The sequence below is a fragment of the Bidens hawaiensis genome, unplaced genomic scaffold (genome assembly GCF_021521415.1).
Source record: "Bidens hawaiensis isolate Kalapana, Puna unplaced genomic scaffold, B.hawaiensis_p1.1 tig00019230_1, whole genome shotgun sequence".
NCBI lineage: Eukaryota > Viridiplantae > Streptophyta > Magnoliopsida > Asterales > Asteraceae > Bidens > Bidens hawaiensis.
The window spans coordinates 443,312-505,817 of record NW_027492918.1 but is presented as its reverse complement, the minus strand read 5'-3'; the positions used below and the strand labels follow the sequence as shown (position 1 = coordinate 505,817).

Sequence of the window (62,506 nt, the reverse complement as noted above, 5' to 3'; positions counted from 1 at the left end):
GTGCCGCGCCTGCAACAGGTATACTTTATTTATCTTCATCTGGCTGAATTGTTATTAAACCTTTCCTCCTTTGAATGTTTGCAGAACCGGCGACGGTAGGAGATGAGCCACAGGCGCCACAAGGTGCTGAGGCTGCGCCGGGGGCTGCTTCGGAGTCCCCTGTTCTACCCTCTGAAAAGGGTAGAATGAATTTTATGGCGATGTTCGCCGCGCGAACAGAATTGCGCCAATGTATGTTTTGCACACTTGTCTTCTTTATTTTTCTTTTGGATTCAGTCATAAACCATTTTTCCTTGTTGATTTGTTCATAGGAGTTGTAGCTGGCGTACAAGTTGCTGGCGACACTCCTGGCGCCGTTGGCGGCGCCGCTGGTTCTGGTCCTGCTCCTGCTAGTGCTGATTCTCCCCTTATTGGGGTTACAAAAGAGCAGGAAGCCGTATTGCGCGCCGAACTGGCGGCGTCGAGACATCCCTCGCCTCCTCCTACGCGCAGCCCTCTCCGCGAGGCTGGTTTGGAGCCCCCCAGGTCGCAGGAGAAGAGGCCTATTCAAGAAGATGAGGAGGATGAGGGGGCTCAAGCTGAGGGCTCCTTGGGAGACCGCGCCAGCCCTGCGATGCCACAAGTCTTCGCAGCGCATACTTCTGGTGGGGCTGGCGCTGACTTTTCTGCTTCATCCCCGCAGGTATGTTTTGATTTGTTGCTCCGCTGCGCGTACCTCCATATAAGTATGTTTTATGACTTAGAACATTTCTTGTGTTTTGTAGGAAGGTGACCACGTTTATCGCCCGAGATGGAATATTAATGAAGAAAGTTCCTTCCAATCCATGGGCGTATGCGAGGACTTCTGGGCTCATGCCGTGCCTCCTACTGAAAGGAGGTATCAGGAGGAGCGCACTCGCGCTGACTTGCTCAACGATCACATTTTCGCTGGGTCAGCTTTCTTTGCTGCCTCCCAAGAGCTTCATCGCGATTATATTAAAGTACGCGATGCTCTTGTGGCAGCCCAGCAAGAGGCTAAGGTGGCTGCCTGGAACCTTTCTGATGCTCGCGCACGAGCTGAGAAACTCCAGGCGGAGCTCAGCGAAAATAGAGCAAGTGCCAACACCGCCTATATTAAGCGCGGGCATGAGCTCCAAGCTGCGCGGGAGAAGCAGCAGTTGGTGGAGGCCGAAGTTGCCAAGTACGCGCGTAGAGTGCGTGTCTTGGAACAGCAGGCTGAGGCGCGTGACCAAGCTATCGTCCAGAGTATCACTGAAAAATCATCACTGGAGAGCGAGGTTGCGCGCCTGAAGAGGGAGTTGACGGCCGCGCAGGCCGATAGAGATGAGGCCTTGGCGACGGCGGCGTCCAGCCAGGAAGCACTTGGTGCTGCGCAGGCGGAGAAAGAAAAAATCTTGGCGGCAGCAGCGTCTGATAAGGAGGAGCTACAAAAGACTAAGGAAACTGTTGAGTTATTAAACTCCCAGGTTCCTGTCCTCGAGACGTCTGTTGCTGGCCTAGCGCAGGATCGCCAATGGCTGGTGTCACAGGGCATAACTCGCTGCGCTTTGGCGATGAAATATTCCGCCGAGTTTCAGGCCCTTGTGATGGACTGCAATACCGCCGCGCGCTTGGTGGGCCGAGCTGAAGGGTTTACGGATGGGTATGACTATGGCATGTTGAAGAAGAACCCATCCGAGTACCCTTACAAGAGCGACGCGGCCTGCGCGGACATGGCCGCGGTGGGGGAAAAGTATATGAATACTCCCATCCCCATCCTTATGCAGGTACCTTGACCTTAATGAGTGTTACTTGACTAATTTTTCCAAGTGTTTTGTACTCAATATTTTTCTAATGATTTTGCAGATAGCTGCGCTTGCTGACCAGCCCGACCTCGGCGCGCTAAAGAAGTTGCTCGATGAATGCGAGAGGGCTGGTGGCGATGATGGTGGCGCGGGGGATGTTGCCCCTGCCAGCGGCTCTGGCGCTGCGAATGAATCTGCTCCTGCCACCGTCGTGATAGAAGACTCCAATGAGGAGGAAGAACTTGACTATGGTCAGTTCGGAGATGAGGAGCAGGCCGCGTCAGATGCTGCGGGAGATGATGAAGGTGATGAAGTGGCTGACGTCGACGTGGAGACTTGAGAAGCCCTTCATCAAATTTTACATATTTAATTTTTTATACTTGTAATTTGTAACTCATCATACTTGTAAATTTCAATCCAATGGAATGAAACTTGTTTTCTCTTTTTCACATCTTGCGCATTTCCATTCATCTCTTCATGTTTGCTTGTAGATATAAGATATGCTTACACGTTAAAATAAGAACAAGGTTGTAAGGAAATTATTCACTTAACCTCTGTTCTATTTTGTTTGTGGTTTCGCAGTATCTTGCTCATGCTGACATGCGCGCTAACTTTTCATTATTTCTTTTTTGCGCGTCGTTGTCGCGCGGTATTTATATGGAAGTATGAGTTTAGCCATTACATGTCAGCGTGTGTTACTCAGATATCCACTATGATTCCGCGCGCGACCTCGACCTGAGACCTTAACATGATATGGCATGTACTTTGCCTTAGTTGTGTTTAAGGATTTTTATGATCAGGCTGCGCGGGATGTAAGATGGATGTTTGTGAGTGTTTTGAGCTAAGGCTCTTTGTTTTGGGCTAAGGCCCTGACGTTTTTAGAGTTAAGACTCATTAACGTGTTTGAGCTAAGGCTCGTAAGTTTGGGCTAAGGCCCTGGCGTTTTAGAGTTAAGACTCGTTAACGCGTTTGAGCTAAGGCTCGCGCATGTATGTTTTACTTCGCTTTATTTTGCTTTGAAGTCAATATAGTGTTGTCATATTGTTCCAAATTAATAAAGGAAGTGTGAAACATGTATGCAAAGGTAATAGAACAAATATTGAAAGATAGCGCGACAAATATTGAAAGATAGCGCGAATCATCATTCATGATGGCTTAAAAGCCTTGATTACATATTTGAACTTTTTACATGAAGCATTTTCTAAGTTGTGCCGCGTTCCACGCGCGCGGTATCTTTTTTCCATTCAAATCTTTTAAAGTGTACGCGCCTTTCCCCAAATCTTCTGAAATTTGATAAGGTCCCTCCCAATTGGGGGACATTTTTCCTGGGGGTATTGCGCGACTAGCTTCATTGTTTCGAAGGACAAAATCATTTTTCTTGAAGTGGCACTCTTTAACGCGCTGATTATAATATTTTTCCAGCTTTTTCTTGTATCTGGCTTCATTAATGATAGCCGCTTCTCTGCGCCCTTCAAGCAAGTTAAGGTCCAATCTTCTTTCGCGCTCGTTATCAGTTTTGCTCATCATGAGTACCCTATGGGATGGGCATCCAATTTCTGCTGGGATCATAGCCTCTGTCCCATAGGTTAGGCTGAACGGGGATTCGCCGTTGCTAGTTTTGCTTAATGTCCTGTGCGCCCACAGGACATTAGGTAACTCTTCGACCCAAGAATGGGATTCTCCCTCCAACCTTTTCTTCAGCCCATTTAGCAAACTTTGATTCGCGCGCTCCACTTGGCCATTCCCCTGAGGGTGGTAGACGGACGTGAAGATTTGGTTGATGTGCAATTCTTTGAGCCAGCTTGATATCTTCCTGTCAGTGAATTGTTTGCCATTGTCGCTCACAATTTCCATAGGAAGGCCAAAACGGCAAATGATGTGGCTCCAGATAAATTGCTTCATCGCCTCAGCTGTGATTTTTGCTAGTGGCTTGGCCTCAACCCATTTTGTGAAATAGTCTATCGCCACTACCAAAAATTTCACTCGCCCTTGCGCTTGCGGCAGGGGCCCCCACAATATCAATGGCCCATTTGTGGAAAGGCCATGCGGAGGTCACTGGAATCAAGTTGTTCTTTGGACGCATGGTGTTTGGCGCGTAGCTCTGACATGCCTTGCATTTTTGGATTTCTTTTAGCGCATCCAAGTACATGCCTGGCCAATAGTAGCCTGAGCTCATTGCCTTGGCAACCACCATGCGCGGACCAGCTGTATTCCACAGATTCCTTCATGAATCTCCCTAATCACATAGCTTGCTTCTTCAGCATCCAGGCATTTCATGAGCGGTCCAAGATAAGAGCGCCGATATAATGTACCATCAAGTAGTTCATAGTTCTGCGCCTTGTGTCTTATCTTTCTCGCCTGTGCGCGATCATCCGGTAACGTCCCCTCCTTCAGGAATTCCATTATTGGAGTTATCCAGGATGAAGGGGTTGTATGAATTACAAGGACCGATTGCGTTTGTACTGACGGGTTGCTCATCACTTCCACCCTGACATCTTTGCCAAAGTGATCAAAATTAGTTGATGCCATCTTACTCAACGCGTCAGCGGACTTGTTTTCGCTGCGCGAGATGTGTATGATTCTGAAGAAGTCAAACTGCTCAACGAACTTTTTTGCCTGCTCTAGATATAGAGGCATTGTGTTCTCCTTGGCGTCATATAGGCCGTTGACCTGAGCAGCTACCAAGTAAGAATCAACATGGGCCTCTAGCCTTTTAACTCCAAACTTGCGCGCAATGCGCAGACCAGCCAGCAGGGCTTCATACTCAGCCTCATTGTTGGTACTCTTGAAGTCCAACCTAATAGCATAAGTATATTCATGATTATCAGGGTCCACCAGTTTGAGGCCTGCGCCGGACCCTTCGCTGTCGGAGGCTCCATCAGTGAATAGCCTCCAAACATCTTCTTCATCATTTGCTCGCGGAGGGTCTACCTCGCGCTGAGCTTCTTCAATCTTTCCCTCTGGGATTTCCGTGATGAAATCCGCCAAAACTTGACCCTTTATCGCTGGACGGGGCTTATAAGTGATCGTGTGTTCACCTAATTCCAGCGCCCACTTTGTCAGCCTTCCGGAGAGCGCGGGGCGTCGCAAGACTTGCTGGATGTTGTAACCAGTCAGAACTTCAATAGGATGACCATTGAAGTATCTATGGAGCTTGCGCGACGCGTGTGTTAGTGACAAAACTAACTTTTCCATGATGGAATAGCGCGTCTCAGGGTCTGTGAGCACCCGACTCACATAGTATATTGGCGTTTGGATCCCCTTGCGATCCACCAATAATACTGCGCCGATCGCGCGGTCTCCAGCTGACAGGTACAATGTAAGGGTTTCGCCAGGAAGTGGAGCTGTGAGCGCTGGCAACTTTATGAGACATTCTTTTATCTCAGTGAAAGCTTGCTCAGCCTCAGGCGTCCACTTGAATTGGCTCTTCTTCAAACAGTTCCTCAAGGTGTTAACGAATGGAGTAGATTTGCTGGCGTGGTTCGCTAGGAACCTGTTGATTGACACCAATCTACCATTCAGCTTCTGAACCTCTTTCATGGTGGATGGTGAAGGCATGTCAAGGATGGCTTCCACCTTTTCAGGGTTCACCTTGAAACCATCCTTAGTGACCATTACACCAAGAAATTTCCCCTCTTCTGCGCCGAAAGTACATTTGCTCGGGTTGAGCTTCATGTTAACTTCCGTTAGGCGCTGAAGAGTTTCCTCGATGTCTTTGAGCATTTGTCTCTCCTCCCTGCTCTTGATCACCAAATCATCAACGTAGACTTCTAGATTTCTTCCGATTTGTTCACTGAAAACCGAATCCATAAGTCTCTGATAGGTTGCGCCCGCATTCTTTAAACCAAAGGGCATTTTTGTGTAACAAAAAACACCCTTGTCGGTTCTGAAGGCAGTCTTGTCTTCATCCTGTGGTGCCATTTGAATCTGGTGATAGCCTTTGTAGGCATCCAGGAAACATTTGAGCTTGAATGGCGCCACGGAGTCCACCTTTGCGTCGATGTTTGGGAGGGGGTAACAGTCTTTCGGACATGCTTTGTTGAGGTCCTTGAAGTCAATACACATTCTCCATGACCCGTTGCTTTTCTTTACCATCACAGGATTGGCTACCCATGTCTGGTATCGGATCGGGCGGATGATGTTTGCGCGCAACAGGTCCTCCACTTGCTCATTCATGGCCTTCGCCTTTTCATCCCCCATGATTCTCTTTTTCTGAGCAATTGGCTCCACCGACTTGAACGTGTTAAGAGAATGTTGCGCCAAGTCTCGCGGGACCCCCGTCATATCGGAGTGTTGCCACGCGAAAACCGACGTGTATTTTGTGAGCAACTTTTTCATTCTCAATCTCGTTTCGTCTGAAATGGTAGCGCCAATTGTGACCGTTTGCTCTGGGAATTTTGGGTTTAAAATCCACTTCTCTGGCGCATTGTCAGCCATTGGAAGTTTCATTCTCCCTTCCCGCGGCGTGCTTGTCACTGCGCACAAATGATCGCGGTAAACAAATGTTACGCCTGTTGGTGTAGGGAACCCCAATGCGCCGTGCGCTGGCGACGGTACAACATTAAATTGAGCAATCGTTCCCCTACCCAGGATCATATTGTGGCATGACGTGGTGGGCAAGACCAAGAAGTTGACAACTTCGGCTCGCTTGTGCTCATCATCCCCCATAGTTAGTTCAAACTGAATCTGGCCTAGGGGATGTATGATTTCATTTGAGACACCACAGATTGGTGCGTTCACAATTTCGAGCCGCGCTTGGTCTGCCGGGTCTAACTTTCTGAAACACTGCTCATACATAATGTCAGATTCGCTTCTAGTGTCCACCAGGACCTTTGACACTTCGTAATGAGCAATGTGTGTGGTGATGACGAGAGGACTGCTTATTGAAGGGCCTCCCCTGATTCTTGGGAAGATGACTTGCTGCTCGCGCCAATCTCCGTGGATTTGCGCGCTTCTCTTTTTTGACGTCTGCCCTTGTCGTCCCCCCTCAGCCACACAGATTCTTTTGTATTTCTTGCTGGCAGAGGCTCCTTCCGGTTGCTCATCTTCTATTCTTTGGTTTTTTACCAAGTGAGCCAGCCTGCCTGACTTTACATCCTTCTCGATCGCATCCTTTAAATGATGGCATGCGTCGGTGTTGTGGCCCGGGGACCTGTGAAATTCACAATATTTGCCACTGTTTTGCGGTCCCTTGTAGTGTAGTTGCTTGGGGGGCTTGAATTGGACATTCTCAGTACTTAACACCTGTGAAGGTGTTTTAGTGAGGGGCGTCCATATTCTTGGCAGAGGTCTGCTAGGATCTCTGCCGCCCTCCCTCTTGTCACCCTCCCCGCGATTACGAACTTCTTTTTGGGGCTGTGGTGAAGTTGGTTGCGCTTGTTTTTTCCGCGGAAGAAAAACTTGTTGGCTGCAACCTGGACCATACAGAGTTCTGTTTGGCCCTCTTCTCTTTGCTGCGCGGTGATTCTGCCTGATGCGCTCTTTCTCTTGCCCTATCTTGGGCAATCTGTTTCTCATTTCTCGCGAAAACTCGCGATGCCTCCATTAACTTGGCCCACGTGGTGGGCATACCATCTTTGCTTACGAGAGCCCGGCGGAGTTGATCACTGCGCGCGCCTTGTATAAAGGCCACGCGCAGGAGCTGCTCAGTTATACCCCCGATTGCCAGGGATTCCTGATTGAAACGAGTGATGTAATCTTCAATCGTTTCATCATTCCTGCGTATGCAGTGCATGATGTCATCAGGATCGCGCGTGTGCCTGCGCTGCTGTACGAAGTGGGCTTGGAACTTTTCTAATAGTTCCTCGAACCCATCAATTTGCCCTGTCGGCAAGCTCTCGAACCATACCCGCGCTGCGCCCGTGAGGCAGCGAGCAAACATATGACACCATGTTGGCATCGTCCAGCTCTCTAGGTTTCCCGTGTTATAGAAACCTTGCAAAAAGTCATCTGGATCTGTTGTGCCATCATATTTGCCCAGACCACTTGGCATCTTTGTCTTGTGCTGGATGGGAGCCTGCGCGATGCGCGCAGTAAACTTTGAGTGTTTTTACCAGGATGGCTGGTCTGTAGGGCGTGGTTACGTCCACTTGCCCTCTGACCGGTGGGCTGTACGGCATGTGCAGATCCAGATCTGCTCTGGCTCCAGGCGCCATGTTCACAGGCGCGCGGAGCTGTGAGCCTCCTGCATGAGTATCCCGTGTCTTCCTCATGCTATGCACTTCTTCATCACTTAACTCAGTGTGTGCAGTGTGAACAGAATGTCCTTCTTCCGGCGCGCGCGGCCTCTTTGTAGTCTGCTTATCAAAAGCTTGCCTTTGTGTTTGGTCGGCTAGCTTCTTCTGCTTGACCATTTCGTTGTACTTTTCAATCAGACGCCGCTGCTCGTTTATGAGCCATTCATTTGGATCATTTGCTTCATCTTCTGGACCCATTGGTCCTTTCAGCTTCGCGCCGGCCATATTTTGTAACGTGAGATCGTCTGGAGGAGTTTCAGTCTGGCCGTGAGGGGTTGTGACGAAGGGACGGTTGCTGGTGGTACGCGTAGAATCACGCGGAACCCTCAGAACCTGCTGTCCGTCGTTAACACCCTCACGTTCAATATCCTCCAGAGCTTGATCAAAGTTACGAACTCCAGAAACCATGGTGATTGATTTTTTTTTTTTTTTATAGATCTGATGAGATCTGATTGCCGTTTGTAACAGTGGATGGCGCCAATGAAGAAACGTGGATCTACTCACTGGTAGCAGATCTACTTTCCTCGGGTGTGATTATACTATTTCACCGATGGTTCTTCTGGATCAGTGTTCTTCCACCTACAAAATGAACAGCGCCGTTACTTACCCCTCAGAAAGGGACAGAGGGGTCCTCTTTGGGGTAACCCTCCGGCGTGAGAATCAGTATATTTGTGGAGAAGATAATAATGTGTGTCAGAGAATCTCAAGGGTATTTGCTTAATTGCTCAATACCCTTTGGTTGTGAGACTGTGTGATTGTATGTAACTGACTGTGAATGAATGTGATTCAATATGATTGAATGTGTGATCACTGCTTGTAACTGTCAATGATTGAGTATGAATGTCTCATCAAAGTGGAGTTGATGCTGTATTTATAGTGCTAGGGTTACCACCGGTTGGGCTCAACCTCGTTGGCTTCCTCCAATCGCACTGCGCCACGTGTCCTTTGGGACACCTGGCGCTTTCTCGTTGGTTGTAATCACGTGGTAACACATGTGTCATGCTGAGTTGTCGACCTTTCATTTGGCAGCTATCAACATCAGCATATTCTTTCTCCTTAAAAAGATGCCTTCTGGAAGGTTGTCTGATGTGCACAATCAAGGTTGCCCTAATCCTGATTTGGATAAGGACGAGGTTGATTATGTGCACGTATGATATGCGCTCACCCTGAGGATGCGCGGGGTCTTCTCTTTATTCTCACGCGCAGATATTTCATGCGCAGATGTGATATGCACGAGCATTTGATATGCGCCGCGCGCTGATGCGCTGCGCGCATATGTGATGCGCGAGCATATGTGTGCCTGGGCAGATGCGATATACACGGGCATGTGATATGCGCCGCGCGCTGATGCGCCGCGCGCATATGTGATGCGCGAGCATATGTGTGCCTGGGCATATGATGCCTGAGCATGTTTTGTATGCGCCATGCGCATAGGTTTTGGCTTTGTGCCTTCATAATGTCTTTATCTTGTGGGTTGACCCGCCTTGCTCGGTGTTGAGGCGGGTACATACCTCTTCATTTGATATGATTGTTTGATCCGTCTGGGCTAACAATTTCAACTAAATAATATAGGCTCAAGATAAACCAAAAACAAATTTAAATTAAAACAATAATGATAAATTTTGATCTATTTCAAATCACCCCTTGAGATCAACATATCCAAACAAGTCGACGATCCATTTCGTCTAACATATAAATTAAGTACAACCATACAATTAAAAAAGATAATTCGTATTTTTATAGGTTTATGCCTTGAAATCTTGAAGCATATTTAAAAGAAATAGTTTAGACATAAATGCGTTTGAAGTACTAGATGCATGAACATGACTTAACAATATTATATTAAATTCACGTTTATTGCATTATTATATATCCAAAACTACGTTTATTAAGGTTTATAAATGTTATTTTAGTTAAGATTAAGATATTATTTTGTGTGTGTTCAAATATTTTCAAAATAAAAAAATGGCCCAGAATCACATGGGACAAGTTGTGCAAGTTGAACTAAACTAAACAAGAACCATGCAACTTGGATGTCCAATACATCATGAACCAACCTTCATATCCATCCATACCTTCTTTAATTAACCATTACTTTTCAACAAATATCCTTTCTTTTTTATATATAAATAAAGAAAGATGCATTATATTTTACAACAAAAAATTCAATTACATAAAAAAATGCAACTTGCACAAGATATTTTATCAATCAAACCAGTTTTCTACTTTCAAATTCATTTTTTTAAGAGAGTCTGAAACTACCTCAGTAGTCTAGTGATTTTTTCTGAGACATGTTTTACATTTAACTTACCCATAAACACCATTAAACAACCCACTGAGTCATGTTTTAAACGTGAAACCATAAAGATCACAAGTCTCGACTCTCGACATAATAATCTATTTAAAAGCAAGGGTAATTTACACACAACATATTTTATCGAACAAATCAGTTTTCTACTTTCATCTCATTTTTTAAAATTGTTTAGAACTACCTTAAATAGCCGAATGACTCATCCGTCAATACCAGCTTTTACATTCCAGTCTTTCATCACCTGATAACACCATTATAGAGCCAACCCACCCCAGTAGAAAAACGCTACCAAGTCATTTTTCAAATCTAAAACTATAAAAATTTCAAACATCAACCATCACCCCTATTCTATTAAACAAGTTTATACATGTTTTGCAAAACTTTAAAAAAAACAAAAACACGATAATCTATTTAAAGCAAGGGTAATATTGTCATTTTCAACTTTATCCTTGGTAGTGTGTTGATATCCTCCCATGGACACTTGGATACCTCCTCTGCAAAACAAAGCATGAACTCATCTCACGAAACCCTAATTTATACCCCCTTTTTACTCATCCATTTCATAATCCAACTTCGACCCATATCAATTCAACACAATCGATTCATACCCGTTTAATCAAATTGCTTTATTCCCTTAATTTTCGATCGATTTTGCTGCTCATCCATGTTTCAAGAGTCAGCGATTTAACAAGGTAATTGATTGATTTCTGTTCATTTTGCCTTAATTTTTCAACCCATGAATTTGTTTGGTGTAAAGATTGTTAATTTTGTATTAGTTTAGGTGATTACAATTATTATTAGATAATGGGGTTTTTGATTATTGATTACTCGATTATTATATCGGTTAATTATAATTATGTGTTTGTTGAATGTTGATTATAATTTGTGTTATTATTGAATACTCAATTGTTAAATATTATTATCTACTTGTTCCAGTTGCTATTGAAGTATCAAGTATGCATTTTATTTTTATTTTTAATTACTGCAGAAAATAAATTTTGAATTTTTGGGTTATGGAGTAATATAAATTTATAGTCTTTATGAATTATTTGAAAAAAATTAGTCTTTTTTTATTATTATGTACTTGTTCCAGTTGCAATTGAGTGTCAAGTTTGCATTTTTATTTTTATTTTTATTTTTTAAATTTTTAACCACTGTAGAAAATCAAATTTTGAATTTTGGGTTATGGAGTAATCTATATCTATTTGATAATATATATAAACGAAGATATAAAAATCCTATGTGTCGCGATGTGGTCGTTTCCCTTTTTTGGAGTCACCAGATTTGCTTGATTTTTAAATGGAGGTTTCTCATGCATTTGACCTGAATTCATGGGCATGGGTCTTACCAAACCCAGATATTTCTTAAACGGGTTATAACATCTCATTAAATTAAAAATTATTCTCACCAAATTATTGATGTAAAAATCCTATAAAATAGGACATAATAAAAACTAATATCTTATTTCTTTTAAAGATATATATATATATATATATATATATATATATATATATATATATATATATATATATATATATATATATATATATATATGTATACTAGACGGGTGCCCGCGCGATGCAGCGGGTGTTTGAACCTATTAATCACGTACAAATATAAGTGTTTATGGTTCGGTTAAAACCTTGAAATCGTTTAAACCGGTCATTGGTTTGACTTCTTTTTTCTTTTTATTTTTTACTTTCAGTTTGTTGGTCGGTTTCAAAATTTTCAAAACGTAGTGAACGGTTGGTTCGCGGTTTATATCGGCAACGGATCATATGAAACCAGAAAAGACTGTAAATTAACCTAATTGCAGCATGATTTCTTTTGTAATATTTGTTGTTATTATTTCATGTCCTAAATCTTCAATTAATATTTACCATTTATGTGGCTAAAATTATCATTTTTTATTTATGATCATCTCAAGTATCATATTATGTTGGTTTTTAGTTAACATTTAGGGTACATTTACATTATTAATTATTTTAAACAAATTTATTATTAAAGTTTAAACTGTGAAACCAAACCAGAACTAGGCCGTTAGTAACGATTCGGTTTCAACTTTCAATGGTTGAGTTTGGTTTTGGACGACAAAAAATCAGTATTAACGGTTGGACTCACAAGTTAACTTAAAAATCATAAAAACCAACACTGAACACCCATACGTAACATATTAATTTATTTAAAATGAAAAAAAATTACAACAATATTATATCCAAATTAAAGAGAATAAAATGCTCGTTTTTATGGTGCAATTTGTTTATAAAAATATTAGCGTATGAAAAGGCTATAGTCGTTTAAAAATCATGGGTGGGAAGTTAGTTTACAAGTTAAATTAAAAACATAATATGGTTAAAGATGAGGGACCAAACTTGTAAGTTGAATAGATTGTGTTTAAAAGACATATTTACCCTTACTAACACATGTACCTCATGCTTTAAGTGTTGTAAATTACTTAAAAATGGGTGTCTTAATTTACCCTTGTTTGATGTGTTATATATAGTATAGATATATTATTTACATTAAAAAACCAATTTGATAGTAAAAAAAATAAACAGGTCTTGAGTCTCATCAAACTATAAGTATATTATTAACTTTCATAAATATTATTTATAATTAAAAAAATAAATTTATAGTAAAAAAAAATAAACGGGTCTTGGGTCTCATCAAAACCATATAGCTTTTAAACCAGGTTATAACATCTCATATATTTGTGAAACAATTTATAATCAAACCATAAGTATATTATTAACTTTTATACAATAAAAAAAATATAAATTCAAAAAATAAATAAATATTAGAATAAACAATATGAAACAACCCCCGTAATACGGGGGATAAAAACTAGTATAAATATATAAAGATACAATCTTGAATTACTACGGAAAAAAAGCTGGTCTTTTTGCATATTATCAGTTGAGTGTATATGAATTTCTCACAAGTTAAAATTAAAACCGAGATTATTATTTTGGCGGGTACTTAACGGTTTTAGATGAATGCGTTTATTTATTGCAGAAAGCATGAACTTGGCCGCTTGCGTATCTAATTACTTATGGAAAAGTCATCAGCGTGTTTTGGGTTTAATGACATAAACACAAGTGACGTCACCGTTCGTTTAAGTAACAGTAAAGGAAAATCCGAATTGTTTTATTCGCATTCGTCAATTCTTAAGGAAAAAAGCAAGTATTTTGCGGATAAACTCTCGGATCCAAATTGTGATGCTTTTATTGATATCCATTGCTTAGATTGCAACTATGACCACCATGTTGACTTATTAAAGCATCTTTATATTCCAAAAGATTCTCTTTCGGAATCTTGGAGTTCGGTCCACTCGGCTGTTGGTGTTCTTCAGTTAGCAACGGAGTTTAACTGTCAAGAAGTTATAGAAAGTTCCATTCAGTACTTGGAAGCGGTCCCGTGGGAAGATAAAGAAGAGGAATTAATATTGCAAGTGGTTCCAAAACTGGGTCCGGTTGCAATGCCTGTTTTGGCTCGGGTTCAACCTGTTGACTTTTCCGCTACCAAAAACGTTTTCGTCTCGGCCATCCGTTACACCACATCAGTCGCGTCACCATTACCGCCTTTTGGGGACGAGTTGAAAACTTCGGCTCAAGAACAAGTGGAATACATGTTAGGTGACGACGATGAAGAAATCCCGTTAGTTATCGCGGATGAAGAAGTCAAATCAGAGTCAAAGAAAGGACTTTTGAACATTTATTCTTTATTCGATAAAGATCTTTCGTGTTTGCTTTTACAGACGGATGATGAGTCAGCAGAGAAGAGAGTAATGCAGTCTCTTTCGGATCTTGGCTGGATCTGCAACGTTCTTTCGAAGATGGACTTAATGAAAGAATTCGTTGACCAATGGATTGACTTTTCTAGTAGGATAATCGGAGTTATGGAAGACGAGTTATTGAATAGTAGCATGTGGGGTTTGAAGTTGAAGATTATAGAATTAAATTATAAGGTGTTAGACGCGGTTGGATACGGAAACGTGATTATTCCACCTGCACGTCGTGTGGAGTTGGTGAAAACATGGCTTCCGTTTATAAGAAAAATGAAACCTGTTCTTGATTCAATCGGGAATGAGGAAACGGGGTATCCTTACAAGATGAGTGATGAATTATGCGAGAATATTGAAGGGACGATTGTGGCGTTTATAACAGCACTTCCGTCGAATGATCAAGCGGATATTTTGGCAGATTGGATGAATGGGGAGCAATTAAAGTATCCGGATTTGAGTGAAGCTTTTGAGATTTGGTGTTACAGAACAAAATCGGCGAAAAGAAGATTGGTTGACGGGTTGGATAGAGTTGGTAAAGCTTATGTGAGCTTGTAAGATTACTGTGTTAATTGTTGTAAGGTTAAAGAAAGTACCTTGATTTAGTTGTTTGCAATTTACCATTGCTAATTTGAAGCTTTTTCTTGACTTCTTGGATTGTTACTTGATTTTTGGCATCTTAAAGTTGAGTTGATGTCATGTTTGCTTTCAAGCCATTGTTTCACTTCTATTTTGGTATGCACACATCACATAAGTATATTCATTAGAACACTGAATTTACTTATTTAATTGTTAATGAAAAACCTAAAAAAATACATTTTTATGCTGTTTTGGGTCTATAAAAATTTGTATAATTCGTCGTTTAACTTGAATAGGTACGTGTGATGATTGTTGGGTCGACGGTGGCTTAGCAGTTATTGATCGCACGGGTGATGTTTGTGGGGCCGAGCCTCGCTATTTGTCGACTTGTAACACGAATGATCCTTGGATTGGATGATCGACTATTATATGTTTACTTTTCTCAAAATAACTATATACTTCTATTTTCAGTTACAAATTATTTAATTCTTTGATTAACCAAACCACCGTGTCAAAGAACGTAACAAGAAATCCAAGTTACTCTTCCTACAATTGAATACCCCCCCCCCCCACCCCCCTTCTTAGATCGCTTCGACTGTTCTAAAACACCATCATTGAACACACCACACCATTTTTCTAAACCGACACTGCACCCCAAAACGCCTCTTCTAGTTCTTTTGTTCCTCCCCTTCACAAAAAACCCAACACCCCTTCCTCCGACAGTCTCCACATTCCACATGACTATGTTATGACAAGTTGTAGCTGTGTAGCTATTTCATTTCTCTAGCCCTTTAGTCCTTAAAAGTACAAAAGATAAATAATATTTGATTCAACTTCATCACTTACTAGCGTCAAATAATAATTTTGTTACAATTGAGTCGACTTGGCCATTAAAAACCAAACCCGTATTTGCAAAAGCCAAATTGGATTTTGATATTCCCACATTTTTACAGTTGACCAATACCCTTCTCACCTCAAAAAATAACCGTCACCAGTCTCAACTTTCATACTAATTATTTTTGTTGAACCCCCATTTAAAAAATTGAACACCATGTTTTATGACTTTTGATCGGAATGATGTTATGAGCCGATTGATCTAAAACTTAGATCTAAACCGTGCTTTAAACAGTTTAATTTAGTTAATTCGAAGTTTAAACACCTAAAGTGATTTGGTTACCTTCTTTTTCACTTGATGTATGTTTTTATTAACAAAACAATCTTCTTCATCGTCAACAACCAATAATAATAATAATAATAATAATAATAATAATAATAAACATCCGTCAGCCTCAACACACAGAGAGAGACTAGGCCAACACCAACTCCACAGATCATCATCAAAACCTCACAAATCCTTACAATAATAACAATAATAACAAAACCAAAGCTTGGCGATCAATTGATGGCCAATTTATACGTGCAGGCAGAGCCACCAACGGATCTGAACAAGAACACCGAGTGGTTCACGTACCCAGGCGTCTGGACCACCTACATACTCATATTATTCTTCGCGTGGCTCGTTGTTCTCTCTGTCTTCGGTTGTTCTCCTGGCATGGCTTGGACCACCGTCAATCTCTCTCACGCCATGGTAATTAATCACTTTTATTGCTTTTGGTTAATTGTTAATGCTATTGGTAGTGATTTAGTGTTTCCAATATGGGTTTGTTAGATTATAGGTTGATTGATCTGGGTTTGGATTGGATTGGATTTACATTATGTTTGGATCTAGTACGCGCACGAGGGTTTAACGCGGTTCGGTCTAGGTTGGTTAGTTGTTCATTGGGTGGCACGACTGGGGAGTTGGGTGTACTCTGATTACTCGGGGAGTCATAATATATATAAAGAAAACTAATTTTTGGATATTATATATTTATATATATGCCAAATATCATAAGTTTACTAATATTTATAACAGAATAGGTGAATATCCAAAGCTGCTAGGCGGACCCTTGGCGGCCGACTGAGGAGTACTTGGGGAGTACTCGGACATGATAAATATATAAAAAGAAACTAATTTTTGGATATTATATATATGCCAAATATCATAAGTTTAGTTATATTTATAAAAGAATAGGTGAATATTAATATAAATAAGAGAAATGCATTTTTAAATAATAATTTTTTGAAAATTGCTAATCATTAATTAAAAAAAACAATGTTTGTTCTTAAATATTTTATGAATACGAATTATGTCAGATCATGTATTGGTGTTTTAACTGATCTATAACTAGTTAACTACTCCTTTGTTAGGATCTAGTACATACACGAAAGCAATAAACAAACACAAGGGTTTAACGTGGTTCAGTCTAGACTGGTTAATGTCCAAGTTGGCAACTAGATATTCTTTATTGAGTAAATTAATCCAGGCGGTTACATGCTGGTTGTTTTGGAAATCGAGAAATGATCTGATTTTCAAAAATAAACGTGTCTCAGTCGCTAAGTTGGTTAGTGATATAAAGGGCAACGTCTTTCTTATGGGAAATGACGGGCATGGATAGGGAAATTTGGTGCAATTTTAATTTCGTGTAATCTCATGTTTCCGTCTTGTTGTTCCGGGCTTCTAGCTTCTGGCTTGGACTGTTCCATTTTTGTTTTTAATATATTGGCTTTTCAACAAAAAAAGATATTCTTTGAACCCAACATGCTTAAAGTTTGAACTTTTATCTCAGGATGTTTATAACCTAATTGCTTTGTCATTAGCCTAAGTGTCAAACATAAGTCAAATATGAGATATGTGTGTTATAGTTGATTAATTCTTTGCACTCTTCATTTGTTGTCGTTATCAGTTGACATACCAGTTCTTCCACTGGAAAAAAGGCACACCTTTTGCTGATGATCAGGGTATATACAACCGGTTGACCTGGTGGGAGCAAATCGATAGTGGCAAACAACTCACCCGCAACAGGAAGTTTCTCACTCTCGTTCCTGTGGTCTTGTAAGTTTTACCTACTTAAATCGCTTTCGTATAAGTCATACTAAATAAAAAAATATTGTTACAGTTATTAGTGCTCTGCTGAGCTTTTGATCATATGATATTGTTGGTGTTGTGGAGTTGATTATGTATCATATATGCGTATATGGAATAAAGTACTTAAATCTATACATAAAAGACGACTTAAATGTATAATACCTTAAATTGATGATAAAAATTATAAAAAATGAGTATTTGAAATGGAAAGTCTACTTTTTTTGCTGTTACAACAATGTTAAGTATATCTATATGAAGATCAAATTTGATATTATTATTTAAAGTGAAATATATTTTTGTAATTAACGGACGATATATGTTTAAATATGTTTATCAGGTACTTGATAGCATCTCACACGACAGACTACCAGAACCCGATGCTGTTTCTAAACACAGTGGCAGTATTTGTGCTAGTTGTTGCCAAGTTTCCGAACATGCACAAGGTCCGAATATTTGGAATCAATGCTGAAGAATGAAGCTTTACTTGTTCAATCACGCGTCTGTCTGTGACTCTACCATCTTAAATTGGAAACCGGAAAATGGTAAAATTATTTAATTTAATTTTTTTGTTGGGCTACATTCATTTCATTATTTTTTCTGCCATATTGGGATTGAGGTTCAAGTATTAATTTGTGTCATATTGGTTAAGAAATGAAGTGTCATAATCAATAATGCAATTAAAAGGAACATAATTATAGTATGAGGCGTGGTTTGGGTGTCATGAGTTAGGTGGTTGCAATAAAGTGTTCATGATATCATGAATGGATGCTGGATAAGTAAGTAAACATATAGTATTGCAAGATAGTTTCAAAGCTACACTTATACAGAGTATGTGCAATGAATAGTTCAGTACAGTATCAGTCAAATTCTTAAATTACAAGTTGCCAGTTAAGATTGTGACAGATGCAAATAGGTAACTGTGTTCGGAAAAAATGTCGTGTTCGTGTCTGACATGTTATGTCATCCCTAGATTTAGAAGTAGTTATAACTTATATGGTGTGAGTTGGTTGGTTTAAAATATCAAATATTAAACCACTAGTTTTGACTAATTTATAAAGTATAAGCTACTCTAAGTCTCTAATACGTGTCGACAACCGAAGCGCAACATGAAACACTTGATCCGAAAAGTGGTGAAAGCAGAGGAAGATAGCCATTGGCTAGAGTTTCGGCAGGTTGAACAATCGTCGACACATGATGAACATGTTGAATCTATGAAATAACCGCGTCTAAATAAAGTGTAAAACAGTAGATCAATATTGAGATATTTGGTGCCTTAATCGGATTAACGGTTAATTAGGTGACGCCGATGTCACTCTAGACGGACATGGAAGAGATAAGCGCAGCTCGTGAAGCAAACACATAATCCAACCAAGTTTAGCTGCAATTAGGGGTGTTAATCGGGTCAACCTGATTGAGTTAATCAGGCCAGGTTAGTCGGATTTTTAAGAAAAAGATAATCTAACCCGCAACCCGACCCTATTAAGGTTCGATTTTCTCGGGTTTCAGGTTAATCAGGTTACTCTATTTGAATATTTCTTCCTACCTATCATAAAATAAGCCCACATTTTTGGGTTCAAAATCCGAATAATCTTGATTCATCATTCGATTCTAAATCGTTAAATAATCATCCCCATCTAATAAAGCATATATACTGAAAGCCCAAATTGTCTGGCTTCAATAATCAAACAAACCGAAATAAACGTAAAAACGGAATCTTGAACTCAATTAAAGTAACGTAGCAAAAACCTGAACGAATAAATCCCGAATTATTTTGCAAAGAATCATGTATTTTAACAAATTATTTCCCCCTCTTCTTTTGCAAAATATGACCAAAATGCCCTCATTTAAAAACTAGCCCGTTTGACTTTTTCTTGGTCAACTGACATCAAATCATCCAAATTACCAAAATTACCCTCGAGGTCAATCACAAATCTGACCCAAGATTTGACCCGCTTATCCTAATCTTGGCCTGTTTGCAGCACTGTTTAAGAATTTGACATTTAAGCCTCATTTTGACTTTAACCTCAAGTCTGCACATATAAATTGCTTCAACAAGAGCCATCAATAATCAATTTTCACTTTTGAGTTTGACCTTACTAGTCAAATACACCAATACTAATTTTGTATACTTAGATACCATATATTGTTACAACAACCTGCAATATGAACTTATCTATCAAATCGTTGTACATGTCGCGATCTAATAATTTGCATTTCCAAACTTGTTTCAATAATTGTTAGTGCTTATTTCATCTTTTGCATCAATATTGTATCTGAAGTTAACTATTACAACTAACGGGTTAGCCCGAAACCAGACTTTTTTTCATAAACAAACCCAAAACCCGACCCTATTGACAATTCAGGTTGACCCTAATAGCCCAATTAACATTTTTTGACCTTATTTAACCCAACCCTAATTGGCTTATTCAGGTTCGGTTCGGGTTAATTGGGTTCGTACATTTTGGGCACCGCTAGTTGCTGTATGGACAATAGAATGATACTCGACGTTGGTGCTAGATTGACCGATTATGTATTGTTTCTTCAAGAAACTTTCTTGATATCCTTCTCATCATGTAGTATCCTATGGAGTAGCTGCGACATTGGTGCTAGATTCACGTGTTTTCTCTTTCAATATGCATAAAAGTTTATTACAACTAGTAAGATGCTAGACCAAAGAATACAATTAAAAACAAAGATTGAAAGTACACTAACTATTCCAATCTAAACGATATAGGTTCGCCTATTGTTATTCAAAAAATACGTTCCCACCTTTATTTCTTCTTCAACCTTGTCTTGAGAGTGTTTGGGGCTCCTTATTTTACCTTCAAATAACTTTTTCCCAAAAGTTTATTAACTTATTCATTCACACTAAGTCATAATACCAAACGCCTTTTAACTTTTTCAAAAGTTAATAAGTTAAAATAGCCTAAAATAAGCAATCCCTAACTGTTGTGGGTGATGTGTGTGTGAGATCATTTGGATTAGTGGCGGACCCAGGATTTTTTGTCAATGGGGTCCCAATTTTTTCGGTTTACAAAATTTTTCAGGTCGGTCGTTATTCAGGTCGGGTCGAGGCGAGGAACATAATAAAACACGGAACTATGGTGTCATTGGAAACGAGTAAGTAGAAAGAATCTAAATTACAAACTAGATGAAACATACACTTTTAATTCATACCCGAAAAACATGAACGTAATCTATATATATGGTCTTACATAATTGACCAAAACATGAAAAAATAACTCTAACACAAATAAATGATTAATTATAATATACATACACAAGGTAAATAATAAAAGAATATGCAAAATCCATGTTAACATTATATATGTTGCATGGTGATAATGACTATATGAGAGAAACTAACAAAAAGTACAAATACCCTAACTGAATAACTAAGACTAGAATATTAAAAAAACAACAAAAAAGGAGTATGGTGGGGCTTGAACCTACAACCTCTCACAAGTAAAACAAGGGACTTTTCACTGTACTAGTTCAATCTTAATAGTATGGGTTCCAAGTATTAATTTTTATGGGGTCCTTACAAAATTTAATATACCGTCTCTAAGTAATTTTTAAAAAACATCGATGTCCCGGGACCCCGATCGAACCTATGTGGGTCCGCCCCTGATTTGGATGTTCACGGAAACCCCAAAAACTAGCATTGCTGATGCTATAATGGTTTCTCGCCATCATAATCTTTTTAAATGTTTTAAATATAATTCTTAACTTTTAAATAAATGAATGAGTATCATTACATAACTTTTAAATTATTTAAGAACCTTAAAACTCTTAATAACTAATGTATTTTATAAAAAAATTGTATGTTAATATTATTTAAGTGTAGTTTTATCACTTTTTAGGTCTATATTTACAATTACAATTATAAGAGCTAGTTTTTAAACATATCTATGTTTCTTACACATGTAAATTTGTTATTACATAAATTTTACACATGTGTAAACTTGTGATTTATATATGTAATCATTTTTTTAAATATGATAAACTAGGCTCAAATAATGTTAATATACAAAAAAAAAAATGTTTAGTTGTTATGAGTTCTTAAAAGTTCTTAAATTTTATGTATTAATATAAACTTTAACTTTTTAAATTACATATCATTTTTTACCCAAGTTGTGTGTTATGGTCATGGGATGACCCAATTATGGCATACATGGGCGGTTAACTCCATGCCGACCCACTTCATCTCTGCTAACTTGCGTGAGTAGCTTGGTGGTGACACTGCTCAATATTGGATTTTTTTTACTTTTGGTCCTTTTCGACCGTTGAAAAATGGCAGCATCAAAAAAATAAATTTATTTTATATAAATATTCGTTACTCCAACCAATTTATACACAATCAAACAAGGAAACCAATTTATACACAATCAAACAAGGAAAACAATGTATGTCGTAATTATATTGTACAACATGATTATCGAAGATAAAGGTGGGCAATTTGTCACTACAATGAAGAGGACACTAGTGAATAATGTGAAGAAATTGACGAGGCATGACAAGAGTCTAATATGTGGGCCTTAAATAATGAAGACACACACAATACCTTACGCTCGGATTTGGTGGAACATATCCCAACACCTACCACCCCATACCGACCGTTGAAGACTACATATTTGATTTTATTTGTTGTTTTAAATTTTAATTAAAATTATGTATGTCTTTTAATACTTGATATTGATTTTTAAATTTAACTGTAATTAATATTACTAAATTTAATTATTAATATTACAAATGAGTGGATGGTAAATAAGAAGTATGAACTTAGATTAAAACGAGTTGGTGGAGGTGAATACATGTGACATTTAGATGACGAATGATTACAAATATAACAGATAGTTTTAGCATGCTTATTTGAAAGGAGTTATAAAATAGCATGATGAATGTATGACAAATATGTTTACTTTGAGGCTTATAATTCACTTTTGAAAAAAAACGACTGAGCAACTTTTTAAAAGAATAGGAAAAGATGAAAAGACGACGACTACTATTTAATGTTTACATGAAAACATATTATACTTTTACAAAGTGTAGCCAACTTTAAAAAATTGTTTAAAATAGCAATTTTGGCATAACTATGTCTTTGTTTCATCTAACTCTTTTAATTTAAGTGGGTTACTTTTATTCATGTCAAAATTATCTTTTTACATCATTTTCATAAGTGAAGTACTTTTTATTAATTCAAAGAAAAATACTTGTCTACAAAGGGAACACTACTCTTATATGCATTTTATCCTGCAATAATATCTCATTACGTTTAAATAAGTTCACTTTCATAAAATAATGGTAGATATATAGCATTTGTGACACATTATTCTTAACTTCTTTTGAATGTCTCAATACAGCTGGTTGTCGAGGGATTCATTAAGAGTTGCCCCACGATTAACACCGCTCCTTACTGTTCGAATCGTCCCCTTTACAGTTGCGCTACCCATATTTTAGAGCACACACATGAGTCGAGACTTGAAATTGGGACCTCTGAGACAAGAATCCCACATGCAGGGCCGGCTCCGAGAAGAAGAAAATATTTTTGGGCTGAATGCGAAAATTTTGTTTAAGTCTTAAGTAAAAGGAGCATTATGTTGGGTTTACAAAATTTAGGGAGTGTTTGGGATTCCTTATTTTTGCCTACTTATGAAAAACACCCTCTTAACTTATAAACGGGCTGCGACCAGTTGGATTAGACATAATTCGCGACCAATTATTCTTATAATTGTTTATATATAGCACTATCAAGGAACGAAGCTTCCTTAGGACGGTGGTGGCCCCGACCCCCCCCCCCCCCCCGGGTTTTTTGCGTTGTAGTGTAAATTGACATTTTTTCGTCCGAAAATTTGTATACGTAGTGTAAATTAACCCGTTTTGGACCGAAAATTTGATATCGGCCCCACTAGTTTATGATTTTTATAACACATTTTGAGTCCGGCTCCCCCGACGAACTCGTCCAAGCTTCGCCACTACCACAATCACATCAGTTTTAAATACCACTGCTTTCTAGACAAACAAACTACATTTTATATATGTATCTTCTACTTATAAGCACACTTCATTGGATTTAATCTTAAATAATTTAGCATAAGGTCTTTGAAAATTGAGTTCTTTCATGTCCCTACAAAATAGTGGCAAGAACTCTAGTCCATTAACTTTGACTGGTGATAGTATTTTATGAATAGAGTCGTACTTGTTGAAAACACACGTAAAACATCACTTAGAAATGAAGTTTGAATTCAAGTTGAACATATGTATATATACTTATTTCACTTTTGGATCAAAGAGTACTTAAAGTTCCACTGATGCTCATGTGCCTTACCCCATCATAGAAGAAACCCTAGTACACTAAATACACATCAGATTTTTAAATTAGACCTCTCAATACGGCAAATGAAAGGGACTTCATTATCATGCACCATTATTGTCCATCATGCAACAGTGCGAAATATATATCAAAATCAAGAATGCATTAAGAACTAAGAGAACTACATTATACATTTGTTTGGGTTGAGTGTGGTACATGAATAATGTACATGAGATCAAATAAAAACTTATTATAGAATCATAAATGTAAAATTGATCTTGTTGGCACATCTAACATGCCATGGTGAAATTTAATTTATTTAATTTTCCTCTTTAAACTACATTCAAAATCTATCATTGTATTTAAAAATAAAATGTATGGCCCCTAATGGTAAAGTTAAAATATAAAAAGAGACAAAATTAAGAAGTGTGAGAAGAATTTATGACCACAAACAAAAAAATTATAAAACCAAAATGTTTCCCCCGTCATTCCCGTTAAAAAAAACGGCGAAAAGACACAAATGTCGAGAAAAAAGACACAATGCCGAAAATGAACAAACAACACAATGATAAACAAATGACACAATGATATTTTTTACTCAACATTGTCTCTTTTTCGATATTTTTTTTAATGAGGAAGACGGTGGAATCATTTTTGTTTTTTACATTTTTCGTTTTTTATATTAAAAACTTGAGTTATGATTTTATTTTAATTAATTTTTATTATTTTTAGGGTTTTTTTTTGCTACAAATCCTTCTTATCATTCTTAATTTTGTCTCATTTTATAAAATAACTTAACCCTATGACCTAAAATGGTTGTTAAGGTTATTTATGTCCCATTTTATAAAATAACTTAACCATACGACCTAAAGTGGTTGTTTAGGTTATTATTATTATTATTATTGTTATTATTATTATTATTATTATTATTGTTATTACTTTAGACACGATTGACGGCTCAATTATTAACCATAACACAGTCTTACTACTATTCATATTATATTTTTTATTACTACTGTAATTATTATTAATATTGTATTAATGCATGGCATGTGTTCATATAATAATAAGAGTAAAATATGATTATGCACATCGAGTGGGTTACAGCAATTAGCGGAATACTCATTTAATTAAGTCACAACACTCAATTAATATGAAGCTAATTATAAGTTTCTAGATCATCAAGTGGATTTATGGAGATCGAATGCATATTTTTTTATTTAGTACATTCTCCTAGGGGAATGTTTTAGGCCCCTCTAGGTCAAAAGTAGGGTTCTTGTCAGATCTTTTTCAAAGTAAGAATAAGAAAACTGAAAACAATATTTTAAAGAAAACATGGCATGGTGACACAGGTAAAGTAATCATGATTCATTTTGGAGTGAGTTGATATGAAAACAAACATCTTCCAGGTGTTGTACTGTACAACTATGCATATTCGTGTATGTACTTGGAGACTGTTTCTATTTAGAATGAAGTGGTTGTAACTTTCAGTTGAAGCAGGTGAAGTAGTTTCAACTTCTCCATATACATACGTACATGAAGTTATGATTTATGACCATATCTATTTGACCTCTTCTTACACTTTCATTCACACATATTTAACACATACCTAAAGTAATTTTCATGCAACGCCAGTAATGTATTAGTAAACATGGTTCATTGTACAATATTTATTGGTTTCATTTTATCTTTAGAACGGTGAAATTCGGTACAAATCAAACTAACCTACTAAACGTGCAAATAACTAGAATAATTACTATTTTTCTATAGTTTTTGAACTAGAGTAATAATTACTCTAGTTAAAAATTTATTGAATAATAATATTTACTTTAGTTATTTGTACAATTCTCATGTTAAAAGCTGTTTATAAATATTTTTATTGTAACCCTGTATATGATTATTGATTTTACTAAATATTTTACAAGATTTTCATCATTATATAGAAGAACTATTCACTGATAAAAAAGACTTGAAATATTATGCAAGACAGTGCAATATATACTACCAGATTAGTAGGTTGATGTTGAAACAATCATACAAATTTGTATCTAGAAATTTAAACAAAATAATACATTATTATAGTTTATAAAGGAAGAAGAGACACCCAATACTAATTGCATGATCCTATCAAGTTAGTTTTTCAAGAAATCCAAGCAAATAATCACCATCCATCATTCATCAAAAACTAGAAAAATAATCATACGAAGCAGTCAGAAAAAGAAACTAAACCCCCAAAGTTTTAGTTTGAACACTCTATATATAGAGAGATAAATATAGATTAATATATATAACTGTTTACCATGAACCTCCACCTAACATTCCACTCCAAAAGCCATTGGTATCACCATTCTGATCTTTATTTTGTTCAACATTTGTATGTCCATGAGGAGTAGTAGTAGTAACAGTTGTTGATATTGTGCTTGTTTTCAGATCTTCAAATGGAAACAAAAGCCTCCCACTTAAATTCTCATTAATACTACTTCCTCCCATTCCATCCAGTGAAAAGTTAAGTGATGGGATCATCAGATCATGATCTCCTCCAGAAGTCGAATAAACCGATGAATTCGGATCAGGAATTGGAATTGGCATGAATGAATTCATCACATTTACACCCCTTGTTGTGATTCCAGTCAAGAGTTCTAGAGCAGATGCGTTAGGTGCTTGGATGAGGTCAGAAATAGTCTTGAAGTCATGATCATTATGCATAATATTATTATTAGGGTTTTGATGAGAAAGTAGTTTTGGTGGTACAGGAGGTACAACCAAATCAGGAAGCTTCTTGGACATTGAAGATGATGAGATGGAAGATGAAGATGAATAAGAAGATGATGATGAATAAGAAGATGTTGATGATCTCTTGTTCTTCCTTGAACCACCACCAACAGGAACATTTCTAAGGGTCCCACCTTCAGTCCAATACCTTCTACAAGTCTTGCAAAAGTATCTTGGTTGTGAAAGGCTGTAATTGTTGTAGTAACAAAATTTAGTGTTTGTAGAATTGCATCTTGGACAGTTGACAGCTGAATCCTTTTGAGGTCTTGCTTTTCTTTCCAAAGATGAAGAGTTTTTAGCTCTTTGTGACACTAATTCTTCCATAGGCTTCATTGTTATGTCCTATATGAACAAAAACCAATAAAGAAAAAGGTGTAGTAATAAAAGAGAAGATAAAGACATAAAGATCCAAAAACTTTTAAGATTTGAAGACAAATGAACAGAACAAGAAGACTGCTTTATGCTTTTCAAACCTCCATAAAAACCGGTCTTCAAGATAACTAAAATAAACTTCATTGACCCTTTATTACATACATATATAATTAAACACTAGCTAGTCCAATTTTTTGAATGAAAATAATGAAATAAAAAGTAGGGTTGAAGATCAAAGAATTGGTATCTAACTAAGATCTAGTATGGTTTGATATATCTAGATGACATGAGTCTTATGAAATGATAAAATTCAACTAAAACAAATTATTATACCATTAAAAAGTTTATTACTGAAGATGATGAAAAAGATAAAGGATCTAGTTGTACCTGTGGCCAGTGAACCGTATCCATGGCTGAAAGAAGTTTAGAGAGAAAGAGATGGAGAAAGATAGAGAAAGATGAGAGAGAGGAGAGAGAGAGAGGAGCCTTTACTTTCCAATGGTTTTCAAAAGGCAAAAAACGGAATGTTTGAGATGTTTGTGTGGAACTTCTATGTGATTTAATGTGTGTATGCACGACTATGTATCTAGGTCTAGTTTTGGAGAGAGAGAAAGTGTGTGTGTGAGAGAGCGTTTTGCATACGGTAAATAAAATAAAAAATAAATAATGAGTAATAAAAAATGACATATTATTCTTTTTTAAATAAATTGTGGTTTTCGTCTATGTGGTTTGTTCAGATCTGCGATTTTAATCAAGTAGTTTCAAATTTATGATTTTCGTCCATGTGGTTTCATTTCACTTTAAACCCGACTTCACTAACCCCGTTAAGTCTGGTCGTAACCCAATAGCGTGCCCCTCACGCGAGGGGCAGTTTTATCCATTTTCTTCCCTAATAAACCCTAGTCTTAATTCACAACCCCCTCACGTGAAGGGTTGGGGTGTATTTGGGGAAAAAAAAGGCAAAACCGTCTCTCACATGAATGGCACGCTGATGGGTTTAACACCCAAATTTTATGTGATTAGTGAATTCGGGTTTAATTGCAAGTGAAATGAAACCACATGGATGAAAATCGCATATTTGAAACTATTGGACTAAAATTGAAGATTTGAACAAACCACATGGACGAAAATCGCAGTTCATTCATCTCTTTTTGAATGCCAACTCGTACACGGCCTACGTGTTGTGTCGGTAGCGTTGATACACGTTAAACTATGCATCATGATGGGATGTTGATGAAACATAGTGTTAGTAAAGTTTGTATGCACATTATGATTGGTCTGATTTTAATGAAATTTATATCGAAATGTTATATAGAAATATATATATATATATATACATAGGTATTGGATCATTTCAGAAGTTTTTTTAAGTGCAAGAAGTGAAGGTGTAACTCCATATATCCCTAATTTCAGTCCTTTTCTTATGTGTAGGTGCTTAGTGTAGGTGCATATGTATGTGTGTAGGTACGTATGTTTGTATATGTGTATGTATGTTTGTATGTGTGTAGGTACATAGGTTTGAATGTGGGGTAGTTAATTTTGAATTAAGGGTCATATGTGTAACTATTATTAGATTTTACAAAAAGGTAGTGAAGTTGATGGACTATAGTTTTAAATATATTTTGAAAGAATGAAAGTTATACGTAACACATTTGTGAGTAAAGACCTTACTACCCCTAATTTCTAAATTTTTGATGCATTATATGTTGTATATAAAGCAATGAGTTTGGTACCTCTTAAAATTTAAGAGGTCCCTAACTCATGCTTTATATATAGTATAGATAAATACAACCAACCTACATATATGTATGTAACATCATATGAAAGTGAGTGAAATTAGGGATTAATGGAGTTATACCTTCACTTATCGCAAGATCCATCCTCTATATATATATATATATATATATATATATATATATATATATATATATATATATATATATATATATATATATATATATATATATATATATATATTGTAACATCACGTAAATTTCGGGCCAAAAATGTTAAGAATCGAAGTCAAGGGACCAAAACTATCAATTTCCAAACTCAAGGGACTAAAATGAAAATTCTGAAATCCTGACCCATCGCGCTACGCGATAGATCAGGAGAAAGCCCCATCGCGTACCGCGATGGGGTATCTGAGACGTAGTGACACGTGTGCCACGTGGCACACGGTGGCAACGTCTACCGCCACGTGTCACCATGTGGCAAAACGTCCGCCACGTGGCGCGAAGCCTGCCACGTGTCACCACGTGGCAGGTCCACACATTGACTCAGCAAGCCTACATCGCGGTACGCGATGGGCTTGCCAAGAGACCCATCACGTATCGCGATGGGGTCCAATTTTTAGCTATAACTAGGAGGCTACGGGATTTCATTTCCCACACACCAAAACACACACATTACTCTCTCTCTCTAACCTCTCACTAAACCTCGAAAAGCGTGCCCTCGATCTACCTCGTTTTGTGTGCCTGATTCCTCGTTTTCCGTGCCTATCATCCCGATATACGTACCACTCCCCGACGACGTTCCAAACAAGAAGAAGGTGCTGCTCCGAAGTCCCGACGATTACCTCAAAGTACGTGCTGTGAAGAGTTGGTGTCTCGATAAGCGTGTCAAAGGGTTAATCAAGAGGGTATTGATAAAGAAGATAGAGTCGAAGTGCTGCCCGAGTGAGTAGGGAGTATTGAGCCGACAAAGGTAGGCATGATGCCCGAATAAAATAATAATAAAATATTATAAAGGCTTAATACCCCAAGTCGAAGTTATTCTCGATAAACAAAGAAATATATAACAAAGAAAATAAAGAAAAGAAAAATGAAATATATATGTGAGTATATGTATATATGAATATTCTTTGTTATAAAATATATTATTTAGGTATAATGAGTATACTTAAATAATAAAGAAATAAATACGTTTCTTAAAGAAGAAGAAACGTAGGGTTTTTATAAATAAACTAAAGGGTTATAAATATTACTTTTCAACTAAAGGTTTTAAAGTAAAAAAAGATATTGAACTAAAGGTTCATCGAGATAAATAAGACTAAAGGTCTTAAGCCGGATCGTGTATCCGACTAACAAAAGTTATACTCGTACTATAGGTGCGAGATAGCAAGAGAAAAACTCACGGACGGTGTTGGAAGCCGATTCCATTGAAAAGGTGAATACGCCCCACTTTTATAAACTTGTTTTCAAACAATCAAACGTGTTATGTGTAAAACTTTACATGAGGCTACGTGTCTCTAAAAACATTGCAAATAAGAGTATAAGCCTAGTCCTTAGGCTGTGGTATATATTTGTCTAGATCCTTACATATGTAACCACGCTTGGTCACGACCTCCAGCCACGATGGGTCGGACCTAAGTTATGTCCGAGTGAGACTGACCTTGTGTATATTTATGGTACCTAAGTTATGTCGAAACGCTGCGGTGTTTTGCTGAGGTGACCTAGTGTAGAGACTCGAGTTTATGATGATTGTTTAACTTGATTATTTCTAAGCCAAGATGGGCCGAGGCTTACGTGATCTCGAGGGGTGATTAAAGAAAATATTTTTAGCGTCAGCATATTCACCAGCATTCGTTGCTGACGTATTTTTATAACATTTTGCAGGTAATCAGGAATAGAGCTTTAAGGACCAAGAAGATCAAGAATCCGATGGCTCGGATAATTTTGTTTAAAATATTAAATATGATGGTTTTGTAAAAACATATAAACAAGTAAATACTAAACGAGACTTTTGTCTCGTCTTTTTTGTTGTAAATATTTATAATATAAATCAACATGTTTCTATAAAGTCTTCCGCATCAACCTGCTACTCTGATTTATTTACAAATGTGGTACCAACTATCGTTCACACTCCTAGGCCTAAGATGGGGGTGTGACATATATATATATATTTGGGATAGAGATTTTGAGAACCTTGATGAGTTGTAAGAACTTTAAGAACTCAATATGGATCACATATTTAACTAAATGAGTATGGAATATGTGGTTATATATTTTTGATGATTACACAAATTTAAATGTTAGTTACACATATGTAATAATTCGATTCGGTGTGTAAAAAATAGTGTAATTTTTTTACGTTACGTACACTTACTTATTACATATGTTTAAAAACAAATTCAAAAAAAAAAAATTGTTACGTTGAGTTATTTCGAGTTCTTAAAACTCAAAGTGGTTCTAAAAAGAAATCAAACATATATATATATATACACACATATATATATTTGACCCATGTGTCTCATTGGGTGAGCTCTGTATTAAATGAAATTTATATCGAATCGTATGTAGAAACAATGACGCGTGTTTGTATTATTAATTTAGAGTAACATTACTTGTATGGAAGTTAAAATATATTATATTGACCATGATCAGTATCGCACAAAACCAGTACTGAAATGTAAATATAAATAAGTGCAAAGCAATGGTTATTCGGGATTTAAGAAACATAATAGTTAAAAAATAAAATACATCAAATACTAATTATAGAATGAAATAATGCAAAATCAAACATAAAAATGAGCTAAAATCAATATGTATATGTAGAGACATAAAATAGTATTAAAATCAAAGTTGAAAATGATTTAAGTTGTAACTAACTACTTTGAAAATTGAGATGCTATGCATACATATAAGACACTAATTGGTTTTCATGAATAGTAAATTATGTTAGATAACATAGGCTTATCTATATGGGGTGGGTTATAATAAAAAGAAATATTTTTCTAGGAAGAATAAGAATAAATCTAGGCCTAGATCTTGGATCAAGTGGTTGATATTGATAGTTTTCAAAATAGCGAATAGTTTCCTAAGATCAAGGATTTAGGCTACATAGTTTCCTAACTCTAAATTTTATGCCCTTCCTACTCTTTCTACAAAACTATGTATTTTTATTTTAACCATTTTCTCTCTATATATATATATATAAACAAAACATTTAAAATTTCTCTGGTTGTTCCCTGCATTCTCTCAAGCCATCAGATTGCATTATTTATAAATAGAGGTTTCTCATGCATTTTACCTAAATTCACGGACATGAGTCTTAATTACTAAACCCAAATATTCCTTAAATGGGTTATAATATCTCATTAAATAAAAAATTAATCTTACCAAATATTTGATATGAAAATCTTATAAAATAAGGATATACTAAAAATTAATATATGATTTCTTTAAAAAGAATATACAATTAAAACATAATTTTAAAAAAGATAATTTTTTAAGCGGGTCATGGGTCTCACCAAACCTAAATAGTTTTTAAACCTGATTAAAACATCTCATTTATATGTGAAACTCTTTTATTATCAAATACTAAGTATATTATTAACTTATGTACAATAAATTAAATCAAAATTCCAAAAAACATATAAATATTAAAAACGAATAATGTAAAACAACTCCGTAATACGGGGGATAAAAGCTAGTGTATATATATATATATATATATGTAATTGCTTCTAATTTGTTGTTTTCCTGAGGCTCATTAACTAGAGAAGGGGAAGGAAGAGAAATTATGATAGGAAAGAAAGCTAGGGGAAGGAAAATATGTGCTTTTTTTTCGTGTTCCTGAGTTTAATGAAAATGAGAGAAAAAGAAAGGAATTTAAACATTTTATGTGTTCCCGAGTTAAGAGGAAAAGAAAATAAGATATGATTTTTTTATTATACCCTTTAAGTAAACTATAATAGGAGTTAGATATGAGGGTAATTTAAGAACTAATATGAAGTTATTATTAGACCCAAATCTTTTCTCTTCTAATATCTCCAATTTGAGAGGATGATAATATGCTCAAATTTTCCATCGTTTCCCCTCCACTTCTATTCTTAAAAAATTTCTTAAACAAGATTTATTTTCATATTTTTCTCTTTTTTCCTTCCACTCTCCTTATTAAATGAGAGTCGGGAACACAAATTCATCTTCTTAAATAGCTACTTTTATTGATTATTTTCATCATATTCTTAAAAAATATGAAAGTCCTTCAATTAAAGGATTTTAGATTTCATTTACTTAAAAATCCATGCAATTACCATGAGGTGGTAGGTAAACGGGCAACAAGCTGCGCCAAAACCCTTTTTTGGATACCCAATCACACTAAAAACAAAGTTTTGGTTCGTAGAGGCCTGTAAATGACTATATATGATGACCATCGTTTGAGTTAATCAAAAACCTAGTTAAACTATATAGATAGGATAAGTAAGGTATCGTATCCACCAGGAGTATGTGGTCAATGTAATCGTGTAGACAATTTCAATATTATGAAGGAACAGATTTAGTGTTGATCACACAAGCAATTAAGTTGAATTTAGAGAATTAAGCAAACAAACAAGTAAACGAGTTTCAATCAATTAACAAAGCAAATCACACCCGGGACTTCAAGTAGGTAACTTACAATAATCTCATGCAACCTAACAGATTAATCATTAACGGTTAACTACAGACTGATCAACTAGACAAAACCTTAGGCAACAATAATTGCTTTACACACGGCACTGGTTATCCAACGGTCCCTGTCAGTTTGACTCAGTTAAGGGCAATTATATGCTTTGTCATATTCAACCTAATCAAACAAACCTATGATCAATTATTATGGCAACTGGTAACTAATCGTTCAGATCAACGTAAACCTAAACCGACTGAACACACAGAAATACTAAACATCAATAATCATAGATTAACCATAAACAATTATACATAAATGTTCTTAGTCACATGAGGAAACTAAAATTGTTACAACTTTACATCCCAGGTATGATTCGGAGAAGACTAGCCGAGCATCGTCATCGATAGATCTTCAATTATGACGAGGAAGGCCATTAGGATTGATAAAGAGATGATTGTTAGCCCTGGAATTCACCCAAAATCGCCTAATAGTTGTTGCTGGTCGTCAAACTTGATTAGGGTTCTGAAAATACAAGATATATGTCAAAATCCGTTTTTTCGCGTTTTTTAAGACCATCGCGTATCGCGATGGCCATAGACCCTACCCGTCGCATACCGAGACCTAAGAAAACCTCATATTTGGATTTCACTCGTCGAGAAACCCAAAATTCATATATTATAGGTCCCGTAACTCATTTTCTAGCTCAGGATATGCTCGTTTTACTTCATGGTCGCATTTTGTCAACCAATCTTGTTTAGTTTTAGCATCGGCTTATGATTTCTCATCCATGCTCTTCCCGAATCCTTGTAACACTTTCCAAGACATCAAATCATGCTTCGGTCTTCCTGAGATATCATTCCATGTTCGTACAGGTTTCCCATTTAGCATCTTTAACGATCAATTACCTGAAACACAAAAGCACGTATGAAGTACCAAAGTTCTAATAATATATTCAACAAAACTACATAATTAATACACTAATATATATACAAAATACCCGACCATCAATATACGACCCTTTCAACCATGTTCAAAAAGTCATTGGTGTATGTCCTAAGAACGGATCAAACAACTAGCTCTTGAATCAATATTTAACTACAAACTGGCGGAAATCTCTTGTAGCCAACCAAGATCTTGTAGTGTTGAGTTATTTACCCGAAATGGAAGAAATATGGAGAGAGTAAAGAAAGTTGGCATTCATCAAGCACCTCTTGTAAGGCCCCGTTACCGGTGCCATACATTGGACGTTGGATTTACTCATAAACACATTTCTAAATATCGGAGTTAATTAAAACTTTATGTGGAATATAAGAACTTCAACCATAACATATTACATAACTTTCAAATCTTGTCTTAGAAAACATTCATCGTTATTTAAACATAAAACATAGTCTTTAAAAACATCATAACATTTCCTTGAGGTGCCAGTATCTTCAATTCCATGTCATGTGTCCTCATCAAGCGAGCTGCCTCATTCTACTCACCTGCGTGCATACTAAAAGCTGTCAGCTACGCTGAGTGAGTTCTAGTTAATCAGGTCACATACAATACGTCCATACACATTCATATATACGCTCCCGAAGGTACATATACGTACATAGTTCTTTACGTTCCTTCGTATGTTCATACTATCATACCTTCCTTCTTTCCTTTTATACATACACATATACATATACCTCGTCCTAAATCATTCGCAGATATTGTTAGGGTATGTTCCCTACATTCACGGATATTATTGGGGTTCGTTCTCTACATTCACGGATATTATTAGGGTCCGTCCCCTGCATTCACGGATATTATTAGGGTCCGTTCCCTGCATTCGCGGATATTATTAGGGTTCATTCCCTTTCTAACCATACCTTCCATACCTTTCTCTACATTCATATTTAGAACTTCCAAACGTACATACATCATTTGTATATCATATATAAATATAACAATCATATCTTTAAACTATCCCTTGACGATACATGCAATATCCGAAGATCGTTCATGCATCATCAAGCATTCATTCATACATAAATCATATAAGGCATACACTTATTACATAAGGTAAGGGTATTAACAAATCACATCGAGTATGCACACAGCCTCGAAAACATAACAAGGAAGTGGGGCTAGAAACTCACCTGAATGCGGTTATGTTCACTATTAATGGTAATCCCTTTCTTTAGTTGTGCACAGCTAACTGTATAACAATTACGCGTATTAATTATTATCACTTTCCATATCACGTTTCTAGTTTAATTATTGCCCTCAACGAACGGGGGTCCGTGGGCAACGCCCCTGGAAGCGGGGTTCTAGGGGCGGGATCCCCTAGCGGGGTCCAAGGGGCATAGCCCCTGGCTGGGGTTAAGCTGTCTTAACACATTTTCCATTATGATTTTAATTTATAAAGTTTGAGGGCTTCTTTGTAATTTAATCATTCTGTTACAAGTCTATGGGCCTTTCTGTCATTCTTTCAAACTTAATTCTTTGTCCAGTTCGTTATCCAGTTCTTAACGAATTAGCCCCTTTGTTATTTCTTAACGAATTAGAAATCTCTAACGAATGGAGTACTGGTTCGTTATATCATAACGAATGACCACTTATGGACCTCCATAACGAATTGGTCTCTTTAATGAACTGGCCTAGCCTTTTGTGATGAACTGGTCTTATAATGAATTGGGCCCTTTATAACGAACTGATCTTTTATAACGAAATGGCATTATAACGAACTGCTTAGCGAACGAGACTTAGTTCGTTATTCTTCCTTAACGAATCAATGCACGAATTGCTTGCTAATTCGTTACACTCGCTAACGAACTAGGGTTAGGTCAGAATGTCAGGGAACATTCCCTGACATCCTTACCTTGTACCCCTTTTCCGGCGCCACCTTTCCGGCGCCTTCGTCGCCGGAAAACCGCGGTTTCGCCGGAAAAACGAGATCTTACTCTTTTTTTACCGTTTTACATCCCGTTCGATCCAGATCTGAGCTAGGGTGACCCTAAGCTCATCTTTGGTTCGGTTCATACCTGATTCCACCCAGATCTCATGACTTTAACGGTTTAAAGGTGTCGGTTCATCGTTTCGCAACTAAGTCTAACGGGTTTGAGTTCACACACTATCATATTATCATTACCTCGGGTTGATGCTCGGTTTCTCTTAGTGATTTCGACTAGAGAGAGAAAGCAAGATGAGAGAGAGCTAAGTTTGTGTTTTTTATGGTGTATGGAGTTAGTTGAAATTGAATGGATTAATGCATAAGTTTGGTTTATATACTATTGGTCATGGGCTCAAGCCCATGGTATTTTCTTCCATTCCTTTTAAATCCAAGTCCATAACCCATAACTATTTAACCCAACACTAGCCCGACTCATAATAACGCACAATTTTATATATATCGAAACGAGAAAACGGGATGTTACACCCCGTGCTTGGTATGCTACATTAGCAAAACATCTTTCGGAAAATGGCTATATGATGTGTGGGTAAAAGTATGTGCATTAAACGTTTAATTTCGTGTGTTTTAATTAGTTAAATATTGTGAACACGAGTACTTTGAGTGCGTTTATGGTTACAGGTGTGCGGAGCTTAACGAAGCTTATATGGGGCTAACTTGGAGTGTTTAAGGATGGAAGAATCAAGATTATGTGAAGAGAGGTGATCGGGAGCTTAACCGGACGATCGAGAATCAAAAAGAATGAGTAAACAGAAATTTGGAGCAAGGTCAGCCGTAGGCTACACCTTCCAGGCCGTAGCTTACGACCTGGAAGTTGGCGTAAGGCAGAACATGAGAGTCATAGCTTACGGCTAAGCCGTAGGCTACTCCCTACTGGTCGTAAACTACGGCAGCCCTGCCGTAAGCTACGGTGGCCCGACCGTAGCTTGCGGCCGGGTCTGATGGAAAATCGATTTTTGGGTGTTTTCATGCCATATTTAAAGGAAAAAACCCTAAGGTAGAAATTATTCTTTCACCACCAGTTTTGGGACTTCTTGGAGGCGATTTTACACCACCATAACACACTCTAATCACACGATTGATCCATGAAATCATTCCTCAACATCATAATCAAGAGATGGAAGATCGATATGCAAGGCTAAAGACCTCATAACCGTCTCGGGGTGTAGGGTTGAGTTGTATGCTAGGTTTTGATATTCTATGCTTTTAACTTTGGATTTAGATTTGATTAATCATTCGGTTGATCAATTCTTTGCGTTTGCTTTTATGCTTAAACGGTTTTTAGTAATTGATTACTTAATCTTTTGCCAGTTAATCGATTTGTGGTCATCAAAAATTAGGATTAAGTTCTTTCGTCATTGACCCGTTTATCGTTAACCATATTATTGATTTTGTGTTTCAACAAGTAAAACCGATCATCAACTAGATTTTCATTAAGCCGTGTCAATTGTTCGGATTCAGTTCTGACGATCAACACAGTTAATCGTTAAGTCTTTTGATTTACATATTTTAAAAAGAAATCGTCCAAATAAGTTTATCAATTTCTTTACTTGCTTCGAAACCCGAACCCTGGAATTTGGTTATTTCTATATAACTGTTTACAAACTACTCTTTTAAACCGCTTGACATAGTTTGTCCACTTTAATTATTTTATAATAAAATTTGAGTTTCGTTAGCACTCTGCACTGATTCCCTGTGGATTCGTGTAACAACTCGGAATTTCCAAAATTTATTATTTATATTAAAACCCGACCCATTTCGATTCTCAGAAAACTTTACCGCATTATCAAGTAAGTTAACTATTTTTACTATTATTTAGTTAATTATATAATATGTATTTATAACTATGAATCTTTGGAAAGTTTAACCCAAAACCATAACCTTTTACCTTTTTATGTACCCATCCTTAAACCCCAAGGGCTAAAATTAACTTTTGTTTATAACCCATATCTCTAACTGGATCCCCATGATCCAAACCCGTATCCATTTCAGTTTTCTTGTACCCGAATCAATTAATCTCCTAATTACGCTAGTAAATCCGTTTGTAATCAAGGTTGTGATCTGGGAATCGTTTACCTATATCAATCAAGGCCTCACCGACATTCTATGCATGCTAATTATATCAAGTTGATTCGTGTTTCCTTATTAACCAAACCGACTATAAACCCTAATTTCAATTCTTTATAAACAATATATTATAATACAATTAAATTTACACCGATGATACCCTAGCCGTCGCCAATTTTCACCCTATAGTTAATTGGATTTTCATCGTCGATTGATAGCTGTTCGTCATCATCCTCAGCCGTCTTCTGTTTGAGCTCGTTACCCTACCTCAGATCATTGTCCAAGGTAATTGCATACATGGTTCTGATCGCGATTTAGTATAGATCAAAATCCCCAACATCAATTTGGTTTATATCATCGGGATCGATCGATTTGATTGTTAGGGTTCTTGATCAATTTTTCTTAATTCCTGTTTGTGTATATGAATATTGGAAGCGAGTTCTAAATGCAAGTCCATTGGTAGCTTGCTGGTTAATCACTTGGGTTGTGGTGTGACATGTCGCGGGTTCGACCCCCTGCCACCCCGTATTTTTAGTTTTTATTGTTTATTTTATTTTTAAACATTTAATAACTATATAATATTAATAATAGTATTTAATTAAAATCATTTTATTAAAAATTGACTTTATGATACCCGTTTAACTCTCGTTTTCATTCATGTATATACATAAAGGCATATGTATATAAATAAAGTATAATATAATTTAAAACCTAATGTTTTAATAAATATAAAAATCAAGCAAACTAATTTTATATATTTTTATAAAACTACAAATAATATTTAAGTTATGTTTTCATAAATCAAAATAATTATTTTGTATAATAAAACCTTATTTATATTTTTTTATTATTTAACTAGTTGTTGTAATAAATATCGTACTTTACTTAGCGTATCCGTTTGCTCTTATTTCTCGTTAGGCTTTAACGTTCGCGTTTGACTGATCCCGCCTTCTCATTATTTTAATCATCTTTTGTTCATCTTTGAGGTGAGGACCACATTCCCCTCTTTTTACTCATTTTCCACGTTTTGGGGATACATGCGTAAATATATTTCTCATTATATACTTATACTTAAAACTGCAACTTTGTCTTTTGTGTTAACAACTTATACCTTACTTGTTTATGTGCTTATTTGCTTTGTATGCTTCCGCATTCGGAGAGGTCCAATATAATCTCAGTCTAGTATGATCATACGCCAGTCGTTAGCCTTTGTGCTTCTCGACATCTCAGTTATACTTACTCATTTGGTTAATTTGTTATTCTCATATGACTTGTTGCAACTACATATTTTTGTTATATACTATATGTACATTTAAACTTGTGTGTTGCTCACTCAACCTTGTGTTGACAAACTATATTATTTTCAACGCATATGCAGGTTATCGTGTGACGTGATTATCAAGATTGTTTGAAGCAACTTAGGATGCATGTTAGAGAAAAGATACAAGAGCTTAATTTTGGATGTTTAATTTAATTGTTTATTTATAACTTTGATGTACATTAATATTTGTTTGAAATAATTAAATAGATATTAAAACTTATATTGTGCATGATAGTAATCTTGAGAGATGTGACAATCATTTCGCGCCCCGGCATTTCCGCCGTAGGTTGGGGTGTGACAGATTGGTATCAGAGCCGAAGGTTTAAGATAGGTCGTTAGAAATTGCCTTAGACACATGTTTAGGAACCATATATGTGCATATCTGCTTACCTTTATGTGTTCAATTTTAAATTGTTTACAGCTTTCTTAGATAATTACCTATTATTTATTGTTATGCGCGCACACACACACACACATTTCGAGGCTATGCCTCAACATTCAAATAAAACTTTTCAAAAATTAGATTGCTTTTATTTTCGGGAAATTCCTTAAGAATTCCCACCTGTTGTTTTCACTCGTAAACCTTAAGGTTAGGTTATGTGGCATGCCCCTATGATAAATGAAAAGGGAAGAGAAACTGTGAATTGGGCACTGGTAAAACGGTTCCAAGAACCAAAGGTAAGACGTTATTCCTTACCTGGGTGATAACCTGACCACAATACTCAACCCTTTGGACCCGAGTGAGACCATAAATGTCATATGACCGACACCTTAGGTTAATTTTAACCGAATTCACGGTGATTCGTGGCTAAACTCGGTTTTCCCGATTATTGTGTTCCGTTATTTAAATGGTTAGTTGGGTGAAAAATCCATGGAACCCATGGGCACTCCTACTATTCATTTCTTAACTTGATTTCGTATTTTTGTTGGAGTAATCAAACGTGGTGATTCACAAGATACTCCGACTACCCATATTTATTTCGATAGTTCGTTATTTAGTTTGGTCGGTTAAAACGCCGTGTAACGCTCACTGGGCCGACAAACTTCATTGCATTGTTAATTCGTTAATTAGTTGGGACAAACAAATTGCCATGTAACGCTCATGGGTTGTCCAACTCATATGTTTTTCGTTATTTCGTTGGGCCATTTAAATTGCCATGGAAAGCTCATGGGAGGCCAACACCCACAATTTATATTTCGTTAGTTTATTGTAAACTTAATAATCAAAATTTTAAACTGACTTAACTCCTCATGTAGTCATCACACATTAATCTTATTGATTACATCATTTAATAACTATTTACGCAATGTACCCCCCTCATCTTATAAACTTTTACTTTTAATCCTCATGACGCAATTCCTCACTTATTAAGACAACATTATTATTTTCACATAATTAAACATTTTACTATTCTTATGGTTACTCAATTTATCCTTCATTTTATAGATCCTCATTTTTGGTCCCTATAGAATGTCTCATTCAACAAACAAACATAATCCTCGTCATCAATTGTTTGATTCTCACGACCACCTTATAGCTGCCTGTATCACCAAAGAGATAACTGCTGCAATCCCTAGGATAGTGACACAAATTCAAAACATCAATGCAACCGATTCAACTTTTCCCGCTAATTCCTCTGCTAGTGACTACAAACCATTTACCTCCACTCATCCTCACAATAAGATACGTAAGAACCTTGCTGCAACAAATCCTAACCACCCGCAAGTCTTTTCAAACAAGAAACCTTACCTCGGTCCTTTTCCGTCATGCTCCATTTGTAACTATCATCACTCGGTTGAATCCCTATGCTGTCGCTGCACCCAATGTAATCGTTATGGCCATCTTGCTAACACCTACCGTGTCCCGCCTACTACACAAGCTGTTCCGCAACAACCTACCCTTCTTGCTCAACCCGGTGTTCCTAATAACCGTGCTTGCTACCATTGTAAGGACCCAATTCGTCTCCGTAATGCATGCCCTCAACTTACCCAAGCTCATCAAGCCCAATCCACGACTACACCGTACTACTCGACCCATGCTTACTAGGCTCAAACCCGTCAACCTCCTGTCCGTCAAACTCCTCCCATCAATCAAAGTCAACCTTACTTAACCTAACACTACCAAACCTCGCAACCTCAAGCTCGAGTTTACCAGACATATTATCACCAAACAACATTCTTGTAGACTGTTTAAGCTCACGTTATTCAAACTACCCCAAATCAACCTACCTCGACTGCTCCTACTCCTGCAACTCCTCATGGTGTCTCAAGTCACGTCAATTAAGCTACTCCATGATATTGAAGATCTTTTCCGTTCCCTTTATCTATCTTAAATTATTTTACCATTTCTTAATTACGTATTGTAACACCTCTTTATGACTTTGAATTATTTCCCCGTTTGAACTATTTATCTTCTATCTCTTGAATAAAGTCCCTTTTGTTTAAAATCGTTGTTTATTAAAGCTTACTTATATCTTATTATTTACCCTCATTAATCTTAACTATTAATAAATTATCTCTTTTTTTCAACTTTAAATACTTGTATCTTCACGTCAAAAGTCGTCTTAAAATTTCTAGGCTTTATTAAAATTTACTGCAACCTTTGAAATTATTTTATTTATTGGTGACTTTCTAGTGTTCTAAATTAAAACTCCTTAGAACTTTTGTTCCTCAAAGTCATGTTTTACTCAAATGTTTTGTAAACCCACACGATAAGACGAATCACGTGGACCATCCGACGATAACAATAATTATGGTCCGGAACATAATTATCGAAGTCCTCGCATGGAAATCATGATGCGTAAGATTGTGTGTCATAATATAGAATCGAAGTTAGTTGGGATAACGGTACAAATGTAAAAATGATAAGGACATGGTGGATACGCCGCTGGTACATCCTATATATAAGTGCCCTTATCGGATTTACATTTGGAGTGTTGTTTTAACTATTCAACATTCTGTGCTATGATAATTTTTTTTTTAAAATTTTCTTTTCCTCAAACTTTAATAGTTTTGTTATAATATCCTTTAATTTCGGGACGAAATCCCCTAAAGTAGGGGAGACTGTAACAACTCGGAATTTCCAAAATTTATTATTTATTTAAAACGCGACCCATTTCGATGCTCGGAAAACTTTACCGCGTTATCAAGTAAATTAACTATTTTTACTATTATTTAGTTAATTATATAATATGTATTTATAACTATGAATCTTTGGCAAGTTTAACCCAAAACCATAACCTTTTACCCTTTTGTGTATCCATCCTTAAACCCCAAGGGCTAAAATTAACTTTTGTTTATAACCCATATCTCTAACTGATCCCCATGATCCAAACCCGTATCCATTTCAATTTTCTTGTACCCGAATCAATTAATCTCCTAATTACGCTAGTAAATCCGTTTGTAATCAAGGTTGTGATCTAGGAATCGTTTACCTATATCAATCAAGGCCTCACCGACATTCTATGCATGCTAATTATATCAAGTTGATTCGTGTTTCCTTATTAACCAAACCGACTATAAACCCTAATTTCAATTCTTTATAAACAATATAATATAATGCAATTAAATTTACACCGACGATACCCTAGTCGTCGCCAATTTTCACCCTATAGTTAATTGGATTTTCATCGTCGATTGATAGTTGTTCGTCATCATCCTCAGCCGTCTTCTGTTTGAGCTCGTTACCCTACCTCAGATCATTGTCCAAGGTAACTGCATACATGGTTCTGATCGCGATTTAGTATAGATCAAAAGCCCCAACATCAATTTGGTTTATATCATCGGGATCGATCGATTTGATTGTTAGGGTTCTTGATCAATTTTTGTTAATTCATGTTTGTGTATATGAATATTGGAAGCGAATTCTAAATGAAAGTCCATTGGTAGCTTGCTGGTTAATCACTTGGATTGTGGTGCGACAGGTCGCGGGTTCGACCCCTTGCCACCCCGTATTTTTAGTTTTTATTGTTTATTTTATTTTTAAACATTTAATAACTATATAATATTAATAATAGTATTTAAATAAAATCATTTTATTAAAAATCGACTTTATGATACCCGTTTAACTCTCGTTTTCATTCGTGTATATACATAAAGGCATGTATATAAATAAAGTATAATATAATTTAAAACCTAATGTTTTAATAAATATAAAAATCAAGCAAACTAATTTTATATATTTTTACAAAACTACAAATAATATTTAAGTTATGTTTTCATAAATCAAAATAATTATTTTGTATAATAAAACCTTATATATATTTTTATATTATTTAACTAGTTGTTGTAATAAATATCGTACTTTACTTAGCGTATCCGTTTGCTCTTATTTCTCGTTAGGCTTTAATGTTCGCATTTGACTGATTCCGCCTTCTCATTATTTTAATAATCTTTTGTTCATCTTTGAGGTGAGTACCACATTCCCCTCTTTTTACTCGTTTTCCACGTTTTGGGTACATATGCGTAAATATATTTCTCGTTATATACTTATACTTAAAACTGCAACTTTGTCTATTGTTAACAACTTATACCTTACTTGTTTATGTGCTTATTTGCTTTGTATGCTTTCGCATTCGGAGAGGTCCAACATAATCTCAGTCTAGTATGATCATACGCCAGTCGTTAGCCTTTGTGCTTCTCGACATCTCAGTTATACTTGCTAATTTGGTTAATTTGTTATTCTCATATGACTTGTTGCAACTACATATTTTTGTTATATACTTTATGTACATTTAATCTGGTGTGTTGCTCACTCAACTTTGTGTTGACAAATTTTTTTGCAGGAAACACGTAGGAAAATTGGTAGGAAAAACGTAACAAAGGTTTTCCGACGAGGTCAATTCCTACTGCATGGTTCCGTCGGAAATACGTAGGTAAACACTCTTTCCTACGCGTTTCCGACGGAAAGTGGCGTAGGAAACACCGCAGTTTTTTAGTAGTGACCAATATGCGGATATCTTTACCAAGGGCCTACCGAAGCAATTATTCACTTGCTTTCGATCCAGTTTATGCCTTCGATCAACTACGGCTCATACTGCGGGGGAGTGTTAACCGAAAATATATTTATATATTATTGGTTTGTTATATTTTGTATTAATTGTAAATTATCCTTTGTTATTAGTTTGTTAGGCATCCTATTTTCCCTCTTGACTTGTACTATATTTAGAGAAGATTTGGCAGAATAATACTCAAAAAACTTTCATAGTCTCTTATGCATGCCTTATAAGATCTCAGAATTGGATGAGCCAAGTCTGCACCAAGAAGAGCTTGCGCATACGTTTTTTAATGAAACGTCTCGAGAAAACAAATAGTATGCATATAGCAATGTCTGCGCATGATCTGCACGGCGCAGACTTAAGAGGTTGCGCAAACCTTTTTAAGAAAAACAAACAGCAACTTATACTTCCATCTCATGTTTATTGTTAAATTGTATTTGTGCTTATAATATGTGTTTGAAGCAGCTGTTGTTTTTACAAATTGGCTTCTTTTAACAGATTATGGGTGAAGGTATTCGAATCCATGAAGATCAAAATTTGTTAATCGAATCGGGTTGACTCTCGGTTATCTGAGATTTGGTCCATGTCTTTCGGTTACCTCGGCTTCGATTAGGACATACTATATATGTCTTTTTCAAGGTTTTATGTCTCCGTTAAAGCGTGAAAGTTAAAAAAAACTAGTGTGTGTATATTATATATATAGATATCAAAAGTTCAGAATGTTCTTATTTTATTGTGAAACCAAGTGCTTGTAATCTTCTATTTGGAATTTATGCATTTATTATTATCTTTTTTGCATGAATAAATTTAAATGTTAAAAAAGTCTATATACAGAATCTGGTGCAAATTAATTTGAATGAAAAGAAAGATACAGCTACAGAGCTCAGTATTTCTATTCTTTACAATTATATATTTAAAAATAAAACCATGTGGTTTACTAAGTCTCTTGGGAAGAGCATTTAGTAATTAGTCTGTAGAAAATCACTCTAGAAGATGACTAGATGAATAAACCGAAAATTGAGCTTATAAAAATCCAAGTTTTAGGTTAGTGGGGTTGATATTTTACAGACAGTTTTTTTATCTTGAACATCGTAAGGAACAGTAGTTTTTATTCTGCAGGGCCGGCTCAACGAATGTGGAGACCTAAATCGAAACAAGATTTTGGGATTTTTTTAAAACAATTGTTAATAAAAAAAAACTGATTATTATAAGTTTTGAACTCATAACCTATACTTTAGTAACAACGAAGCCTACCACCACACTAATACATTACTTTCAGTTTACCATACCCATTATAATATATCTATATGTAATGTTTTTTGGATTTGGAGGTCTTAACTGAATGTGGACCTAAAGCCTTAACTTGTTTTCGCTGTCCCACGAGCAACCCCTGTTATTCAGTATTAAAAAAAATCAATCATGGCGTAACCCTGGAAAATAATAAATAAAATATATGAAATTGACAAAACTATAATGCTGAAAATGGTAGTTTATTCTCTATTACGTGTTTGTTAGTAAGAACATATTAGTCATTCCCACTAACTTAACACAACATTCTTAACGGTGTTAGTTGGATCGAAATGACAAGAAAATGAAACGATAGCATTCACGTAAAAAAAATAGATAAATGTAGCGAAAATGAACAAACCATGTAAACCTATAAAGTGGTTGCTAGTCAAGAACGTTAATTAAGGTATATATATGTGTATTTGTTATATATATATTTTTTAATACTATAAAAGTATGATACTTAGAAAACATAAAAGAAAAAGAGGTTGTAATTCCTTTATGAGACAAAGGAATTAAAGTAATAGGCTCTTTGAAGTCATATATATGCAGTGATGGTTATTTTGACAGACATGCATGGCAACAAAGATTCATTTTAATGTCGTCGATCACTTTAATAAAGCATCCTGCATGTTAATATCAAATTCAAAAGGTAATTCAATGTTTCATGTTCCACATATATTATACACCTTCACCTTTCCTATTTTAAGATGATTGTTAATTATAATCTTATTAACTTTGGTTAGGTGAAAAGGGTAAACATATTTGCTTGTGTGATTAAAAATGTGTTTTCATCCTAGTGATTTCCCGCGTTTCATATGAAACAGAATAAAAAATAATAAAAATAATATTTACAAAAATGAACTCTTGATCATAGAGTATTGCATCCCAACTCCCAAGTGACATGTGACAGTGAATAGTTACTTTTTCAATGTTGGGTGAAGTTGCAATAGTTGAACATATGTTCTCTGTTTGCTTGATTTCTTTGGAACTATGGAATATGATGCCACTGTGAAGTGGTTTGATTTCAAAAAGAAACATGCAATTACGCCGTTGTAGGTAGCTACTTCAAATGGTGATGACCAAGATTAGTAGAAAAATTTTGTTCACACTTCTTCACATTGCATGTTGGTTCTTGTGCAATGCAAGAAATGAACCGGTGTTCAAGAGGATAAAAAAAGGTTGTCACAAAAGGATTTCCGAAGAGATCAAGACCTACTTGCTCAATTGGATTAAGCATTGGACAAAATAGAAAGATATGGACAAAATAGAATTAGTGTGATCTCTTTGCATGTTTTTAGCAATTCAGTGTATAGAGGGTTGCATATACTAATTTGGTGATTTCTCTTATTCATGTATTTTCCTAATGTTAAAATCCAATACACTAATATTATCAAGTCTTTAAATAAAAAATAATTAACATGTTTTTTGATACTTCCTCATTGTATATTATGGTGGTTAATTAAAACATAACTTTACATATAAGGTTAATTTCCTATATATCTCTTCAAAGTTAATAAATATCATATATATATCCTTATAAATTTCTAAATATCATATATGTCGCTCTTTCTACTAAACTTTTATTAAAAACTGGATTACCCTTCATTCAAAGGATTTTAAAAAACCCTAAAAAAAATGCTTGAGACCATTGGAATTCCACTGCTCTCCGTCGTTATTACATCTTAGGCGTGCAACAATGAATATCGATTCACGGTTCTTGATTGTTTTGATCGCCTTAAAAGCCAACTCAATTGTTTTGATTCAAGATAAAGTCCACCGATTCTATTTACCATTTGAGAAGCAATTCTCACGACTATATTTAGTTGTTTTAAGAACCACTCACTGATTCACATTGCAACTTATATCCTGGTGATTAAAAGCAACAAAGGGACTTTAACACTCAAAACGATTGAGACACACATTTTATTGTAATATATGTTCATGATTAAAAGCAACAAAAGGGACTTTAACACTCAAAACGATTCACACACACATTTTATTATAATACATTTTCTATCGTTTGATTCAGTGTTGTTCATGGAAATCATGATAAAGAATAAGAGAAATAAAATGTAGAACCACCGTTCACATAATTAATCAACAACAATAAACGTTAATTATTCATTAAAATTGATCACAATACATAATACAACGGAATTGAAACTACGCTACAACGGAAATGAAATTTTACTCAAGAATAACAAAATAAAAGGAAATGGCATGTAAAAAAATTAGAGAAACAAAGCGGGTGTTGGCTGAGGATTTATGTTAAACAAAACCCAGGTGAACTCGTCTCCGGTGAAGATACTGGTGGTGTATAATCAGGTGACTTGTGTGTATGAATCTGGTTATGAGTTGTGTGTATCAATCTGCTCCATATCGTTCACCTTCTGTTTATAGCAAGAACCAGTGTTGACTTATTATACACGTGTCAAGCGATCAGGGTTGTTCATATATGGTGATGACACATAAGCTGGTGACTTATCACTGGTGATGACAAGTGTCGCACAACACGCCTGTTTCTATCAGGTATTGACACATAACGTGTTGACTCATTTTTGTGGGTGACAAGTGTCTCATACTCGGCCCCACTACACAACAAAATTACTATTACGTCATCAAAGCACCACATTGCGCTCTTTGACCAATCCCGAACGCGCGCGTCGGACGCTCTGCACCCTTGCTTATGCAACTGAATGTGTCTTATCATTAAAGAATACAATCTTGTGAGTCATCTTCCTTATAAGGAACTCATAAGTTTATCATTCTATCATTGTGAGACAAAACCAATTTTCCATTTAATCAAAGTTCATATTTTAAACCACACATTTTACAATATCGATATAGCATTCATCTATACTCTTTAGACTAGTTAATAATTAATGTTATTAACATATACTAATAAATGTTACTAGTCCAAAATTTTTCAACATAAAAATTATAGAAAGGCGTAGGAAAAAAAGTTTTTGAAAAATGAAAAAAGGTTTTAAATAAAAGCTAATATATACAAATGGTTAAATACGAAATTTTAATGTTTTGAGAAATTTAGGAGAAAAATGGTCATGTTTTGAATTGTTTTTAATGAAGTATATCAAGTAAGGATAAATATGGTATTTTTGACACAATTATGAAATTAGTCTGCCGTTTTCTTAAAGTAGCAAGATTGGATACTAAGTTTTAAAGTTACATGTATGAATACTAAGGTTTTAATTTTGTAACATTAATATTCGATACTAACTTTAACTTCATTTAATAGTTAACGAAATTTGCGTCAACTTGTTGTCGTAACTCTCGGGTTTATTGTCATTACACTCTCACTAAATTATTTTTCATATTTGTGTTTAGGAATATTTTAGAATGTCACGTTCTAACTAGGGGTTTATTCTCAACGTGAATCATGTTTGTATTAATTACGCTCATTACGTTATCAGAACAAACCTAAAAAATAAATTCAACATATTAACATACTTAAAAATATTGATGGCGCTCGTATAGCGTATTATTTTTTAAATTACCATATTTAAAACAATATTTATTCGGCGCGTAAAACTGTACATTGTGTTATAGTAACGAGTTGACGCATATTCAGTGGGTATTGTTTACTTTATTAAAGGTACCTTAATAAAACCTAATATATAAATTTGTTGAATTAACATTTAAAAAAATTAACATACAAAAAATATTAAAATATTTAAAACAATATTTATTCGATCGGTAAAAATCAGGCATGCATTAGTAAACCCGAGCGTTAAAGCCTTAGCATTGGTAATTAAACCCGAGCGTTACGACGACGAGTTGACACAAATTCCCTTAACTTTAAACGGAAGTTAAAGTTACTACATAACATTGTTACAAAATTAAAACCTTATATCCATACATATAATTTTTAAAATTTAGTATCAAATCTTGTTACTTTAGGAAACGTCATAGACTAACTTCATAATTTTATCGATATTTTAATTATTAGAAGATGATGTATTTGATATTTCAATTATTAGAGAGATGCATATATGATATCTTGAAGTTTATTTGAATGTATATGATATTTATTAACTTTGCATGGATATATATGAAAAAATCTTGGATATCACTCTTACATGAAAAAAAAAAACATTTTCTAAAATGACTTTTACAAAAATTTTGAAATTACCAATTTTTGTACATTGTTCTTCAAGTGGTTTTTAATTCATATATACTTAATAGCATTGTACTTTATACATGATCCAATTTGTGTGATCGGAGTACTAAAAAATCGTTCCCAACAAGAATTTTTCTTGATCCGTCCTGGCTAGCATCATATATGTAATTAAGCTTTTATATTAATTGTTTTAAGATTAAGGGGTTACTTAGCCATTAAGTTAAAAACATAAAATTGATAATTAAGAAAAGAATAAGATATTGGGCCAATTTTGTAAGTGAAGAAAATATTTTGAGAACTAGATTGAAATGACGAAGGGGACCCGGACAACATCATATTACGCATGCACTTCCCCCCATCTCACTTTTTCTTTTTCCTAAAATCAATTCAAATGGGACAAGGGTATATTTTACTAAAATTTAAAAATGAGATGACACAATGTTTTAATCTTTTGTTAATACAAAACAGAGGCAGTTTTGTTTGACACGTAAATCTAACCAATTTCAATAATAGATGTATTTGAAGTTGTTACTTAACAATTACAACTTCTCTACTTAGGAGTAGGGTCTTTTTTTTAAATAGGGATGTTCAATATTTAAATTGCGTTTTAAAGATAATATATATGAAGTTAAGCTCCTAGCATTAGTCGTTGTCTAAAAAATATACAAACCTACGTAATCTTAAAGTCGTAATGCTATTAATACCTCATTCTCGCTCTGAGCCTCTTCTCTTCCGGGCCTATGTCTCCCTTTTCGGTAGAGTACCAGCCCCTCCCGCCCACTCTCTCTTAACTCTTAATGTGGTTTTCATTTTCTCTTATGTACAAGTCTACGAGATGAGTTACATTCAACATTTGTTTTGTAGAACAATTTCATAGTTGAGTTCCTTTTCCATATTATCCATTCAAAGATGTGGACATCTAACGTAGCCATTATAGGTTGTACTAGATATATACTACGTTTTCTTTCTAGATTACTTTTCTTAATGTTTTTTGTTTACCCTTTCTAATACTACCTTAAAAACTTTATATATACTTGCCTATGTTAAAACCAATCAACAACTTTCTAATGTGATCTTTGTGTGGAGAATCAATAACACCATTATTTTTTGGTTAATTCGGGGCGATCATGCTGGCAATTACACAGAAAGTCACAATGTATTCCACTTCAAAAGGCCTATATTTACTCTATTGTTTTAATCATAATATATTTTTTATCGGCCAATAAATCATTTAAATTGAGTTTTTTTCCTAAACTAATGTTAGTGAAAAAACTATTTACTATGTTGGTGTTCTTTAAAAACTATTTACCAAATTAGTGTTTTCTATTTCTTTTATATTTCTTTTACTTTTCAGTTAATGTATAGTCTCTTTAATTTTTCTATGTATTTAATCAATTATCTATTTTTATTTAATTTTTTTTTTCAACTCAGCTACGTGTCTTTTCTTTTCATTTCTTTTATTATTTTTTTGTTTTCAGATTTATTTACTTTATTTTGTTTAGATGTATTATTTTACAAATTTGTTTTTTATATAGTTTTGGTACCGTAACGAGCCTAACTAATACCGATCGAATTCATGTCGAATAGTCGCCCCAAAGTTTGGATTTTGTTAACGTCCAATTTTTACCGAATTTAGTTGTTTTAAATATGTTCATTTTACGAATTGATTTTCAGGGTTTTGTTCCAGTACAATTTTTTTTTTTTGATAAAACTCGGCGTTGGTTGAACCCCAAGTGTTGCGATGACTATTCGTCGCAAATTCATTTGGTATGTTAGGCTCGTTAAGATATCAGAACTAAACTTAAAGAACAAATTTGTAAATGGATATATTTAAACAAGAAAGTAAATATATTTTAAAACAAAAAAAAGAAGCCAAGTAAAAGAAGAAATAAAAATAAAAGGTTCATACTAATAAAATATAGGGGGTTATTGATAAAATAAATAGACATATTGGATTGTTTGGATAAAAACTATATAAGAACTTTGATATAAAAATAGATAATTAGTTAAATACATAGAAAAACTAAAAAGACTATACATTAATTGAAATGTAAAAGAAATGGAAAACACTAGTTTGGTAAATAGTTTTTAAAGAACACCAAAATGATAAATAGTTTTTCCATCAACACTAGTTTAGGAAAAAATTCCATTTAAATTGGCTTATAAAGAAATTAGTCATAAATTCGTGTTTACTTTAATCAACTCCAAATTTGTAGTTAAGCTTATTGATCTCTACTATTGAAAATCTTTTAATTTCTAAATTTTTAAAATTAACCAAAAGTTGCAATAATAACAGTTTGTCACCTTTTTGTAAGCCGCTAAATGGGCTAATTCTAAAAGAATCTTAGAAAATCCCTAGGGAGTAATAATGATGATTTACATGTAATTTCAATCGACTTTCTAACTTATAATTGAATTATTTTTTAAACCCACAAAAATATTATTTTTTTCATTCATAAATTTCTAGAACAAATCAAATGAAAATTAATATAGTTTCAACTTTTTTTTTAATCTTCTTTTTCTTTAACAAGTTTATTTCAATCCTTATGATTTATGAATTATGAGCCTTAAACCTAAGAGATTCCTCTCTCAAACTCATAATGTTTTAAGACATTGTTTTTGTAAATGGACACCAACCAATTGGTAGTGTATTTTACTAGTGTATCTTCTTAATCTTCTATCAACCAATCAAATAATTCATTATAATATTTTAGTAGTGTATTTTAATAAAGGGACAACTCTAAAAAATAGTAACCAAGTTTTTAAATTTGTTTCAATTAAGTCATTCATATTTTGTTTTGTCTTAATTAAGTTACTCAACTTTGAATTTTATCTCAATTAGGTCACTCAACTTTCTATTTTAGCTCAATTAGGTCACTCAATTTTCAACATATGTTCTAATACTATCTTTTTTACCTTCATATTATATGTTCATAAATAATTAAAACGTCATTAAAACCAACATTTTTTTTCATTTTTTTATCAGTATATATATCACTTACGATAATATAGTAGTTGTTCCTCTCGTTTTAGAACACTAATTGAAATTTACGTGACTTAATTGAGACAAACTGAAAATTGAGTGACCTTATAAGACAAAACAAAATATAAGTGACTTAATTAAACAAATTTAAAACTAATTTACTATTTTATAGTATTTTCCCTTTAATAAATTACATATCCACTCAATACCCATAACCTAACTCCTAAGAATAAAATGTTTTCGTATGTGCCCTTTATAAAAGTGACACGGGTTCAAATCCATACCCAGTCAAATATTATAATTAGGGATAACTGATAAAATAGTCCAAATGAATAGAGAGAAGACCATAAGTCAAAAAGTGATTAAAATTCCCAAAATAGTTCATGGAAACTTATCTACAGCGTGACATTGGTACTCATGACGTGAGTTTTGTGAACCACTCACAGATTGACACGTGTAAAGGAACATGAAAGTTTCAACGAAATCAGTCTTGGCCAAGAGTTTTCAACCAAAAATCATTTTCTTAGAAATTCATCTTCTCCGACGCATTTCAGATTAATTTCATCTTTTTTGCATAAAAAGAAGTGTGGTCAGAAAAGAAGGATTTTGTTACAAATTATTTAAATTCGATGGTTTTTAGATGAAAGTTATATTTTTTTGCATAAAAAGAATAGTTGTATATAAAACTTTTTTGAAAATCATATCCACCACCCACCACAACCATTCACCACCAACATCCACTGCCCACCACCATCATCAACCACCACTACTAGGGGTGTAAACGAGCCGAGCTGCTCGCGAGCTACTCGAGATCGGCTCGTTAAAAAGCCGAACGAGCCGAGCTTAATCGAGCCCGAGCCCGAGCTCAAGCCTAAAAGTAAGCTCGCTTAATAAACGAGCCCGAGCCCGAGCTTCACTTATCGACCCCGAGCCCGAGCTTCACTTATCGAGCTCGAGCCGGCTCGCGAGCCTAAACGAGCCTGTCATTTATATAATTTTTTAAAATATATATTTAATAATTATTAATATATATCTATATATATATAAATATAATGTTATAAAAAATAAATAAAAATAACAAAATAATATTTATTATTAATACAGAAAATTATAATAGAAAAAAATATATAAAAATAATTATATTAATTAAAAAATAACTTATAAATGGTAAACGAGCCGAGCCCGAGCCGAGCTCGAGCTTGAAAAAATACTCACGAGCCGAGCTCGAGCTTCAGAAATAGAGCTCGAAACGAGCCGAGCTCGAGCTCGAGCTCTGTGTAAGTTAAACGAGCCGAGCTCGAGCCTGGTCGAGCTCGGGCTCGGCGCGGCTCGTTTGCACCCCTAACCACTACCCACCGCCATCATCCACCACCACCACCACCCATCGCCATCATCGACCACCACCACCCACCGCCATCATTGAGAAATTATCGTTTTTTTAATACTTTTTTGAAAATCATCTAGCAAGACTAAATTCATTGGAAAAGTATCGTTTTTTTGCAACTTTTTTGAAATTTTTCGTAGGAGACGATATTCACCTGAAATGCGTCGGAGGAGATGAATTTATGAGAAAATGATTTTGGATTGAAAACTCTCGGCGAAGACAGATTTTGTTGAAACTTTCACTTTCCTTTACACGTGTTATATTGTGATTGGCTACTCAAATCTTATGTCACGAATACCAATGCCACGCTGCAGATAGGTTTCCATTGACTATTTTGGAAATTTTAATCACGTTTTGACTATTTTAGTCTTCTCTATCTTCATTTAGACTATTTTGAGAATTATCCCTTATAATCATGCATGTTTTTTCATTGATTCTCACACCATTCTATAATTAATAGACTAAAATTTAATGACTTATCATCTCTCAAAATTGGATGAACACAAACAAATGAATACATACAACGAACTAGAATATATCACTAATGCCAGTAATTGTGTCATATCCCGTCAAAGATCCATTGATTTTTTAACCGTTTTCTTGTCACCGATGTTGTCTATTAGTGTATGTTAACATGCATAAATGATTTATAAATAGCATAAAACATGCCATATAAAGATAAGATTAAAGAAACATGATCATCTTATCTTAATAACTATAAACAAAACCTTAATTAAAAGTTCTCTGGTTGTTCCTAATTTCTTTCAAACTACCAAATTGTTTTATTTGTAAATGAATGCTACACATACAGTTGACCCGATTTCACAGGTGTGAGTCTCACCAAACCAAAATAATCCTTAGACGAGTTATAACATCTCATTGAATTAAAAATTAATTTTACCAAATATTTGATATGAAAATCCTATAGAATATGAATATACTAAAAACTAATATATGATTTTTATATAAAAATATATTATTTATAATTAAGAAACAATTTTATAGTAAAGAAAATAAGCGGGTCATGGTTCTCACCGAACCCAGATAGCTTTTAAACGGATTATAACATCTCATTTATATGTGAAACATTTTCATAATAAAAAACTAACTATATTATTAACTCTCTTACAATAGATAAAATTAAAATCCAAAAAAATATACAAATATTAGAAACGAAAAATGTAAAACACCCGTAATACGGGGGGATAAAAGCTAGTTATAAATAAATTAAAGAATACAAATATGAGTTAAATAAAACCTATAAATTAGTTAGAAACTAAAAATATCATCTATCAAAAAAGACTTAAACCACTATTATCTAAACCTTCCTCTTAAGGAACACAAAAAACATATTTAAAACATGATTTATAACATAAAATTGGGTTCTCTTCAAGTCTAAGTATTAGGCATATCAGGGCCCGATTGTCGTCCATGTTACCCTCTTGTTGATGATTGATGGCACGTGAGTACCACCCACAAACACACACGGACCCCATTTTCATTCTCAAGTGCTTTCCCACACCCACACTACCACCATCAATCACCATCCTCTTCATTCTTATCTACCTATAACCTATGTTGGTTTGTGTACAAAACTTGTTGTTTTTGATCATTTGTTGTTAGCTATGTGGAGAAGTCAGCATAGTTTTAAAAAAATGCAATATTAGCGACAATTTTTGCGTTGCAAGTAATCCATCGTCAAGTTGCTATGCGATTTTTACAATGAATGAGACGGGACTTGTTTACAGCAAGTTTTGTGAAGCATTTTCTACATATTAAGAGGAGGTCTTGATTATTTAAAACATCTTCTACATAATAAAGCTTACTAAAATGAAGTATTACTAGACAAAGGTTAAGAGAAAATAAAATTATTTATTATTATTTTGGGTTTTTTGCTTCGGGTATAGGATGCAGTTAATCGTGTTTGGTTTACTTGATCCCATGCTCGCACTCGAAGCCGTGAGCTTTTAATATCAGTCACATACCTGAATGCATGTCCCATTAATGTCTTGGAGTGTTTTGATATTCCCATTGCACTCATTTTTTTTCGTCCCTAGTTGTGAATGATAACTAAACTTGTGCATTGAACTAGGGTGGTCTTTTTTTTTTTTTTTTTTTTTTTTTTGTCACTGAAACTTAGTTTAAATTCACATGTGAACTACTATTTGGTCTCCATGAATAAGTACTGATTCATACATGCACTTATACAATCGACTAACATTAATTAATTCACATGCGAACCAAAGTTTGTTTACATGTAAAATTGTAAATTAACTACTGTAGTGCTTCAGTACATTTCAATTATTTAGGCATGTAAGTTGAAGAAACACTAATCGACCCCGGGCAGATTACGGATAATCTGGGGGTTAAATAGATGTTTACCACGAGGGTTAGTTCCGGCAAAGATGGTTGTTCTTCTGATGACCTGCAAAATAGACACCGTGAGCTCGTCACTGAGAAGGGGGGGGGGGGGTACCTCCTTGTGACCACCCTCCGGCGTGAGAATCAGACTAGATTGCTCTTGAATATAAGTGTATATTAAGAGAAATGACTAGAGCAGATATCAGATAATATATGAAGATATAAGATAATGATACCGTTCCAAGGTGTTGGAGTATTTATAGCCGAAGGTAGGTTTCCAAGCAGGTACAGCCGGCTGAATAGTATTCCTGTTCTACCAACTGTGGGCTACGCACGTGCCATGCTGGTGGTTGGTGGGTAGGCAGCGGCTGATAGTGACCAGGCCGGCTGTGTACTATTCCTTTTCCACCAACTGCAGGCTATGCACGTGCTACGACAGGTTGGTGAGTAGGCAGCGGCTGATAGTGACATTAAGTAGTAGAGCGTGCTGCTCGTCGTACTGTTGTCAGTGAGCTGTCGCAGCTTTGGTCAGATCTTTTGTCCATACCTTGGCAAGTACAGTACAAAAGATCCTCCAGTAGCGTACGGACTGGCTCATTTGGGCGGGAGTTTTCCCGGCTTTGGGCGGGAGTATTCCCGGCTTGCTCACTCCTTCTTCAGGTGACATTGCTGAATTATTTAAGAGTTAGTGCCTTGTGCGTGTAGCCTTGCTGCGCGGGTAGCCTTCCCTGATGGCTAGTATCCGTTGCTGCGGGAACAGGCGGAGTACGTCGACCATTGGGAGGCTTTTCCTGCGGGAACAGCTTGCGTACTGCGCGTAAGGACGTCACGTCTCTGAGCATGGTGGGTCCTGCGGATCCAGTTGGTTTTTGCGCAGACGTCTCTCTTCAAGGTGAGTCTTGCGAGTTTAGTCTTTGCGCAGACGTCCCTCTTGAAGGTGAGTCTTGCGGGTTCAACTGCGCAGACGTCCCTCTTTGAGGTGAGTCTTGCAGGTCCAACTGGGCTCTGCTGGGACCTACCTCTTCATAAGTACTTTAAAAAATATATATACATACCAACTAACATGTTGAGTTAGCAATAGACTTTAGGTAAGTGATCCCTACAATTCATTTGAAATGTCATTGTGGTAGTATGTTTCCTACAGTTAGGGAGGGGGGGGGGGGGGGGGAGGGTTGCATTCTTAACCCGTAAAGGTGTAAAACTTTGTTAAAAATATCTCATTATCACATTATGAGTAATCACTTGCAAAAAATAACCTTGAATAAAGAATATGAAACATTAATTAATGTTTTACATATTAGTTTTATCCAAATGTACCAATGTACAACCCTACCATTGCTACAAGGTTCTACCGAGATGGCTATTGGTATCTTCACATGCAGTTGAGGAAATGAACTAGCCATACTTCATCTTCTCGATTCGTCTCTGTATTGAGATTGTAAAACACCATAAAAAGCTTGTCAGAAAGGGTCCAACACCGAAGTTTCGGACCACCCTCCGACGCACAAACCAGTATAGGATTCATCAGGATCAACATGCATATGATTAATCAGAGTGCATGGGAGTAACAATGACTATATATGAGAGCTAACGAGTATGCAAGACTAGATCAGCCGTATTAGTATTTCTTATATTATCTTAGTCATCTGACAATGTGAAGAAACACTAAGTGACCCCGGCAGATTAAGGATAATCTTAGGATTAAGTAGATGTTTCCCACGAGGGTTAGGTCCGGCAAAGATGGTTATTCTTCTCAACCTGCAAAACAGGCACCGTAAGCTCGTCACTGAGAAGGGGGGGGTTCCTCCTTGTGACCACCCTCCGGCGTGAGAATCAGACTAGGTTGCTCTGAATATAAGTGTATATAGAGAGAAATAGCTAGAGAGAAGATGATGATACCGTTCCAAGGTGTTGGAGTATTTATAGCCGAAGGTAGGTTTCCAAGCAGTTACGGCCAGCTGTATATAATATTCCTTTTCCACCAACTATGGGCTACGTTCGTGCCACGATGGGAGTTGGTGGGTAGGCAGCGGCTGATAGCGACATTTTGTACTAGAGCGTGCTCCTCCTCGTACTATTGTCGGTGAGCTGTCACCCTGTGATTGGTTCATGGGTCGCTTTTATCAGATCTTGTCTATTTGTCCATACCTGGTAGGTATAGTACAAAAGATCTTCTGGAAGCGTACGGACTAGCTCTTTTGGGCGGGAATTCTTCAGGTGACATTACTGAAGTATAAGAGTTAGTGCCTTATGCGTGTAGCCTTACTGTTAGTGCGGGTAGCCTTCCTTCTTGGCTTGTACCCACAGCTGCGGGAACAGGTAGGGTATTGTACCAAGGGAGGCTTTCCTGCGGGGACAGCTAGCTTACTGCGTGTAAGGTCTTCATCTCTCTGAGCATGGTGGGTCCTGCGGATCCAGTTGGTCTTTGTAACGATTCCGGCAAATCCAGGTATACCCTAGCCGGAATATACTATTTACGTGTCATTTAAATATTGATTATATGAGTTATAGTACATATATACGAGTATATATGATTCATAGTACGAATCATACTCGATTATATAGCGAATCGTATTGGAATTACAATTAACCAATGAACGATTATTGAAAACCCGAATGAATCGGGAATTACATTATAGACGAAGTATATAATGTTTAGTGGTATTTATGAGGTATTAATGCTTCGGGATAAGTAAATTATAGCACAGAAAAAGGATTTCGATTTAATGGTACGTCGGTACGCTAAACGAAACCTTTATCACCAAACCAAGCAAGAGACGATCAATCAAGCCGAAAAAGATGCGTAATTATTAATAATATGATGTCTTAATGTCATGGGTTAAGTTTTTAAAGTTTTTAAATCAGTTTTATATAAATTTTATTTTAACCCGAAAAACGACCATTTTATGCTCGTTTTAAGCCGAATTACGAGTATTAAACGAGAAACGAACTGAACCAGATTATCCACAACGTTATCCGGATTACACAATCCAATTTTGTGGCTATCATTGAAGATGTGGGACCCACCCCCACACCACAAAGGGGCCGGCCACCCTCCTTTGATATTATCTATCATTTTCTTTTTTTTTCTTCATACAAACACACACAAACTCTCTCAAAACTCTCTCCATCTCTCAAGCTTTTCATCACCCATCACAAACCCTTGATCCTCCATCCATTTCCATCATTTCTAATCAAGAACAAAGGTATAAACATGTTATAATACATGATCTTTGGTGTTCATTACTTAGTTTGAGTTGTTTTTGCAAGAACAAAAAGGTTCCAAATGAAATATGGGTGAAAACCCGAGATGGAACCGGTTCTTGTGTGATCAAAGGATGTATACAAGTTATACAAAGGATCTTGATCCAAGTAATTAGTTAAAAGTGTTTAGAACGAATTTTTACGGTTGAAATCGTTGTTTTGATGTTTTAACCGACTCTAGGAAAGAAATGGCTTGATTGTTGGTATAGTTTGCTTGGTGTGGTGTTGATGTGCTTGTAAGTGTTGTATCTAGCGGCTAGCAAAGGCTAGAAACCGAGATCCTTGCGATCTAAAGCTAGAAAACACAAAATAGTTCGGTTTTCGTGTGTTTATGAAAAATGGACAGATTTCCGTGTGCTTAGAGTTGGGTCACGAAATTTCACAGAGATGATCTACACATGAAAATATGAGATCTGTGAATTTTTGGTAATTTTTGGATAAAAGATGAATATTTGGTGAATTTAATGCTCGGTTTTGGCCAAAAATAGTGAAAAATAGCAAAACATGATGAAAAATTCCGGAAAATTTAAGATAAGCTTTTTATAACATATAAAAGTCACCCACAAAATTTGAGCTCAGTTGGAAAAGTCTAAGTAGGCTTTTCGGTGATACGAGTTCTAGGGCTTTCTAGCTCGGTTTTGGGTGAAAATGGCTTGAAAAATAAGTTTTAAATTCTGGAAAAATTCCAGAAAGTTATGAGGATGATAAAGATCATCCCAGAAAAATTTGGGATTTTTCTAAAGTGTTTTGGTATTTTTGATATATTTAGTGTTTTAACAAGATTTAAAAATAGATAAATAAATGTAAATGTAGGAAAATAAATCTGGGAAAATTCCAGAAAGTTATGAGGATGATAAAGATCATCCCAGAAAAACTTGGGATTTTTCTAAAGTGTTTTGGTATTTTTGATATATTTAGTATTTTAATAAGATTTGAAAATAGATAAATATATGTAAATTTACGAAAATAAATCTGGAAAAATTCCAGAGAGTTATGAGAATGACAAGGAACATCCCAGAAAAATTTGGTATTTTTCTAAAGTGTTTTGGTATTTTTGATATATTTAGTATTTTAATAAGATTTGAAAATAGATAAATATATGTAAATTTACGAAAATAAATCTGGAAAAATTTTATAAAATGTTCTTTCTGTCAAAATAAGTTTTGAGCAAAATTTCAAGACCCGAGACTAAACGGGTAATTATTTGTGCTAAAATGAACATAAAAACAATTAGTTAAAGCTTAAAACGTGTAAACCGGCAAAGTTCGCATAAGCGAGCTGACTGGTACACGAAAAACTCTAAAAATAGACTATTTCATAAATCTAAGTAAATTAAGTAAAAATAAATCATCCGAAAATAATCCGGATGATTTGGGTAATTTTACCCGATTGTACCGTTTCCGGCACCGAAATACCGGAAACGGGCCCCACGGCCAAACGGGGTGTCAAACCGAGCTATAATTTCATCACCTTAACTAAATTGACTATCAAGCTCTAAGCAATGTCAATCTGAGTCCTTAGAAGTGTCACGGGGTTAACATTGTCCCCGAATCGAGTACAGTACTGGGTTAACAATGTTCCCAGATGTACCGATTGATATGTATTTAAGTTATGGGAATTATATAGTAACGACTAGATATTATATTACAGATCCAGGCACGTAGCTGTTCCTTATATTACTCACCAACTCACGACAAGGTGAGTTTTCACGAGCCCCTTTTAATGAATTGTTTTAATTATATTTTCCCGGGGCGGAAAACATGTCTTATTTAAAGTATTTAAGTACATACCGATCGTATGGAAATACTTGTACATTTATATATATATGGGCTGATGCATAGAATATATAAAAGGTTTATAATGTGTTATTGTTCTGGGGTAACATAGTTCCCAGGGGTTATTATTGTTCTGGGGTAACATAGTTCCCAGGGGTTATTGTTGTTCTGGGGTAACATAGTTCCCAGGGGTTATTATTATTCTGGGGTAACATAGTTCCCAGGGGTTATTATTGTTCTGGGGTAACATAGTTCCCAGGGGTATTTATTGTTCTGGGGTAACATAGTTCCCAGGGGTTATTATTATTCTGGGGTAACATAGTTCCCAGGGGTTATTATTGTTCTGGGGTAACATAGTTCCCAGGGGTTATTATTGTTCTGGGGTAACATAGTTCCCAGGGGTATTTATTGTTCTGGGGTAACATAGTTCCCAGAAAGTTATTGGAAATGTTCTGGGGTAACAAAGTTCCCAGCATGAT

General features: G+C 35.6%; 2 protein-coding genes and 1 pseudogene across 3 annotated transcripts; 2 read left to right on the top strand and 1 right to left on the bottom strand.

Annotated features, from left to right (window-relative positions):
• Nucleotides 1-10,786: 10,786 nt before the first annotated feature.
• Nucleotides 10,787-14,760, top strand: LOC143557939 (BTB/POZ domain-containing protein At3g05675 pseudogene; annotated as a pseudogene). Its single transcript, XR_013139650.1, has 2 exons — nt 10,787-11,023; nt 13,347-14,760. The product of XR_013139650.1 is annotated as a BTB/POZ domain-containing protein At3g05675 pseudogene (transcript).
• Nucleotides 14,761-15,950: 1,190 nt separating this feature from the next.
• LOC143557924 (uncharacterized) lies at nt 15,951-18,185 on the top strand. The gene is made up of 3 exons (XM_077046882.1): nt 15,951-16,279; nt 17,478-17,626; nt 17,997-18,185. The coding sequence occupies exons 1-3, from the start codon at nt 16,094-16,096 to the stop codon at nt 18,133-18,135; spliced, it is 474 nt and encodes a 157-aa protein (XP_076902997.1). The 5' UTR covers nt 15,951-16,093; the 3' UTR covers nt 18,136-18,185.
• A 7,854-nt stretch (nt 18,186-26,039) lies between these two features.
• LOC143557923 (dof zinc finger protein DOF4.6-like) lies at nt 26,040-27,664 on the bottom strand. Its single transcript, XM_077046881.1, has 2 exons — nt 27,504-27,664; nt 26,040-27,086 (listed from the first exon to the last, which is right to left on the bottom strand). The coding sequence occupies exons 1-2, from the start codon at nt 27,525-27,527 to the stop codon at nt 26,268-26,270; spliced, it is 843 nt and encodes a 280-aa protein (XP_076902996.1). The 5' UTR covers nt 27,528-27,664; the 3' UTR covers nt 26,040-26,267.
• Nucleotides 27,665-62,506: the final 34,842 nt, after the last annotated feature.

Bases quoted from the DNA above. Each gene is read 5' to 3' on its own strand.
- LOC143557924 (XM_077046882.1), top strand. From the start codon at position 16,094: ATGGCCAATTTATACGTGCAGGCAGAGCCACCAACGGATCTGAACAAG. The intron at 16,280-17,477 runs GTAATTAATCAC...TGTCGTTATCAG, and splicing joins TCAATCTCTCTCACGCCATG to TTGACATACCAGTTCTTCCA. The intron at 17,627-17,996 runs GTAAGTTTTACC...TATGTTTATCAG, and splicing joins ACTCTCGTTCCTGTGGTCTT to GTACTTGATAGCATCTCACA.
- LOC143557923 (XM_077046881.1), bottom strand. From the start codon at position 27,527: ATGGATACGGTTCACTGGCCACAG. The intron at 27,087-27,503 runs GTACAACTAGAT...TTGTTCATATAG, and splicing joins ATACGGTTCACTGGCCACAG to GACATAACAATGAAGCCTAT.